General features: G+C 39.7%; 1 protein-coding gene across 3 annotated transcripts; it reads right to left on the reverse strand.

The window, feature by feature from the left end:
* Nucleotides 1–22,849: 22,849 nt before the first annotated feature.
* Nucleotides 22,850–49,962, reverse strand: znf644b (zinc finger protein 644b). Of its 3 annotated transcripts, none has more exons than XM_086283839.1 (7): nucleotides 49,781–49,962; nucleotides 33,043–35,438; nucleotides 32,775–32,928; nucleotides 31,617–32,183; nucleotides 27,668–27,790; nucleotides 27,425–27,521; nucleotides 22,850–26,513 (listed from the first exon to the last, which is right to left on the reverse strand). In XM_086283839.1, the coding sequence occupies exons 2-7, from the start codon at nucleotides 35,422–35,424 to the stop codon at nucleotides 26,336–26,338; spliced, it is 3,501 nt and encodes a 1,166-aa protein (XP_086139965.1). In that variant the 5' UTR covers nucleotides 35,425–35,438; nucleotides 49,781–49,962; the 3' UTR covers nucleotides 22,850–26,335. The 3 variants fall into 3 exon arrangements, with proteins under 3 accessions (XP_086139965.1, XP_086139964.1, XP_086139963.1); XM_086283838.1 differs by having other exon boundaries at nucleotides 31,617–31,955; nucleotides 32,055–32,183; nucleotides 32,775–35,438; XM_086283837.1 differs by having other exon boundaries at nucleotides 32,775–35,438.
* Nucleotides 49,963–72,089: the final 22,127 nt, after the last annotated feature.

Here is a 72,089-nt window from a genome sequence, read left to right on the forward strand (position 1 = left end):
CTTACTTCCTTAAAAGTACAGCAGGTATTTTAATACGCGATGAAAGGCTCGCTTCATAGCTGAGCATGAAATATGAGGGACATGTGACGACTGGGATGCGACCTCCTGTCTTAGAAGCTGCTCGAAGAGATGAGACAAGGAATCAAGCGTCACTTTTGAGACGCGATGGCGGGCTTTAAACTGAAGTATCTTAACTTGTGTCACGTTTAGAAACAATTAGAGCCCATTTGATGTTTGATGGTAGAGCGTGTGGGGGGGTTAGCTCATTTCAGACGTTTAGCATTTCAAGTACGCTGACACATTCGACATAGACAAAAGCCTGTATTCTACTGATAGTGTAATGACAGACACCGCTTTAGCTTGTCTTACACCTGTGTCATAATCAACCTACTTCAGCATAAAACAAGTAACGGTGACCTAAATTGGCTCCATATCACCCACTCATGTTACTTCTTTTATTCTATTATGATACATATACATATGACAACATGGCACTGATTTGAAGTAGGATGATGTTCACAGCGCCGTTGTTTGCTTGATCATTTATTTCGGAACTTCTTTATAACCAGCAAAAAGTTTGATAACGGCCCTCCGCCAGACAAAGGTCACTCAGCCAAGAGCACAGAGAACATTCTCCTAGTTCTCATCCTATTTTTTAGAAGTGTGGGTGGAGCGTAGGGGTGTCTCTCACACTCTCTCTCCCTGACACACTCCCGCCGCACTGCTGTCCTCAGCATCTCCGTGGGGCGGTGACTAATTGCCCCCGTAAATCACTGTGCGGGCCGCGCGATCCTCCGTTTATTTTTCCTGACAGTAATTTAGTGCTTGCTCTTTTACACACTTGTCATCGCGTGTTTTTCCTCACATTAGAGGCTGGTGGAAAAAGGACGGTAATTAACGGTGCGACGCGCGCTCGCCATGGCTCTTTCATCATGGTGTGATAATTGTGCTCCTTGTCTGTCACAGTAACCTCTCAGTTTCCCCTGGAACTTCCTCTGTGCTATTTGTCAACCCCGAGAAATGGGAAGGATTCTCGTGGCCTGGCTGCGACTTGGCTCGCCTCGCTACCAGTTTTCCTATTTGTATCAAGACTGAGTCATTTATATTTCATATAAAACTTGTCACAAATATTAGCCCTTTCTGGCACAGGAACATAAAAGATATATGGTAAACACACCTGAGCGCTTGATAGCTGAGGAGTTCTACGCCCTCCTTTGCTTTTTATTCCTTAGTCTTTTTTACTCTTGAGGGGATGGGAGGTCGCAGAGGAGTTGGCAGGGACAGCCTAATAAACAGTCCATGCATTCATAGTGCTAAGATGCAAAAGCCAGAGCAGTAGGGATGTGCAGAACAGCTGAGCCCATAGAAAACCAATTCAATGAACTAATCTATTTACAGGAAAGCCCAGTTCACTCATCTCTTTAGAATTTACAGTGGAATAATGCAGTGTATACGCTGTAGAACATGTCATATTCTATTTTTATCAGCTGTGGGCAGGTGATTCACTGTCTACCTTGTTATCCTCTGCTGTTCCATGCTGAGGATGCACAGTATCCATCACCCATAACCTGCACCCCAGAGGTTAAGTCATCAATAACTTTGCTGCTGAAAATATTGCAGAGGACTTGGAGGTTTGCGTAAGGTCCTTTGACTGGCTGTCCACATCCCACTCCAAATCCCCCTGCACCCCTTTCTCTCAACTTCTCCTGGATTTTTTAATATCTTTATTCTCCTGTCACAGACAGGGGCTAATGGGATGTGTGGTCAAGATTTCAGGATCCATCACTGGCTTGCTGAAGAATTAGCATGGGCCCCATGCATCACCTGCCAGAGCTGTCAGGCCTGCTGTCTCCCGCGCTTCATTATAGCCCTGGCACTGTGCTGCCTGTCTCCCCTCTGCGTTTGCTTCTCCCCAGCCAGAAACCATGGCCGGGAGGGGGGGGGGGCTACCACGCCCCTCAATGTCAGCCCTGGTCACCAGCCGCTAAATTAGGATACACTGTCGTGCTTTTAGAAATTAGGAAGAGGAACGGACAGAGCTCCTGCCTGCTGAGGATGCTCTCAGAGGCAAGCGATTCTCCCTCCCTCCTCTTATCCCTTCACTCCTCCTTCTCTCAGTGACATAGCTTTAAGTGGGGTTTTTTTTTCGTTTTTTTTTTTTTTTATCAAGAGTAAAAAGTCTTTAAAACTATTAGGGTAATTAGGAAGTATTTGTCCCTTGTCATCCTAAAGGAACTATTTGATTACTCATGTCCCTGTGGTTGGGAGTAGGGGGTACTGCTCTCATTTTTGGTGGCTAACCCCCTTGTGCCTCATTCAGAGCCTGGACCCAGAAAACCCCCTCGAGAGCCATTCTTTATGTCTTCTCTGCAGCGCAGATTAGACCAGCAGTGCTAAGAAGGTCACAGTGAAAATGAAGAGAGCAAAGCAGGACTACAGCTGGGGACCCTGCCCCGGTCCTTTCCCTCTCCCTCTTATTAGCAAATCAAAGCTGCCTCCAGAAAGATTCACACTCCTCACCTGATTTTGTCCTTTTCCGCTAATCACATAGCCACTTTGCCTTGACTGACAGTTTTCTTTATAATTGGCCCATGATCTGGCAAGGATCTAATAACCAGAAAATCCCCTCTGAGGGTCCGCCAGGCTTGGGCGACCTGTCTACGCACACACACTGCCTCCACCATCCCCCTAACACCATCTGCAAAGGGCCGTTGCCATGCCACACTGTTTGTGCATGACAGCGGCAAGCTAATCTTAACGTTCAATAATGGTGTGAATATTCAATGAGCAGCTCAGGCAGAGGATCCACAGTAGCACACTCTAATTACTGTTCATTTGCCAGAGTATCAAAGCCTAATTACTGTTCATTTTAATGCTCCAGAGAAAAGGGAGGAGAGTCAAGGCAGGGTTAGAAGAAGATGCCCTCGAGAGATCAGTCAGTCAGTCTTTATCCGTCTCTTTCGCCGTCTCTCTGCTTACAGCCAGTTCATTGTCTCTGTGCGTGTGAGCGTCTGAGCAAATTCGGCGCGTATTTGTATGTCTGTGTGTTTCACTGTGCAAGCAAACATTCAAAATTTCTTCAAACAAACACGTTAATCAATCACAGAGACAGCTTAGAGGAGAGAAAAAAGGGAAGACATGAGAGCACAAGACGAAGGCAAGAGACAGGGTCCATAATCCCGAGCTTATTGTTTCTTTTCTCTTCTTTATCTGTTTAATGTGTTTTGGGTAAATATCAGACAAGAGAAGGGAGGGGACTGCCGTCATATTGTCTTTGCCTTCACCAGAAGAAAGCACGCTTTTTCTTCCCTCTCACCTAATCCTGACAGAAGCCACCACAATCACTATCTGCCACCCATTTGACAGTTTCTGTCACCAATTAGCAGCTAAATCAGCATCTCCCCAAACAGGAAAGCGAAGCAATTTATATGTCTATTATTTAGTGCTTGTCTAAGTGGGTATTCGTCTCTTTTCATTCACACTCTTACTCCTTCACATTAGAAAACAGACAACTGCAATGCAGTCGGCGGCTCACCGGTCCTCTCAGATCATCCGGCTCCCTGCGACGGCGCAGGAGGCCCCTATGGGTGGGGAATAAACCCTGTCTTACCCTATCAGGAAGTTTGTCCTGTGAATTTTCAACCCCTTGCTCCACAAAATTTACAAGGCATCAACAACCCCTTTAATGAGCCACACCAAGCTGTTCGCCGGCTTTCCCCATGATAGGATGTTAAATGAAAAGCTGCGTGCAACATGCGAGGTTTGTTATCATTCAATCTGCTTGGGACCGCAAACCGGTCATTATCCAGCCATTATTTTCCTTGATTTACAATCGAGGGTGGAGGAGGCGATTGCTGTGGCTTGTTCTCCCCTCAGTGGGACGGATAGGAACCAGCTTGAAAATTTGCATTTACATGATCCGGCTGAGCAGCTTATTAGATCTGGATATTTATTTTCCACTTAAACCGATGTTTGATTACACTTTAATAAAGAACAAGAAAACCACAGAGCTGGCTGGGACTAACTGATCCCGCCCAGTGGTTTCTTTGGGATTTTGTGTAATGAAATGAGAGGGAGAAAAGATAAGCATGCTTAGGTAGTTTATAACAGATGCGCAGATGAAGATGATTTGGGGGATAAGAACAAGAGGATGCACCTTGTAAAATCATATAAATTCCCCGAGTGTAGCTAAACTGTTAGACATTCAGAAATAACATTCAGATCACACAAAGACACTTCAGGCAAACTGAGCTGTTAGGAAAAAACACACCAAACATCCACCCTATAAAATGTGTCAAGATCTACAACAGTGGCAACAAACAACAGTGTAAAGGTGTCTGCGTAGCACCAAAGTGTAACTACAAAGCACGACTCAACAGAAAGAGTAATTGTAGGCAACCCACAAAAAGAAAGGGTTGTCAGCAGAGTTGTTTAATTGTGTTGAGATTTAAAAAAAAAAAAAAAAAAAAACTGTGATGTGCTAAAATAAACTACACTAGCTAATGGAAACCACTGCAGTGTGTTTAAAGGCAGAAACTAAAGATTCACGTGATTAGCCATTAAAAAAATCCGACAGTTTTTTAACATCTAATGCCGTAAAACTTTGATAAACGATGATTAAATCACTGTCAGAGCAGCAGTGTTTCAAGTGTAATGGAAGATGACTGTTATGATTGTTTCAGAACTGTTTTAGGCCAGTACTGAACTAAGGAATCTATTTATTGTTTTAGGTTTCTTACTCAAAGAATACAAAATAATAACAAATGCTTACCTTTAAATGATACTTTGTGCCCGATATAAATATAAATGTGCATTTGGTTTGCATTACAAAGGTGTTAATGTTACACACAAAACTTTACTGAAAAGTTTTTTATGTGCTGGAAATTTCAGGATTCCTCTTGAATACAAACCAATATCAGCTAAAAACAGTCTCCTGACATCAAGGTCTGCAATTGATTCTATTAAAAAATAAACACATTTTTTGGGAGGAGGAGTACATCTTTTCTCATTTCGTTATTTTCTCTCATTTTTAAGGTGCACTTAGAGAAAAAAAATATCCTAAACCAAAATCTAAATTCATAGTCAACAGAAAACTTACATAAAATACAGAATAACACAACTAATACTAGATGTTCATGATTATTGCAAGAAAACTCTGTAGAAAGTACGCACTGTTGAAACTTGAGTGACTCTATTACAGGGAATGTGCCTTTGAGGTCTGTGGTAAAACTTCAGGGTTCTGGTTATTGAATAACAATTGACACCGACTGTACAGGAAATGAATCCTGTCCCACCTGACAGGACATATGGGAATATAAAACAGATGAGCATGTCAGCCAAGGCAAAAATGGAAAAGAGACTATCAGCTATAATTGCTTATGGACATTTGCTTTAAGCCAAGTGATGTTACACTTGACTTAATCAATATTTGCCTTAAAAAGCCATTTATAACCAAGTCACAGTTGATGAATAAGTCACAATAGTAGCGTGTATCTCTAGTGTAAAGCAAAAGGTCATGATCTGTGGAGGGGCGGTGCAGGGTTTTTCACAGACAAGCTAGCTCATTGAGGACTTCCAGATGCACGTGACTGAAACAACAGCCTCAATGGCTGATACAACAACATGGGAATTTATGAGGTAACAACAAAAGGTTCACATTGTATACGTGATGCTGGAGCTCTCTCCGTCTCCCTCGTGCACAAAAAGCCTTTCCCCATACATTAACATAAAAACATACATAATTCCCATCTCCCATAACCTCTGCACGTTGTCCACCACACAGCAGTCACACACACAGAAAATGCAGAGGTGAGCCCTTGGCCTGGAGTGCCCCTCATTTAAGACGATCGACAAAATCAATAAAGTGAAGTATGTTTCCTCGCTCTTTTGGCTCTGTTCCCGCTCCTGAAGCATTCCCTCAAGTAACCTACTCCAGCTGAGTTCTATTACTGCAGCTCTTCCCCCACGTGTATACATCCTCAACCGCTCTGTCTCCCCCTCAGCAAAAGAAAACTCCACCAGCACAAACTATACAGTTTTATTCTTGATGGTTAGCGCAGCCGTGAAAAACAAGACGAGCTTTGACACAAGTGCCAGAGAACCATCCTTAAAAGACCAAAATAAAATGTGAAATCGTTGTACTGTATGATATCCTTCAGTGAGTCAGAGAGAAGAGTTTATATGTTTTGACTATTAGCTATTGATTTCATTCTGCGGTATTGCAGCCAATAACCGAAATCAGCATACAGTCATAAAGTAAGTCATGTTAATGAAACAGTTTAATGTTTTAAAAAATAATCTTATCAAGACAGACTGATGCTTCTCTAGCTTAGCATAGAGATTATCCGCAGATCACAAATTCACTAGTGCATGCACCAAATGCTGCATTCAAACAGGGTGGAAGTTCTGATGCATTTTTCCATAATTATCAGTCATGTATGATATTTGTTAGCTTTAAATTCACTGCCTTTTATTGTATTAAGTGTCTAAAATTACATAGGCTTATATAGATTGTTGTTTGAACAGAATAAGTCTTCATCTCATTGAATTTTAATGCCATTATTAGACATTTATTATTTTAGTTATAATGGCCCTAAAGGGAACAAAAATAGGAAAGTAAAGAACAAATCAGAACCAGACTAGCTATTCTCTAGTGTTCAGCTAAGGGGTATTACATGGCAAACTTTGAGCATTTTAATGCCGGCACTCCAGAAAGTTTAACTGTCTCCTACTAAATGTTTTCCTGGATGTAATTTTATGCATAACTGGGTTCTTAGAAAGCAGCATTTTTGTCGGTCTAAGTGGGAGCTTAATTTGGAGTCAGGTTTTGTACTAATGATCCCATGAGTTTGGCATAGTGAATCATATCTCCTTGCTCGCTATTTTGTACCTCTATGCTGCAGAACTAAAACGCATTAAACTGAAAAGCAAAAAACAAAACAAAAAAAAGACATAAAAATTATCTCATGAAACAGATGATGCTTCACTACAAAGCTCTTCTCGAACACCCTGAAGAAAGCTTTGTGCTGATCCATCAGCACTTTCAATAAATGTCACATAACAGTAGAAGGTGCTTATTTTCCTCTTTTTTTTCTATTCTCAGTATGCCCAATTAGCTAGCACCTTGCTGGGTGTGTACTCCCTCCATTGGTTACTGTACAAATGGGAGGGGGACTGAATAAATCTTGGGACTTGAAGTCTTTGATTGACACAGAGGCATCTCCAGGCTGTGCACCCATAAACATAAAAGTAAATCAACTGTACAACATATAAACACTAAAACCTGATTTTCAGTTTTGATACATTTTTGAGCGCGAAACATTTGTTTCTAGGTAAAAAGCTCATTACCTATAGCACAGTCATTCATCAGGAGCTGGCTTTGTTCTTCTATAAAATATACAGTAGTTACCTGCTTAGCAGATGATGGAGTGTACCTCTGTAAGCCTCAGGGGTGCATCTTTCATGAATGGTTTCTGCTGGCACGCACAACCTGCCAAAACAAAAGTGTGAATCAAAGTTGTTATAATTAACTATAAACTAAACTTAAAACTAAAACTACGGTTTACTTTACTGAAATGAATACTGGCCGTAAGACACATGGAAAACTATCCAAAATGAAGACGTATAATCTGTTACTGCAGAAGCATGCAGAGGCATTGGCGCGCATGTTCTGCTGATGATTAAAAGTAAACAAATTAACAAAACCAACAATGCCACTGCTGACTCTTAATCAAATTCTACTGAATTAACTTTTTTATGTAACAGTCATAAATACTTTGACATTTGGAGAATACACGTTTGAATTTTATTGCTGAGGTTTAAGAATTGATATGGTTTCCAATCTTTTCCGTGAGGTATGCAGCTTGGCTTAGCATAGCTTCAGGTCAGCCCTAAAAGTAAAGGTTCCTTTAACGTTGTTTTGGACTCAAATTGGGATCATAATTAACAAAATGCAGATCATTTTGTATTCAGTAAAATGAGAAACTACTGTTTTAGATTATAAACTGATCAGGAAAGTGTCTGCTGTGGCCACAGATGAAGGGAGCCCATGGACACCTTCCAATAGATTTCTATACAGCTGGACATCGTTGCTATCTGAGGTGTCGCCTCCTGCTGGCCATTAGAGAGAATGCGTGTTTAAGGCGCTTGACCAAAAACTTTGTCCATCTTTTTCACACAGTCAATGAACACACAGCTATCATCCAGTTAGCTTGGCTTAGCATAAAGACTGGAAACAGAGACAGTGTAAAAGCACCTCAAAGTTCAAGTAATAATGATTTACCCGTTTTTAATTGCAAGTTGTAGATTTATACATTTTAAAAACTAGTTACTTTTAGAGCTGCTACACTACATTAACACCAGATAATTCCACATTAAGAGAGCCACATTATAGGTTTCTACCTGCTTCTAGCTGGAAACATGTAGTGTGGCTCTCCTTTGTAAGCAAACAAGTTAAATATTTATAGAATACAAAAACAGTATTTCCCACCCTACCTGGCTTTCCTTTAAGCACTTAATTTTAATAACTGAAATAAAACAACTCAGAGTTCAATTCTAGGAATAAAGGCTGGCATGAAACTAGAGATCAATTGAAAATTACCTTTATCAAGTTTTGGCAACAGAAAATTCACCTACTAGCCTACTGAATGAGGCCTAACTTCAAACTCCCCTTTCTTTATTTTATAATAAGAACTCTTTGAGGTGTGAGAGATGAGGGAGGAAACAAAGCTTGAGTCTGCAAGGTCAAATCTTTGGGTTCATAGACCCCGAGGAGGTAAATTGATTGTTGAGTGTTAGGGGAGGGGTAGGAGGTAAGCATTTAACTGCTGACAGACAAACTCTGGCCCTTCAGGGCAAAGCAGGCAACACATTGCTTGACATCATTTCCACAGGTCTGTGCTCCACAATCCTCTTCTGTTCAATGGGGCAAGACCCCGAGCTTTTGTTACAATTAACCCATTAGGAGAAGCCTTTCATTCGCAGGTGATTCCATATTCCCTTGCGCACCTCAATAACACTATTTTGATCTGAAGCACTGTGGCCTACAGACAAGATAAACTCTTGAATAGTGGATGATGTTTTGTCAATAAAGCTAGCTCACAACTATGTCGTTCTATCAAAACTTAACTACATTTTGTTGAAATGAACAACATTAAACACACTGTGCTTCCCTTGGTTGGAATAAATGTGTTGTTTCTGCTGTGTACATATTGTATATAGCCTGCAATAAAAATAGATGACTCTTATCCTCGATGAAAAACATAAAAGTATTTAAAAATTGACCCCCGGGGTCTGCTTTGTCCGTAGCTGCAGGCATTATTATACCCTGGTTGTCACAAAGTACCCCCTCAGGTCATTACTCCCGGGCAGCTACGGACCCTTTGGCAGACAGAAGCTGAGCTCCATTATCTGGGACGCAGAGAGGGGCTGAGCGTAGCAAAGAGGAGAGAGGAATGGGGAGACACACTGGCCATGGATCAGAGGAAACAGCGAGATGGCACCATTCTGATGTGATGTTTTCTGGGGCTTCGCCCAAGCCTGGAAGCAGACCATTTGGGAAAGGTTCTAGTGGTAGCTGGCATGTGCTGGCAGAGAAATACTTAACCCAATCAGGAACATAATTGCATATTTTTTCATCTGCTTTTCATTTGATGCATATATTCTCTTTAGTTAAATAGCTTTTTTCTTGCCAATTCCAGGCCATTGGAGTGCAGATGAGAGTGGTATGCTTTTTTGGTGTTTTAAATCAAAGCAAAAGTCCATTGTAAAATACATCAGCGTTATCATTCTGAGGCCAAACAATGAAATATATGTCAAACCACAGAGCCATCATGCTTCTCGGTGGGCAGTGTATGCTAAAGTGATACATTAACTCTTTTTGATCAAAACTAGGGTAACTGCAATATACAGAGGACTGTTCACACAGCACAGTCATGGAATTTAATGCATTGCTTTTTATTCCTGGAATTGAATTTTCTATTTTTTTTTCATGTACATCGACATAAAAACACCAACAGCAAGAGATTTTAAAGGCAGTTCATGGAATAGTTTATGGAGATAAAATATATGTATTCTAGTTTAAAAGATATGGACCATAAATATACCAAATGCACAAATATTAAGATTAAACACATCCCCTTTCATAACTTTTTATCCAGCCATAGTTATGGGTGGGCTAGAGCCTATCCCACCCTCAGTGGGTGAAAGAGTACCGCCTGCATAGGCTGCCAGTCTGTCAAGGGTCAACACATGCAGACAAACAACCATTCCCACTCCACAACAAAAAGCTTGTTATTGTGACGTGACAGTGCTGCCACCTGCACCACTGTGCTGGTGTTGCTATATTTGTCTCCTAAAGTCGGGTGACGTGCATCCTCTGAGGACCATGAACGTCTGCATTAAAATGTCAGCCAGCGAGAAGATATTTTCTGTGTGAACCAAATGGAAAACCAACTAACCCAAGCCCTTTCAAAATAATCTGTTTGCATACTTAAACACATTTGAATTAACACTAAGGATTCACTTTAACATAACTTGCATTTTAAAAAAAAATTATTCCCATTGAACATAATAACAAAACATTTAAAACAAAAGGCACTGGCAGATTACTTTGGATCCAGTTCTACGTCAGATCTACTCAGCTAAACCCCCCCACCTCTCATACCTCCCCAATGTGAAGCAGTCAATCAGTAACATCACTGATTGTAGCATGAAACACAGCACATAATTCAGCATTATTGTAAACCTTTCCTCTCTATTGCTAGAACCAGTAGATTGAATTATATACTGAAAGATCACCGCTTTCACTTTAAACAAGTAAAACACAATTTAGCGATGTAAACATGCTTAATATTCCTGGGTACATAACAAAGTTGGCAATTATGATAAGTAACTTTAAGTATAATTGTGCTCCAGGGGCTCTACAGGCTGTAATATGCTGAGCAGATTCAAATAAAAGTATTTCACTTTTTAAAATTCTGTTTAGTAACTCTGAAATATGACGAGATTAAAAGCCATTGTGAGTCAGCCCAGACTCAATCTTGTACAGTACAAGCTGCAGATTCTTCCACATGAACTCTGAGAAATCACATTTGACAAAATGTAGAACACAGATTTTTGTGCAATTACTCATTCATTACCTCTTTAGTTTGCAGACAGAGAAACCGTCATGCACCGCGTCCTCACTGAATTTCTTCCCCTCTTCCAGGGCATCACGTGCACGTCAAACCGCCAATCAAACATGACAGCTATTTACACTCACTGGGTGAGATGAAAGGTTCTCGGTCTATCACTCAGGCCCCCATTCACCTAAGAGAATGGGAAAGGAGACAGACAAAGCAGGAAAGAGGCCTGTAAATTTTTATATTCTGGGCTGTCTTGGATGCTTTCCTTTGGAAGGCAAGCAGACGTGCACGCAGACTCACACAAGCCTTTATCCGTGTGTGTGTGTGTGTGTGTGTATGTGAGCGCGTGCAGAGTTACAGCAGAAACACAGACACACCGTTACTAATACTGCAGCGCCGGTCTTTGATGTTCAAGGTGCTGTATCTGTTGTGCATGTCTGTCCTCTCAAATCATTTTCAGCACCGGGAGTAAAACACGGAAACAAAGGCAAACAACATATTCAAAAGTGTCAAACGACACATCTGGTGTTTCATGTTTGCTGGATGATGGTGACATGGCAGCAACTTCACACGGTTAAGATACAGGACAGGCTAATTGACACTGGCTGCTGAAGAAGGCAGAAGGTTAGCGAGGCAGGGGAATGGCCAACTCTTTCACGAACCGTGCTTCAACTTGATCCATGTTTATCCATTACAATGCAGATAAGCATTTAGGCTTTAAATGCACTAAAATGGAGAATAAAACACATTCTGGTATGTGACATCTTTATCGTCAGATTCAAGTTTTAAACCTTTTAAAGGTAGTCTGCAGAGAAACTACTACTAATCTGATAAACTCTTTTTGGCTTTTTTCTTGTATATATGTGATAACCAATTCATATCTTAACAAGTTTCAGCAAACTTAGCATCAATTTTAACACTGATAACCAGCCTTACGCAGCCTAACTACAACCTCTCTGACCGGCAGTTTGTTTTCAGCCAATCAGTACTCTTCCATCAAGATTAGAAATCAGATTAAAATATTGTTACACCTGCATTATTTTTTGGACGTTATTAATTTATCTGTTGATCAGTAGGAGCTACAGAGTTCTCCTGTTTTCTCTGTTACGGACATTTTTATGATGCTCAGCAGTGAGCGCGTGGTATACTGTATTTTTATTTGTCTTGTCAGCTGCACTGGATACATGTAAGTAAGGTTATGAGAGCAGAGAGACAAAGATTTGCAGACCGTATAAGACAAAACAATACGATGAAAGGTGCATAAACACCCCTTAACGAGGAGAATTGCACAGGTAGACGACTGCGACTGTGAGCAACAATCGTAGTGTTGTGGTTGTTGCGTTTTCTATCAGAAAACAAGCGTGAGACTAACTGCACTCTTGTGTAGAACTTTCTTTTATGACCTTCCAGTGAAAATCTAAACACAGCACAACTCACGTATCCCAAGATGCCCCTCACTCCCGCACCTTGCCTCCTATTGGATAATACTGTTACAATAACACCACAGTGGTTATGTGCAACTCCTTGCATATTACAACGAGTAAATCTCGTTAAAATTATAAATAAAAAGGAGTTTGTTTGTTTTTTGAAAGAATATATTTTGCACAGACATCAAGACTCACAATACTGATGAATATCAATACGGACAATATCATTGGTCTGTCTTAGTTCGCTGTGTTTTCTGTGGGTCAAACTGATGCGTTTAGCTTATTTGCAATACTATTAACATTAACTGAGGTTAATAGGGAGGTTTATACTGGTATGAGTAAACAGAGGGAGATTCGCTTCTGGAGCGCTGTCATGCTGTCTATCTACAAACAGTTATGTAGGTAAAGTAAGTGTTTATTAAAGTGTTGATCCGTCACATGCCACCATAACAGATTCACCTTCTACGAGTCTATGGATGGATGGGAAAACCATTTTTCTCAAAAAATATCCCTATATATACTGTTTGTTGTTTTGATGATGGTGGTCAAGAGTGTTATCTGACACGTCAGTCCATCACCTACCATAGGTCTTCAGTTTGGTTGATATTTGGATTAATAAGAGACAGTTTTTCAGGGAATAAATTTTCCCAAATAATGGGAGCAAAAAGCTTGTGCAGCACAACAGAGACTCCAAACCCACCACTTTTGATTTGTCACCTGTCTGTATAAATATGGTGTTTGGCTCTGCGGCAGAACTATATAACTTCTCTCAAAATCCAAATTAAATGACAAATACATGCCTCTAATTCAAAAACCGAACCATAACTTAATCAGTACATGTAATTAATGGGAGATGGAGCAGATCAGTGACTCCCTGCAAAAGGACAGCTGTGACTTTAAGCTCCAGTAATAACTGCGCTCTTCTAGCAAAACAACAAAGGCATCCATCTCTTTCCATGTGCCAACGCTGGTATCTGAAACGATGAGAGGAAAAACAGCTGTGCACATTGGGTAAATCATTTTTTTCAAAAATAATAATAGATGCCAAAATAAATTTGACTATTATTGGCTTAGAGGAAACTTTTCAAATAAACAGGTTTATGGTAAGTCATATCACTTGGCAGTCGATCATTATGATCACTCCTGGATTGTCCCAGAAGGTGGCATATTTATTAGTATGCAACAGATGTGGGGCATGCGTTTTCCTTGCTTAGGCTCGTGAAATTGGTCTTTTGGTGGCAGTATAAATATGATGAACTGTAGCCTATAACAGGCACTGGATGCCGCACAAGGACAAAACGTCCAAATGAGCAGCAAAAGTCACGTTGTAGCTGCTTTACAACGGTGCCATCAATGATTGATCTACACCCCGCTGAGCCACTACAGGAAACAAAGTATAGAGCCTATAATTTAGTTGGAAAACAATGCGTGAGACCGTCGGCTTGCGCATCCATTTCAGCACAAGCATTCCCTTGTGCAGATAGATCATTAAACAACCAGGCGCTTTGCAATATGGTGTAGTCAATGTCACTGAAAAGATGGGACAATAAAGTGAGATAGGGGGGTTGCAACAGCAGGGAGAGAGCATGGAGATGTATTAATGTCACATAGGCTTTAGCTTGCCTCCTTAAGCCCTGCAAAGAGTCACCCAAGCCAATTTCCATTATCATATTGATTGAAATAGTTCATCATAGTGTAATTTTAGGTTTATCGCCACCCGGTTGGGAATAAGACCAAAGCATTATCCAACAAAAGCTATTGTTCCAGGGGACATTTCGCTGTTCCAGTTCATTGATGGAGTTGATTAAGTTTAAATGAAGCAGACACTGGATAAAAGTGAGGGTATTGACCAGCGAGCGGTGCGCCGCGCTTGAAAAAGCCTGATACATGCGGAAAAGCAAGATTTGCTAAATGCTCTAATCTTCAATCAAATCTAACATCAATACAGACAAAGTTTGGTAATGAGAGATTCAATGAAGCATGCAGCAGAGAGAATTAATCCCCCTCGCCTAAACTGAGTTCAACTTTGAAGCTTGCTCCTCAGGATAGATAGTTATCTAAATGCTAAATAAGTAATGTATAGTACTTTTCACAGCATACTAATCATTTGTTCATTTTGTCTCCATTATTTGTTCTCTTGCACTTCCCGTTGTTGATCTGGTGATTAGATCAACCTTGGATATTGGAGGAGAATAGAATAATGAGGCTGCTGGGGAGATTCGATGCACAGCTGCCTGTAATGTTCAGACCTGTGGGGCTGCTGTCACTACATACTGTTACACTTCACAGAGCGGGAAATTGGCCAAGAAAAATGAAAGACATTTAAATAGCAGAATAATGATTTGTTCACACTAGCCTACGAGTTATGAGGAAATAATGAATACTCAAATTAGCGGGTTGCAGAAAAATTCTAAATTTAGAGAAGGTCACGTGTGTTTTTAATTCAGTGTCACACAGTAAAAATCAGGGGTTCATTACCTTGTTTTGTTTTTTTGGCTTGCGACCTTACATACACCCACATGAACTGAGGAATTAGGATTATTTTGTCTGCTATGTTTAGTCCACAAAAATGAGTTAAGTAATTAATTACAACAATTACTGTATATTAAACTGGACAAAACCCTGCATGTATAAAGTGTTCAAATGAGATTAAAAGGTAAGCTCACAGAAACCATTCCCTTTTCAGCAGATCCTGCAGAAAACACCCTTCTTGGATAAGCATGTCCAGTCACGCCTATGGACATTATAAAATCATCAGATTGCCTTTGAAATAAAGCCTAGTTTTCTTTGGATACTCTGCAAGCTTGGGCTTTAAAGAGCACTCTTGAAGGCAACATCCCAAACTCCTTATAGAGAACATCAGTGTAGCCTTCAGTGATTTTACTGTATACTTTTTTATTGAGTTATGCCAGTGATCTTTGTCCTGTCCCACTAAAATATTTGAATCTGTGGTATTGTGGATCTTTTTTAGGGCATTCTTAGTGCTTGATTGGCATGGCTAGAGTCCACTTTTGGTCCATTCATGGTAAACAAGGTCCCCATGGGTGAGGATCATTGAATAGAGTGTGAAAATGATGCACTACGGCCTTTGCAGTCAACAGCTCTCAACCAAGCCGATCATCTTTTTCAGTTTGTGGACTGACATGATGATCAAAACACCAACTGAGAGATCTTTTGGTGTTCATTCGTCCAGTAAAATTCCAGACACTTGAAGATTTATCACTAAGATGCACTGAAACCTTTCCAGCAGGTTGTGAGCCGGTTTATCTTAGTTTTTATTTTAATCTGACACCACTCTGTATTTATCAGTCATGCTTTCATGTCCATACAGCTGCAAATGCACTTTCTAAATATTTGTAGGTTTTCACAATCCCCAGAAATAATTGCTATATGTCTAAAACAAACAAACAAACAAAAACGCATTATTATTGTAGTGACTATCATTTTCTTGTCCTTGCTACATTAAAGTTCAGAAATCACTCTTCGCACCAATAAGCTAATTTATGGACATTCAAATGGAAATTCAAGTTAAGAAGCAGATCTTGTTCATTTCTTTCTTTCCTGTTTGTGACGCATCTGACTTTGTTAGAGACCATGTTGGTGACGTCCACCTGCAGGTTGAAAACCCCTCGACTTGGCCAGAGGGCTATGCAATGTCAGGTACAGCCCACTGCTGAGTTACTGTGATACTTCTACCAAACCTTGGAATGAGCTAATGGCATTCAGAAAACAGCTTGTATCTGGCACCAACAGCATAAACTTTCTGTACCTCGCGATGATCTGATGGCATCCTTCAGACTGAAGCTCGTATACTGCATGCAGGAATAAATCCGCAAAAAAAAAAAAAAAAAAAAAATCTATATTTCTCTATTTTAAATATTCATTTAAAACAGAGCTTTCATGGTGAAGAATTAGAGTAAAATTAGAACACCGCGTAATTAACCCAAATTTCCGGAATGACCTCGTGACCAAATAGTGTGTCACGTGACCGTTATTCAAACCTGCCTGGCGGTTGAGGAAGGATGTTGAGGAAAAATGAATAACAATAATTTTATTTTTGCTTATGTGTTTATTTAATGAACCATTTATATTTTACGTTTTTTGACTCTCATTTCTCACAATAAAATAAACTTTGCGGTGAGATTTACTGCAAATTTGAAATTTGAATCTCAAGATCACATATCCACGCAGAAATTGTCTGCATATAAAAAATTGATGTACGTTAGATTTTAGTTGAATGAATGCAAGTTGATAGTGCCACATTAAATAACCTGTTGTGTGTCAGCTGAAAACTAAATACATTAAACAAGATTACAGAAACATCACTCAGATTTTAAAACGGCACTAGGCTGTATTTATCGCTTTTTGAAAGGGAAAAAAAATTAAAATTAGCAAATAACCCATCGCGAAGTCAAAAGTATGAAAGTGAAGTTTGTTTAATTCTTATTATTGATTAGTATTATTTCATAGATTGCTGTTTGGTGGTTTAAAACACCATAAACCATAACCATAAACAACATTTAAAACAGCAATACAAAATCCAAAAATATAAAAAGTAAACCACAAAAACAACAAAGTATACATAATTTATTTATTTAGAAATGTAAACGCATCTTCAGCCAGCATTGGGGATTGTTAGTGGTGCACTTAAGTGTATTTTGCTTGGTTTTTTTTTCGCTTCTGTAAGTTATTCAAACTGAAGCAGCCGAAGCGCAACTTTTCTCTCTGAAATACACAAGAGCAGAAACACAGCCTATAGCACGCAGACGAAGTGCTCAAGTAAATATTCTTGGAACTTCCTTCATTGCTGCTGAGACACCGCTTACTTCTAGGAGATGTTCGTGGTCACGTGTGAGTCACACCCGTCCAGCTGGAATAAGAAGGTGTGCAGAAGGTGCGTGCGCGTTTGTGTAGCTGTGTTCAGTCAGTGGTGCAGCTGTTGGTCGTGGCAGTCCACAGTGGAGCATCCCTGAAGGTGAGTGAGTGCTGCTTCTGCTGACATGTAGCCTGGTACCACATCACAGGTGACAACTCCCCGCACTTGAAGTAAATGTTACACACGCCTTGTGAGGTCTTTCTTTTTCTCCCTCTCTCTCTCTTTCTTTGTAAGAAAGGCTTCCTGCTGGCTACGCCCTGATCCACTTATACTGAATGTGATTTAAATTTAGATTTTTTTTAGAAATAATATATATATATATTTGGTTGCCAAATCCATCAAATTCACGTTTATCATATTATTGTTTTTTTTTTTATTAATATTATTATTCAGAGGCATCTATATAAAGCTTTTCAGTGACACCCATTGGGTCTTAAGCGGACGAGACTTGTTATCAGTCTGTCTTGACTTCCCCTATTTATTTCCAGATGCCACCTCATTATTTACATTTACTGTTTGCAGAATGACGGTAAGTGTTGTCAAGCGCGCGCTGAGTGGATTTTTCAAACCTCTCTCTCTTTTTTTCTCATTGTTGAGAGATGAGCTGTGGGACACGAAGTCTGAGCTGTGTGTTGTCAGAATCCCATCTAATCTGCATGTTTGTTTCTTAAACAGGGCATGTTCGCTTATCCCCCCTTCTTTTTCTGCAAATCGACAGGAGATGCAACCCGGGAGAAGTGCAATAAAACAAACTCTTGCTCTCAAAGGTGTGCGCGGCTTTGTACCGGCGCGTTTTGCCTGTTAGCTGCACATCCTCTGTCTTTTCATCTGTCAGTTATTCCCCCTCATGTTTTGTCATTTGCTCTGTATATTCATTTGTCGCCTGGATTTTTTTTCTCCTCAATGCCAGCATACACCCGAGGTTGTAATTAAATTTCTCCCTCAGTGCGACAAAAGAAAAAAAGAAGGATTTTTTTCTTTTTCTTCTTTTCTTTTTTTGTTCTGAGATACGTTTGATTACTGGCGTGATGATGAGACAGTCTGTGTAGCTTTTGGAGACGTGTGCGTCCTGGGAGCAAGGTGGGGATGTGATCTTTCAGTAGCCACAATAGATTCATAAATAACACATAAAATAGTATCGAAAAATAATTAAATGAATCAACCAAAAAAGAAGGCCTTATAAGGGGGTCTGGAAGTCAAGTTGGCTTTTGCTACTGTTCTTTATCTTTCAGAGGAAAGAAAAAAAGAGTCCGTCAAACTGTAAAAGGCCCGTGTACCTAGACCTGACAGATAATCCTGCGATATGTATATCTAAAGATATCACAATACATTGAACAGTAGCGCTTCTGACAGCTTGAATTGATGCAGAAATTTTAAAAAAGGAGACTATACCGAGTTTGTGATTTTTCTCAGTTCCCTACTATTATTTTATTTTTATCTGGCTGCTTATTATTGTTGATTATCGGTTTCAGTGGAGCCACTTTGTGCAAAACGGCTGATGTGTTTCTCCTCCTGGCTTTCAGGACGAAACGAACAGCGCCCCCTACTGTTCAATGGTGAAGGTACACATTGGAGTCAACACATAAAAGCTCATAGGCCCAGTGGTTAGTAAACAGTTTTTAATCCCATAGAGCCGTTTCACACCCCTCTACGTGATTACAAGGATACAGTCACACCCGTAAATAGATTTACTTCCTGTGTTAATGGTTGCCAAACGTTTATTAGCTGCTATTATTTTATTATTATTACTATTTTTGTGGTAAAAGTCTCAGAAATAAAATATAATTTAAAAATAAATAATGAAATAAAAAAGATTGAATCAGCGTGGGTGAAAGTGCATGTTTAAGAGGAAAGCGGTTCCAGCAGCCCGGGTGTAATATGATGGATCACTACAGACACTTCCGCCCCAAAACAGACACGCTAAAGATCTGATTTTTTTTTTTTTCGACAATTGATTCTTTGGCTTCACCCGAACTGCTGTCTGAATCGTCATTTCTGGCTCATATTCTACATTTCTCCCCTCATCCAAATCAAAATCTCTGCGCTCCTATAGGGCTTGTCAAGCCTCCAGTTTAGTGATGTAAAAGGAGAAGAAGAAGAGGGGGAGAAAAAAAAGGAGGTCAGGCTGAGCCCGGCGGGATACAGGGCAGCTGCTCCCAGACCAGTTTCCCCCCATCACACCTACTGCAGCTCCAGTTCTAAAGGCATTTGGTTGGCGGAGTAATTAATAGGAAATAATGATGTTGCCTTAGGTGCCGCATCACCTCCGAGGACGACGTGTTGACTGCATTATTAATCTCCTTACTGTAAATGACACATTGATGCTGATACTTATTTAAATTCATGTGAGAGAGGTGCTCAACTGAACTAATAGGTGAAGGCATAGAAGAAAAATTACACAACTTAATTAATTAAAATACCACAAAAGGGGTGAGCTCTTGCTTGTAAGCTTTTTATTTTAATTGTGAGTTTTTTCCTCTGTTTTAAAATGTTAAATTATAAAGTATAAATCGTAACCTATTATTGACATGTTTCATATCAGAAACCAAGGTTATGCCTCATTTCTCCATAATAATATTTAAAAAAACAAAACAAAAAAACTCAAACCCTGGGAACTACTGCAGATATTGTAATCGCGCCATAATGCACTTGTCTGCCCAATTAGCTGAAACAATTACTGCAACTTTGACTTTAATTACGTCTCAATTTGAAGCCTCGCTGCTGGTCTATAATTCAGTGATTAAAACCCTCTTTTGCTTCAGTGCCTTTAGGGCAGCGCATGATTAGGACCTGTCAGCTGCTGGAGTGAACGGAGCCAGCCATGCGTGTTGTGCAACATGACCCGCTGTTGTTAAACCTTGTCAACATATTAACCTGAATTCCCCAGTCATTATGAACAGAATTGGCTACATATGAAGAAAAAAAATGTACACATATGTATGTGTAATTGAAAAAGAAAACAAAAGAAGGGCGGTATTTTTCTCTAACCAGGGACGTGACGTCACGAGTGTCCCAAGGCCTGTTTTATGAAAATAAAAAGAATGAAAAGTAGCGCACGCTGGCTACGACTTGGGCACACAGAATCAAAGTATATCGTATAGTATTTTGTTAGCTATATGTCGACTTTAGACCGCAGATGATTATCCGGTGAATTGCATTCAGTTTCATTATGCTGGTAAAAGTAGTCGCTAAAATCAAGAGTCATTGGAAATGTGATCATTATATGTAGACAAACAAAAATAAAGAGGTTTGACAAGAGGAGAAAGACTGCTTTGGGAGGGCAAAAAGGTTCATCTGAAGCACATTTGATCCTTGTCAAAATATATTGATTCATGTTCTTTCAAGAGACAGTTGATGTCTTCCTTAATTTCTGACTGGCCATCTGGACTGACTGATGAAAGCTGACTCTTGTTTTCTTTGTAGGTGAAGAGCTAATGTGTCAGAAAGTCAATAACTATGGAAAATGATTAATACCTGTAAATACAAAGATTTGGCAAATTTCCTTTTGAGGCCATTCACAAAGCCCAAAAAACATGGGTATTCCAATGCTCATGCTTAACATAACCCATATTTATATTGCATAGAGTAGGTGAGATTTGGAGAAGTTTGCAGGAGTGTCCAGGCAGCTGCAGTGGATGCAGACTGGGGCATAGGTTTTATGAATCTCCCCTCAGCCACAATCAGTGCAAGCGAGTTTCCTTTGGTGTATCCAGGGGTGAATAATTTATAGGAGGATAAAAGCATTTGTGGTTGAGAGCTAGACAGTCAGACAGTAGAAGGAGGCTGGCTGGGAATCACCCGCCTTCCTCCCCAGCACCCCCACCCCCACATATCAACCCCTACACATCCACCCAAACCCAGCTCACCCCCTCTGCCACGTGGTGGCCTTGCACGATACCTCCTCGGACGGCTGCTTGAAGTGCAAATCTGTGTTCCAACTTGTTCCCGGTGCCTGTCAGCATGTTTTCCTCTTGTCAGCAGCGATTGAGTGTGGGCCCGTGTCACCCTTGTACCGCCGCTGTAACGGGATCATTGACAGGCCAGTGACACTGCCCAACCAGATAATGGAAACCTATTGATTTTTCTTCTCCTTTTTTTCCTTTTTTCTTTTTTTTTACACAGACAATATGTGGCACTTCTAAATAACTGGCCAAAGGAACAGGTCACGATCAATGCTCCTGACCTTTGATTCACTGCTGCCACAGACACTGAAAAAATATATATATTTATTTATAAAAGCATAGCTAATAAAAAAGTCCTTCTGGTTGATGCATACTCTTTTGGGATACTGCCGTACGCATCATAAAAATTGAAGTAATTGAAGGTTTTTTTATGCTGCCCCTGATTTTGATTTGCTAAATTGACAGAAACTGTTACCTCTGAATTAAATGCGTGTTTCGCTCTTTGTACGGGGTTAGCGCTTGCGGTTTTAATGGTGAAATCTCCAGAGAGGAGGCCCCTTTGATACCCATGGAAATGATAAGCATGCATTGGCTGCCTACCATTGGACCCAGTTGGCAGATGGCGAGCAGGTCCTGCAACAACACATTTCTTTTTGTCAGCCTTGTCTCCCTCTCTTGCTCTCTCTCTCTTTCTCTCTCCAGCCAGTGGGATAATGAAAAGCCCAATTCTGGTCATGGCTAACTCAATCTCATTATAATCTCTCCTTTTTTTTATTCATTCAGCCCCTTGGGATGCTGTCTGCCAGCGATGTGGCTTTCAACCTCCAGAGAGAACATCTTTTGAAACAGCCAGGAGACCTAATGAAGTCACAGAGTGGCACAATTATTTCCCAAAGAAGGAGTATTAATGTACTTCAAAATTCCCTCCAGAGAAGCATGATGACAATTGGTTTGTACAGCTTTGATCGCTGCTTTAAATACTGCCCAAGATAAACTGCAGGGTTAGCCCCCTTTGCCACTGGTAAGTAGAAAACCCAGAAGTGGCTCTCAAGCATTAGAAACATCAAATACCCAGCCAGTTCTGCTGCAAAACACTGGAGTTTAAAATAGCACATAGCCCTAATATTACTTTCTGTTGGGAATAATGGTGCAAAATGACACTGAAATGTGCATCTTTCACCCAACTGAATTGCAACAAATTTTGTTAAACATAACAAATAAAATCAGGTTGTGTGTTGTGGGGAAGGGGCTGATTCATTATCACATAAGACACCTTTAGACAGCTGAAAGCGGCAACTCCAGCTGCTGCTGCTAAAAGTTGCATCTGTGCTCTGTAATCAAAGAGACGTTTCTTTGAAATTAGAATGATGACGTTTTTGTCAAAAAAAAATTGCTGTGGTGTTTGAGGTTTTTTACGCCACCACTTTCAGGGCAGATTAAACAGATTAATACATGATAAACACCAATCAACCTTAAACTCTACTCCATTAAATCCACTACAAATTCATATTTTGCCTTTATTTAGATCATATCTTTATTATTTTTCCTCCACATCTTCCAAACAAAGTGACACCAGCACTCAGATTTTCTTTTGTCTGAATGTGAATCTTGTTGCAGCTGAAGATCTGTAAGGCAATGGCCATCCTGCACTAACACAAACAATGAATTTTCTGCTGTCTGAATGTAAAAGACATCACTTACTATATACTGTGAAATATTTCCACTCACAGATTTCAAAGGCACTGCAGGTTTGAAGCAGCAAGAGAAAGTCATTTAAACTCACATCTGGCTTCACTGTTGTTATATTCATGCATGGTTGAAGCTAGCAAAATATTCATTTACTTCCACAAATATATAATTGACTTTAAAATAGATGTAGCAGAACATTAATGGGGAAAATGGGGATAAACAGCAGGACAACTGTGTTTTTTTGAGTTTCTATGAAGAGCTTTAACGTTTACTCACTAACTTTGGATGTTTGTGGCCCATTAAGCAGCACATATTAGTTGTAAAATAAAGTCTAAAAACCAGTTGCAGCTGCGACACAAACCCCAGTGCAACAAATGTCTCATGCCACCACTGACTCCACTACCACTGAATACCAACTTTGTCACTTCTACCTTGCTTTTATTTGTTATCTGTGCCAACATCGTAATTTAACGAGGTTGAAACAGCCTGCTAGTGAGCTAGGAGACACTAGCCAAATCTACTGGAGTGATAATATCTGAAAACTGCCATTTAATAGGCTAATGACACCAATGTTTGGGTCTTACAGGCACTGGTTCTGCTTTTTGGTTACAAACAAACTGGCCAATCAATTTAACCGTTTGTGAATTCTCATTTGTCAAGTTATTTCAACTGGCATTTGCCAAGGTTGTGGCTTGATTTAACATAATACATTTAAATAAAGGCAAATAAAGACGTCTTCAGCCATGTGCAAAAGTCTGTTTAAAATATGAATCTGAACATGTTGGCTTGATCTCACTTTTTTATGCTGCACACGTCTCTTGTGTCTAATCAACTCCGTTTCTGATTTACAATAAGATGGCGATATTCATTTAACATGCATCTTTTACTATTCCCAGTACAGGAGAGAGAGATTTCTAAGGGGTTGGAGGGTGGAGCAGCTGCTGCAAGAGGTGACACATAGGAAGACATTGCTTTTATTGACAATGGCAGAGAGAAGTAAACGTTCAAAGGTGTGTTTGCACTTCACTAGAGCCAATGCTGACAATACTCATTGGCACAAGTACAAAAAAAGACTTCTCCATGTATAGTGAAAAATTGCAGCTGAACAAAGGTGAAAAATATTAAAGGAACAGTGACCAATGACTGAGTGACAGAATGCTGTCACCAAGGCCTGCTATGTTATGAACCTTCTTTCTGGAGTCTGTTTTCAACAACCCAAGTGGTTATCCTTCAAGCTTACAGTTTTACACCAAGAAATTTCCTTTCTCTCTCTCTTTGCCCTGGATTATGTTTCCCTGCTGAGGCACAGCAGAGGAAAAGAAACACAAAACAGACATCGTGTTATTTTCAGAAAAACTTTGGAATATATTTTTACATTGGAAGTCGAGTATGGATTTCAATCACCCACACTCAAATTGCCTTAGGACTTCTTCCAGCCAGCAATGTTTGTTTCAGTGTGCAAATGTGCACCTGCCTGTTGATCTGTGATTCAGCTAAGGTTTAGTAATTAACATGTCTTTTCAACAGCATATTGTGTGATAAACACCATTTTATTGTAAATGAAGTCTCTTGTTTAACCTAATCTCACCTTGCTCAATTATCCGCATGTTCGTTAAACCTTTTGCTCAGTCCCTCATAACTGCTGCTGTAAATAATGCCAGTGCAGCCAAGAGGAGTCAGATGCTCCTCTAAGCATGGTATCACATCATATAAGATCTTTTTATCAGATTAAAAACATCTTGAAAAACGTCACTAATGTAATTTGGCACAGCATCAACAAATAAACACGTGTTTAATTCCTTAAATTTACAACACTTCTTTCATATCACACATGCTGAATATCAATGGAGCTGATTTCTATACAAATATTTGCATGCAAGTTTCATCAGAATTGTATGAATATTTGATTGCAGAAGATATAATCCAAATCAAATTGGAATTCTTAAATTGATTCAACAACATGTATTAATACAAAGCTAAACTGTACAACATGTTAGGAGATGCTATATCTGCAGTTTTCCATATTCAAAATAGGCAAGTAAATGCATAAAATAGTTATCCTTTCATGGCATTTGGTTGTAAAACCAGAGCAAGCATTTGTTTGATTTAGCTAAATCTAAATTTCTGAATTTTAAATATACTATTTGTTGGCTTTTAATATAGTATAAATCAAAAGTGTTACAATTGAGGTAAGTGCTTTGGCAATAGGTTCAGCCAGACTAGATCACACACGTCAAAGCCTTAGCTGTTCTTAAAATATACAATGTAGAGAATACAATTATGAAAATGTACTAAGAAAAAGGTACACTACTACATTTTACTGAAAGGACCTGGCAAAAGTACTTATTCACATGCTGAAATACCTAAATTTATCTTAGCGCATAGCCAGAAGTCCTGTCATGCAAAATTTGTGACAAATTTAAGTGCAAGTGAATTTGGATAATAGGTAATGTTCATAGTAATTCCGTCTTTAAACTGTTAAGTATGAATTTTAAGCGTGATGTCTCTAATTACAACACATTTCCACTGAACCAAAGACAGCACCTTTGGAAACACAGAGCTAATCATAGAAAATAATATAACTTTTGTTACAACTAAAGAGGGTTTTTCATAAAAAGCTATTGTTGTGCCTAACAATGAGAATCAGTTTTCAGAAATTAAGCTGAATGTTGAAGGTTAAAGCAAAGAACAAATGATGACAGAACAAGCTGTCCCAACGTCTTGAATGTCATTTGGATTAAGAAGAATTCTGTCTCTGATGCAGGTACACAGAGGTGAAATTGTACAAAGCATCCACAAACTAATGACACTCTGTACTGTGCGTACAAGTAGAGCAACAGTTTCACTGAATATTATCTCTAAAAGAAAATGAAACATGAAACACATTCAAATTCTTGTCTATTTTTAAAGTGCAGTTCTCCTTCTAACTAATGCTCCTTCTAAGTTTTTGTATTATAATGAAAACCTCCTTACAAAAATCTGATTTTTGAGCAGTTGTTTTGTTGAATTAACAAGGCACTTATATAATGACAAAAACATTTTTTGGATCATACATATTGTTGCGCATAATTTATACTGCAGTCAAAAAACAGGAATCCTATTAGTCGTATTAGCTGAGGCAGTGTTGCATTAAAATATGCTATAATTAAGTTTTTGCAAATATACAGAAAATTTATACTATATAGTAGCCTGGATAACTAAAATACTTCTTTCCAGAAACATGCTGGTATAGATATATATAGATATATCTATATATCTAGAGGGAGAATAAGAGCGAGAGAGAGAAATACATAGATCTGGAGGGATCTGGAAGTAAAACTACCCAGTTTCTGGGTCCTCGTGAGACATGCTTAGTTGTATTTTCTGATGAAGGGCTAAAACCTCTACCATCCCTCTCCCTGAGTGGGGTACGCTGGTGTGTAGAAGGTGCCTCTGTAAATGCCTGATCCAGTCCTCCTGAATGGAAAAGGGACCATGAAAAACTAGGTCGCAGAATCTGCAGAGATACACCAAAAGAAACTGTCAGTGTTTCTGGACTTCATGCATTTCTTCTAACGCCTTCTAACTAAGATGTAGTTTTATTCATTCTATACATTGTAATCAAAGATTCTCAAGTTTTCCAGTCTTTTCCATAACTATATAAAATTCATTGAGGCTTCAAAATGGCATTGTTAGAGACATGGGCACTTTAACTAATAGAAGTTACTAAACCATGGCTGTGTTTGTAACTTGACTTTTGGAGCATAAGTTCACTATCACTGTTATGCTGATGACACTCAGTCTTATCTACCTGTTACACTTGATAGTCACTATATTTTAAGAACCTCTTTGACTGGATGATCTCACGTTCCTGGACAGCAATACATTTCCTAAAGCAAAACGGACGTTATTTTATTTGCTTTCCCCCAAGCTCCACAGATATCTTAACTATTACATTCAGTCCTTTCTCCATAGATATTCAAACCGTAATTTAAGTTCCTAGAGTATTCGTTGATAGTTTCTGGACTTTTAACCCTTTGCAGCAGGTGGTAGTTCGGTTCCAAAAAAACTCCTCAGTGATTTGTTTATAGTTAGAATCTAAGTTAGATCTAGCTGAACTACCAGTTATATGCAGCAAGTTTGAGCTAAATGCATTCTCAAAGCCAAACAGCTTCTCTGAGTGGCTCCTTCTGGCCCAAAAGAGCAATGTGGTAATTACTATTAAGAAAAGTTGAGCTGTCCAGGACTTTACAAACCACTGGGTGACATCATGGTGTGCAAATATACAGTCATAAAACTGGGTGCAGACAAATTGCTTGCAACCATCAAACATGCAAATGTCAATATTCCAGCTTGTCCTTTATACATGTGCCAGTTTAAGCGTTGTTTTGTTGAAATACTGTGTATGTAGCCTTTCATTCCTTTTACCTGCAGGTCAGTGTGCACATCTCAGTATTCAGTGAAGGTAAATTATTATTTTTAAGCTCCGGCCTTTGTCTTGGTTTCTTCTTCCTAAAATCATAGTCTAGAAAAAAAAGCACCAGAATTCTTTATCTCAAGAAATACATCCGTTTATCCTTGACATGAACTTCTAAATGCACATTTTGCAACATTTTGTCTCTAAATACAGCAAATATCATCTGCTTTTCATTTTACTTCAACAGAAATTACCTTCTTCTTCAAAAATTGCAATCCTCTTCCTGTGTGCATTTGCTTGAATATGACCAGGAAGCTGGGAAACAGTGGGGAAGGTGCTGTCACACTGAATATAAATCTTTTTTGAGTCACATTCCCCTGAAAAATAAAATAAATGATGTGAGTGTATTTTACATTTCCCTAATATTTAGGTTATATATTCATTTTATACAGTTTAGCCTGCGCATGATACCATATGTGACAAATCCAAGTTTACAAACATTAGAAGTTGAATATTTACGAAGAAATATAGAATATATTTGAGTTCATGCAGTAATTTTATTATCAGATAAACTGTTAGTCCCAGTGTGCGCTAAAGTCTTCTTCCACCTGGCTGCATTCTAAGCATCTTATTTGCACTCTCCTGTTTGGAAAGTGTTACTGGTAAAGTTTAACACAATCTTGTGTCTTCAGGGGGACTTTTTTCACATACAATTCACCACCTCGAGGGAGTCACAAAGGATTCCTAAACTACACACGCAGAGACACACACACAAAATCACAGATATATTCATTTTCCAGGAAAACTGGCAACAATGATGCTGTACACTAGACTGCATGTTAATGATTAATGATATCTGGCATAGTTCAGTAGATATCCCAAACGATCTTTCAAAAATTAAAGAACCTGATTTTACTTTTCAGTGTATTTGTGTGTCAAAGAAAAATATCCCAAAAATGTGAGTAACACATGATTTGAGAGTCATCTTGACCTTGAGGTGAGAAGAAATGAACTCGGTGGGTCTGTCAGACCATCTCTCCCTTCTGCTACACCCAATATACACACAAAAGATCAAGAGCACTGGGATTACAACCAAAACCGTGAGAACATGGCCGCAGGATGCTATTCCGATGCTTCAGGACTGTTTCCACTGCACAGACTGGGATGTATTCAAGGTGCAGGACACTGACAATCGTGTCGCATTGGACAGTTACACCTCCACTGTCTTGGACTACATCTGTTTCTGTGTGGACAATGTAACAACTTGGAAACGATTCCGTGTGTTCCCTAATAATCCACCCTGGATGACACACGGAGTTCAACAACTTATTCGAACAAGGAACAACGCTTTCAAATCCGGGGACCAGGAGGCATACAGTGCTGCCAGGGCCAACCTGAGAAGAGGCATCAAGACTGCCAAGCAGCAGCACAGGAGGCGTATCGAGGCCAGGTTTGAGAACAACACAAACCCAAGGCAGGTCTGGGAGGGCATCAGGGCTATCACGGACTACAAAAGAAGAACACCATCACCCTCAGCCGACAGTTCTACTCTGGCTGAGGATCTAAATCTCTTTTATGCCCGTTTTGACAGGGAGAACACCGACCCTGTCCTGTCCCCTCTCCCCTCAACCGACCCTGCTCCGGTCCTGAGCACTCATGAGCTGAGGCGTGTGTTCCGGAGCATTAACACCAGGAAGGCGGCCGGGCCGGATGGAGTGCTGGGCCGGGAGCTAAAAGACTGTGCTGCGGACCTGGCGGACGTCTTCACCTCTATATATAACACCTCGTTGTCCTGTTCACTGGTACCATCCTGTTTCAAAGCAGCAACCATCGTTCCCATCCCAAAACAGTCAAATGTCACATGTCTGAACGATTTCAGACCTGTGGCACTCACCCCCATTCCCGCCAAATGCCTGGAGAGACTGGTCATTAAACACATCAGAGCTGCTTTTCCACCATCCCTGGACTCGCACCAGTTTGCATACAGGGAGAACCGGTCAACCGAGGATGCGATCGCCACAGTGCTGCACACATTACTGAAGCACTTGGAACACAGGAACACCTATGCACGGCTCCTCTTTGTAGACTACAGCTCGGCTTTTAATACCATCCGGCCATACAAACTCCGTCCCAAACTCCACCAACTGGGACTTAACTCCTCTCTGTGCAACTGGATTGTGGACTTCCTCACTAACCGTAGACAGAGTGTCAGAGTGGGTAAGAACACCTCTTCCACCCTTGTGGTCAACACCGGTGCCCCTCAGGGGTGTGTTCTGAGCCCTCTGCTATACACTCTCTTCACCCATGACTGTATTTCCTCCTGCGCGTCCAATCTCATTGTTAAGTTTGCAGATGACACTACAGTGCTCGGACTTATATCCAACAATGATGAGACAAACTATAGGACAGAGGTGCAACAACTAGAGTCATGGTGCCACGACAATAACTTGGTCTTAAACACCAAAAAGACCAAGGAGATCATTGTAGATTTCCGGAAGAGGGGTCATAACAACCATCTGCCTCTCTTCATTGGCAGTGAGGCGGTGGAGAGGGTGAGCAGTTTTAAATTCTTGGGGGTAACTGTGACCGAGGACCTGTCCTGGGGCAACCATATCACCTCAGTTGTACGGAAGGCCCAACAGCGCCTCTACTACCTGAGGAGACTGCGGAGCGCACACATTCCCAGATCTCTGATGTTGAACTTCTACAACTGTGCCATCAGCAGCGTTCTGACGTATGGATTTCTAGTGTGGTTCCCCAGCTGCACCAAGGCCGATCAGCAAGCACTCCAGCGGGTGGTGAAGGAAGCTGGCAGAATTATTGGAACAAGTCTGCCAGAGATCAGTAATATCTTCCCCACTCGCTGTCTGAGGAGGGTGCACAGTATCCTGCGGGACCAACATCACCCTGCGCGCCACCTTTTCCATCTGCTGCCCTCAGGGAGAAGGTACAGGTCTATACAGGCCAGAACATCCAGACTGGCCAACAGCCTGTATCCACAGGCTGTGAGGCTCCTGAACTCTCTGCCCCCCTCTCACGGACAATAACCATATCCAACTTCTTAATAGCAATGAACTGGTCTGCATTGGTGCATCATATCTTTATTCTCTTCCCCCTCCTGCCCCCCCCCCCCTCTTTCTTAAATAGATAACTATCATATCTGATATCATATCTCACAGTACAATAATATTGAATGGGTTGCATTGTTGTATTTTGTCATGTTTCTCAGGTCTTTGTCTGAATTTCTACGAACATTATTGCTAAGGATTGTCTTATTGCATTGGAGTCACACTGGGTTAAATATGTACACTTGGGTTTTAAGGGGTATTTATTATTTTCTTCTTTTTTTTGGGTTGTATGGAAGCCCCAAACGCAATTTCATTGTTCTTGACAATGACAATAAATAAATAAATACTAAATACTAAATTTACGTTAATACCCAAATGTTATTTTACAAATTGCCATTAAATCAGTCTTTAGGACAGAAGACATGGGATAAAACGTCTTTGGGAAGTACACTGCAGCTTTGTCCTCCTTAGTACCTCACTGAAAATTTGATTTGGACAGACATTAAACAAAATTGTGGATTCGTGGATGATGGGCTTGTGACACAACATCAAGAAGATTTCATGTTTTTTTAATATGAACTTCAAAAGCACTTTGGTGGCATTCTATGCAGAGAATGTGTTTTTCCCACAAATCAAATGACTGTGAACAATTCTCACACTGTTTAACTGTATTCTGTCGACAATAAACACGTTATCTGGGATGAGACATGGTAAATTTGTAATAAAATATGAATTAAAATCTGAGAATTAGTTGGCTTTGACGCAAGTGAAGGCAGCTCAAAAACAGGACACACTCTGAATTTAAAAGATATAAAGTTGTTGTTGATATGGATGCGGTTATGTTTTATGCAAGCCTAGCGTTTGCCTGGGTCAACATGCTATTCCTCTACTAACAATTAAATGAGAAATAAAAAGACAATTAAATAAAAAACTATTAAAACGCAACAATAAACTACACTTAATGATATAATAACTGACATACAGTAGCTTGTCTTACATATGATCTATTAAATGCATGATAATGATACCTCAACTTTTGTTTTTCTGCTTTGGCTGGTTTTGCATAACATTTAAAAATGATGTATTTTACATACAGTATGATGGCTGTCCAAATCTAGACTTAAAGATTCCATACCAGCAGACCAGTTTGGTTCCCGACTGGTCATCTCTGTTTTGGCCATATAATCGTTGGTCATCTCACAGATCACCCTGGTTGCATAGGCTTCTTGGCTCACTGCAAGCTCCACACTTTCCTGTTTGGCTTTGAGGAGTTCAACTAAAGTGCTTGATGTGGCTGTAGTGCCTCTTTCTGCTTCCCCATGTAGCTTCTTCCTTTCTGAGAGGTTATCTACCATGTGTTTACACACAAGGCTTTTCTTTATGGGATGCAGACTCCTTTTGACATGTTGGAGTTTCCCTGGGATGCTTGTCTGCATCAGAAAGAGGCCATTGCTGCAGATGAACTTCTGAGGGGCTAAAGGTTGAGAGGAGAACTGACTCTTAGTCAGAAGGTTGTTCCAATGTTCCGTTTTGTTCTGTAGCAATTCATTTAGTGCGCACAGCGGAGACTTACTGCTGCTGGTAACCTTTGTACCTATTCGTTTCAGGTGTCCCCTCACATGGTTAGAGATGCCAGTTTTGCTATCAAAACATTCCAAACACACAGGACACGTGTGTTGTCCTCGAGTTTCTGGCTTAACAGCTGTAATATAAGAACAGTGTGTCACAATTTAAGGAAAGAAAAAAGCTATTTTTAGTGTACATTTTGGAATGTGAAACTTTATAGATATAGATTTTCTATAGCTGCTTTTATATGTAAGTCATATAATAGACCCTACTGCCGATCACAGAAATACTAAATCGTAAACCCTATACCATATCCTGAAGTGCCACTTTGAAATGGTTGTGGAGCTTTGAAGAACTTTGACTTCTGTCATGGAGTAATTAACCAAAGCTTCTATAGAGAGGTGCGCAATATGTAATCCCACTGATTAAGATTATAGATGCTTGCTCCAACACATCCCTGGCTCCATTTCTTTCTCCTATCAAAAATGCAAAATGATTTTCTTACTAAATTACAAAATATAATGTTATTCATCTTTTGATAGCATTTAAGGACATACAGAACACATCTGATAGGTGGCACGCTTACACTAAAATTCTACAGTATGTGCAGGCACCTAATATTGCACAAGCTAGGCTATAATGAGCCAATCGGTGTTAGGGATATTAGTTTTGGCACACAGTCCATTCAGACTCGGTTTGTATTTATTATTTGTTAAAATAATCGTACCTTTTTTTCTCATGCCAGTAGAAATCTTTCTGCGGATTCTTGGCTGATAGTCCCACAACGCCACTTGCTCCGGTGAAACCATGTGCCGGGCATTGTAGCTCACCCCAGCTCTGTGAAGATGTCCTCGCACGTGATTGGACAGACCCACTCCGGACTCAAACGTGGCGGGACAGTAAGGACAGGGCTTATGTTTTACTGATGGTGTGGGGGACATATCAAAACTATCACTTGGAGATGTATTAGGCAATTCTGTGGAATCATCACTCACTGTCGTTTCAATGTGCTCCTCTTTGATTATGAGCTGTTCTATGTCACTGCAGTCTTCATCTCCATCATCTTCAACCTTGAGTGCGTGGGGGCTTTGGTGTTTGGCTGTAAAGCTCTGCCTCTTTTTCAAATACCTCCGAGCATATGAGTTCCTTTCATTCTCGCTGCTTTCCAAGAAGCTGCCTGTAGCTTCGCTGGTGTCATCACTGAAGTTATCATCACCCTCACAGCCTTTCTTTAACTCCCTAACTGCACACTGTTTCTTAAGCCTCTGGCTAAGCCCAGGCAATATATTACCATTCATTCTTTCAGTAGTGTTATGCAAAGGTGTAGTCATTTTTCCCATTGATGGAGAATTTTGGCTTACTTGTACTTGTAAACTCCCGTTTACGGGGTCATTTTTGCTTCCCTGACAGAACATCTGGTCCAATTTAAGCTTCCTGGCTGTAAAAGCAGCGGCTGTAGGACGGTTTGCCAGCTTTAAGCTGCCAAAAGCCCTGCGGTCATTGTTTTCAGCATCTTCTTGTACACAGGTGAGATCGGTTTCCACATCCAATTTTTCTGCTGGTTGTAAGAGTAACTTTCCATGCTTGTCGATTCTCCACAAATATGGCGACAGCATGCTTTTAGTGCAGCTGGCATTGGGTTTAAACTGATGACAATTTACAGTGTTGTCAACAGTTTTTTGAATGTGAATATCCCCCTTTTCAGTGGAACGGTCGAGTTTTTCCTTTAAAGTAGATTTAAATAGATTTGGTTTACATCGGGCCATTGTTTTATATTTGCCAACATATGGCATTTCAGAATGTTTTCCTAACACTACTTTGTCTCTCCTTGGGAAAAAACTCATTTTACACTGAAACGGAACATGTTGTGCTCCCTCTGCATCATTAGTATGACTCATTTTCCTGTTTTGAGGCTGGTGTGTATTGAGGTGTGCAACATGTAAGTGTGCTACAAGTGTCTGCCGTGTCAAGGAAATGTAATTACACTCCTCACAAAAGTAGTAGTGCTTCAAATTATCATGTGTTTTGGTACCCTGGACAAAGACTTTTTGGCAGTTACAACCAAACGTGCACCGAGAGCACGGCACTGTGGTGGCCCCATCTTCAAATTCAGTCTTTTTGAGACCTTCAATTTCCTCCATAAGTTTTTCCAGCCTATCTTGGTGAATAATGATGTGCCTCATGAGGGAGTTGCTATCACAGAACAAAAGCCCACACTCTCCGCATATAAAGGGCTGTGAATCATTCTCACTGTTCACCTGATTATGCTTGCCTAAATGATACATCATATGTCTATGGAAATGTCTTTTTTCCTTGAAATTAACATTGCATGTTGTGCATGAAAAGAAAAGTGAATCTCGTTCAAGTTGCTCTGCCTTCAACTGTTCCACTTTTGGACTAACACAGTTTTCATCTTCAGGGTCATTTTCCTCATTACTGCCTCCCTGCGCTGTGCTATAAATATGGCTCTCAGAGTCTAAAGCTATGTTCCGAGAAAGGTCTTTGAATGGCATAACTGAATATTTAATGTCAGATTGTGTACCCAAAAATTCATCTTTGTTGCCAGTGTCAACACTTTCAACATCATTACCACTGCAGAAATGTCTGTAGCTGTTGTTAACCTTTTCAAGACAGCCTAACATGCTTTTCGTGTGTGTATTGTGCTTCTTGTCTCTTTGGGGCATCACTTTGGTCTCCAGCCTTCTGTCGTTGTGCAAAAAGCATTTTCTTGTTGAATCCCACCTGATTACTTCAGTATTATCATAATCATCCAAGGAGACTCCAGACCGTTCCATGTCCCGTGGAGATCTTGTTTTTATTGTCTGTTTTGTCAAAGGTTGGCTAATGTGCATTTGCTCTGCACTGTCACCTGACAGCGTGGAATAGGCCAGTTTAGACTCATTCTCCTCCGAGTGAGACAGTGGCGTGTTGACACCTGGCTGTGTGGCCGGTGTTTTTACGTCGGGTCCCACTGTGTTCTTCCAAGCGTCTGATTGAAGCTCACTAGGTGGTGGTAACACCTCGGGGCTCGTGTCCTTCTCCGCTTGCCACACGGCATCCAGGACACTGTTGGATAAAACAGTGCCTTTGTTCAGGACACAGTGTACCTCTGAGTTGGGGTGTGAACCAGGTCCATTAACAAGTGCTCCTGAAGGCAATGAATTGTCTGCATGGGGAACAGCAGGGACACTGCTGTATACAAATGGATTCGGCTGGGTTCCATTTAAAGGGTTTTCGTGTTCATCTGAGGACAGACCTGCAGCATTGTTCTTCGGGGAGAATGTGTGAGTCTGTAATGGCTCCCGAGTACGACCTGGGCTGTCAGACACCGATTCCACGTCTTTGTCCTCTTGCGCATTCAGCTTCAGATCAGACATAGCAGCGATACTTTCTGAAATATGAAGAAGAAAATTATTCTGCAAACTTTGAGCAAGTCAAATAAAGCGTGCAACATCTTATACATATCTACACGTATACACAGTATAAATAGAAAAAGATAACTCTTGCACATAATATAGTAAAATTTAATTCTTTTTCTCTCATTCTCACTGACAATGTGGTGTTGTTGAAAAAATCTTTTTTTTTTCCTTTTGGGCTATTCCCACTGCTCTGTAAAATGAGAGTGGTATTATTCTGTGCCGCATTATGATTTTCCAACACCCTCTTTCGCCACCTCTATTCACAACAAACCCTGCTGTTAGCCTTGAATACCCTGGTGAGGATGCTTAATTATGTGAGCGTACCTCTGGGATACAACCTTCCTGCTTCTCCACCTAAAGTTCTCAGTCGCCTGCTAAAATTGACCAATTTCCATGGGAACAAAGTACACCTCCAATGAGATCATATTGCGTCTTATCACTCTGTGATGGTGCCAACACAGATCCCAGCATGAGACTGTTGTTACTTGAATCCTGACAAATTGGCAGGCACACAATCTGTCTGAAATACAAACACAGACTCACACAAAGAAAACATACACTTTGGCGCATACACGTGGACAGGCATACAAATTCGTTTAAGAGTGGCTGATTTGAAAGCACAGTTACTCCATATTTATTTGGACAGTATGAAACCAAATAGCTCTGAGCTATTAAAAATAACTACAACTAAAAATGTGCATTTTGGATCTTATAACAGATTATATTTTGCTGTCCAGAGCAGATTTAGTCTGAAACATATGCTCAGTGGATTTGACATCCAGGGCTGGTCGCTCTCTACAGGAAGCTGCATTGCTAACGAAGTGGTAAATTCAGTGTTAATGAGTGGCTTCACTGTTACCACCTCAGAGGTAAAACCTTCCGAGCTCCATATTCTCCCCATCTGTTGTGGTGTTAAAGGTTCGAAAGGGGAACAGACGCTCTACATTTAAAGCGAGCTTCACTGTTACCCCCAAACGGCAGGGTGGCAAAACCATCAAAATATCTTGGTTGAAAATGTGCAAGCCTCATTAGCAGCCAACTCACACAACTCGCTTCTATATATAAAGAACAGGGGCTCAACAGAAAAGCAAATTTTAAAAATGTATTTGCTTCTATTTACTTCATTTAGTCAATGTTAAAAGGCTGACTTTGCCTTGCCTGAAGATATTTACAGGGATTATGAGCTTTAATACAGTTAAGCTGTATGCACAGATCAGTCTGCTGTGAGCTTTTACTAACCCTGTCTGCTATTTTCCCCAAGACTCTCACTTTGTATTTTCAGTTTGGTAAATGAGATTTAGAAGCAATATCATGATCCCTTTTGTGTTCATCATTGTGTTCTGTTACACAATAGAAAACAATATAACACCTCTCTTTTATTGTGAAGTCTTTAACATTTTTTTTGTTCTTCCAGCACCTACAGCTTCGATCGTGCATCTCATCTCGTGAACAAAATGATGTCTAGCAAATGCAATTCTCTATATACTACAGCTAAACCTCCAAGAACTACAATAAATGCAGCATTATTGGTACTAACACTTCATATACTATATGCACCATATTCAACTATTTTTATTGCTGATTGATTAATGATTGCTATTTACAAAACTGTTGCATTGCATTCATCCAGAAACTACACATTTAGAAAATAAAAGTACTGATTTTCACTTCACTAACAGTAAAAATGACTCAAGCTAACTCAAGCTATGCGGTTAATTTGATCTCCTGAAGCACGCTCTGATATTTGGTGGGCTGGGAAGCATGCCATGTACTCACGTTGGTATAGCTTTGAGTCTGGCTCTCAACTACAGCACGTGTCATGCTCTATTCCCTTTCATCCTCCTGTCATTCTCTACTGTGAACAATCCGAATTCGTGAAAATAGCATAACATTCGACTGTAAATTACTTGTTCTAGTACACAAGGTAAGGAGTAATTTTACATGTTCTTTTAGACATGTTCCAATATTCCTGTGAGAGCAGACAGATATTCCTAGAGTCAAAAACCTGCCTCTATTATAATGACAGAGTGCAAAGGTCACACGTTGTTAGCTAAATTCTGTCATTATTTTCTCTAGATCTCATGAGCCATCTATGTTATAAGGCTGGAACTTGGAGCAGTGCGATGACGGTCTAGGTTTCCAGTCATTTCTGCTGTTTTGGACAATCATTAGAACAAAAGGTCAAGTGAAGTGTGAAAATCAAAGGCTAATAAGACAGAAAATATGGAGGAAGACATACAACGGATGAAGAAACCCGAGCTTATATCATTTCTAAAAATGGTAAATACAGGAGAGAGGCTATGTGCAAAAGTATGTTACATAATGTCTTTCACAGAGTTTATTTTACACCAGCGAAATCAAAAAGAATGTGCCTAGCTGATGACAGTAGGTGTTGGAGGTGTAGGAGAGTGCACTTATCCCGGCTGTGATGGAAAAAGCCGTGCTAAAATCAATACGAGTAATTGGGGAGTTTTATCTTTATCCTACATGTGAATGCAGCCTTTTATATACGGTTGATGTATTTGTTTATGCTGCCTAATAATATATAACACAACAGATATGGTTTAAGTAAGGGACTGTACTTTGAGATGAGACAGGTACAATACAGTGGGAAATACAGTGGGTGCAGTAATTTATTGAAATGTGCAAACAAACAGAAATATAATATACAGTTTAAGGCACAAACAGCATTTGTACAATTCTAATGAGCTTGGAAGTCAATATTTGACTACTTTTATTCTTCAGCACAGCCTGAACTCTCTCAGGCAAGCTTTCATGTTATTTCTTTTTAAAGTTGTATTCAGGAAGATCGATTCTGTGTGGTGAAAATATCAGTAAAAATATTGGTGTATTTTCCATTGTGCATTTTTGGACATTTGTTTTGGTGTTCTAACATATTTTTGCCTGAAACTACATCTAGAATTGACATTGCCATGTTATTCATCTCATGCCAGTGAAGTAAAGAATTAAATTCTGGCTATAGGTGTAGAATATTTGTTGTACCATTTTTGTGAAAGCAGACATTTATTAAATAAAATATAAAATAAAAATACTGCAACACTAAACTTTAAGTCACATGAGGACTACAAACTGATTGACCAGGAGGTTGGCACTGTAAGGCTGTAAATGTCCAAGCAAATTCATTCCTCTTGTTCAGCTGAAGACCCAGGCTGGCAGCACAGTGGAGACAACACTAAAGACCAACTGAGACCAGTCAGCCAAACCATTTCTGTTGCTGGAGCTGTCTGTATGGATCAAGAGCCAACCTTACATTCCTCTGCCATTGCCTTTGCTGGAGAAATGCCTGAACGAGGGGGGGCACAGTCCCTCAAGTACTGCACTACACAACTTCCTCAGTTAATAGGATCTATTGATTTATTTGACACAATGTGAATTTATGAAGCTGCCTCTTTAGTGTGAGAGTATCAAAGCATGGCTCAAAACAAACAGACGGAGATTCAGCTTGACAATCCAGTAATCCCAAGGTGAGCAAGTTCTCAACGAAGGTGCCACGGTGGGGAAAAAAAAGGGAGAAACAAACACATCGTAAAGTTTTTCTTCTGCTATCTTGGCCCTGCAGTTACCCACAGTACCACACACCAGAAAGGCAGGATGAAATTAGCAATGCACTGCCAAATCTCACTTCTCAAGCAGACTAACTGGCTTCTTGCACACACAAAAAAGGAATGTGACACTACAAAACACAATTGCACATTCATAAAACACCATAAATTTCTTAAATTTGCACAAGAGAAAATAAAGAGCAAGTGGCTTCACACAGCCTCTTTGTCAGGATTACATAGTATTCTTTTATCCCCCTGAATTCTTGTCACCCAAAGGTCATTTCCATAATAATGGTCTCCATCCTCCCTAATGGGATTTCGCCTGTGATTATGTATGCCAGCGTCTTGTGCAGACACTATCAGCTCTGTCATCCTGAATTGCACAAATGTAATTACACAAAGCCTTTGATAACTAAACAATGTAATTTACTGCTTGAGTGAAAATATATATTGGAGTTATACGACTCAAATTATAAACTAAAGGAAAACATGTTATACGAGTACCACAGAAGGTATGTTCCAAAGAATATCACGTTCTTTATAGTATGAACACATTAAATGGTAATGCATGCTTTGAAAACAAGAATAAAAGCTCACAGGTAAGTATTACAGCAAGACGTCACTCAAAGGAATGAGTTTTATTCTTTTCAAGGCGTTAGATGGGACTCTAACATCTATGAACTAAAGATGAGGCTTGTCTCTTAGTCCCGCAAAGTATAAACAAAAAAAACTGTTAGCATATATGGGATACATCCAGTCTTGGAACACAACTTCACTATGAAGAGTTGATAAAAAATAAGGATTATGGTTTTTAAGATCTAAAAACAACATTTTAGTTAAGCGGCAGCCATCTACAGTGACTATGGCTCTTTGGCCTGCCTGTGTTCAGTATTTGACAGAAGACAGCAGCCTGTTACGTCAACCAATAAGCAGCCAGACAGATGGGCACGTAAGCTGTGGTTGTGCCTAAATAAGTAATCACTGGTCCCCACTGTTTTTCCTTTTTATTTTCAAATTAATTTAAAATAAAAGTTTGGTTTACTAAACTTAAATCGATTATTTTATTGCATCCTCTCTAGTCAGTACAGCACTATGATGACATAATGACACTATAAAAATGAACAATTAATTGGTAGGATTTATTAACTGTATCTGACTTTTAAAGCCAGACCCGAAGACAAGACTTGAAAACAATGTCTTCCCCTCTACATGCACAATTTTATATTCTCAGCCCATGTAAGTTTCAGTGTAATAAGACAAAACCTTCTGAGTGCACTGTGCACCAACTAAAACTCTAACTGGCTCCCAGTATTTCCAGTTTAGACTAATATGTTCACGTTTTATTGAAAGTCTAGAGCATCCTTGATGTCTTCCCAGCAGATTCAATTTAGTGCCAACCTTTATGTTTGTAATTGTGATTGTACTTACAGCTAGATCATGTGACATGTGATGTGGCCATATATGATAATGACAAAAGTTAACATGTAGCTTAGCATAAGGGCTAGAAGCATGACTGCTAGCCTAGCTCTAGCCTTTTAATAATATCGATCAGCAGGTTTACAGCTCACTAATACACATCATAAATCTAATTTGTTTAATGCTCAGAAAAGTTCACTGTAAAAGCAACATCAGGTGTAATTTCTTACAGTTTTTTAGCAATGTTTACTTTGTGCTATGCTAACCTTTTCAACTAGCCGGCAGGAACTCTATGCTTAGCAAACGGAAATGCATCACTCTTCTTGTGTAAATTATTGTAATTAAATAGAATGAAATAAATTTGTGGGAGGCCTAAACAAAGAAATAATAAGTGGAGAATTTAAAGTTTTCATTTTGAGACAATGGGACTCAAAGAAAAGAAACCGAGAGTCTGTCTGAAAAAAATATGAACAACAGAAGGCAGAAAACCCTCTTGAACCTGTCCACAACAAACTTCTCCTCGGCCCCCTCTCCTGAAAAACGGGAATGAGTGAAATGGTTGTGATGGTAGATTTACTGATGAAGAAAGGTGAAGCGAGAACATTCGGAGTGATAAAAGGGGACAGGGAGCGAGTGACAGTTGGGTTAAGACAGAAGTCATGTTCAATAGCAGGTAGAAACATCAAACAGTGAGTTCACAGGAAACCCATGCAACCTTGTCTTGAAGGAGGATTTTCTGTTGTGTGGAGTAGATTATATCTGTTCAAGCTGCTGACACGGCCTCATTTGGTGCCCGTAGTGTTGGAGAGGGATTAAACGATATAAACTTTAAAGCTTTAAACAATACCTTTCAAAATTAAATGGATTAAGGGAGGGATGTCTGATGGGGATTTCCCAAGGCTTTGTTAGTTTTAAACTCCACTCCTTTTAAAAGGGGGGGAAAAAAAACACAGCGCTTAGAAATTTCTCAGGCATGTGACTTTTTTAATGAGGCTCCTCTCACGTTGAAGAGGGCAGTGGGCACAGGAGGGCTGCCAAGCAGATGGCTCTCATAAACATCATATCTGCTCTGTTTAGATACATGACTTCTCATCTCCCAACACTGAGAGGAAAACAAACCCGACCATCACCGCAAGCACAACCCACTTGCCTGCTTTTGGCAAGCTGTGCTGGCGCGTTGAAATGGCACATTTCCATTTCCTGCATTTCTCCTTCATAACAATATGCATGAGCTGCACAATTGATATACATAACCTCTAATCTGTTATAAGTATGCAGAGAAGATGCAGCGATGGCGGTGGTGTGTATTTTTATTTAGTGGCAGTTAGGATGTTGGCTTTTATTAAATGTTATTATTACCATATGACTGAAAGTATATAAATACTAAGCAAGACAGAAGATGTTGCTATGATTAGGCCGATGCGTTCCACTCTGGCTGAGACGAGAAAAAAACATGAAATATACATATATATCAAACTTTGTTGCTGCTGCTTCACTGTAGACATGTGACCATCCAGATGAAAGCGAGTCAGTGTCAAACTGCTCTCCCAATTGAGGACGGGCTCCACATTGCCGAGCAGACATCAGTGAGCTTAAATTCGGAGGCATGTCAAGCATCGCAGGTATTAGGACGAAATCTCTCATTATCTTTCTTTAACACATAATATGAGCGTTCCATGGCAGAAACTGAGGGGGTGAGTGGGTGGGGCAGGTAGCAGGGGCTCAGCACTCATTAATGGCAGCCAAAGTGATCCCTCAGTAGTCACCTTGAATTCTATTATTAGACCAAGACTCCAAACAGAAACTGGATCAAGTGCGTCGTGCAGCCTTTGATTGGTTGTAGAGTCCTAGAAGCGGCTAAGATAAGTGCCACTGTGATCACGTGAGGTCAAAGAGATGACACGAGCTGCAAAGAAGCCAAAACTGTGCCTGTCGAAAAGTCGCAAGAAATTCAGAAGCCCACAGAAGCCTGTTTATCTAACTATCAGGGAAAGTGGACAGCTAGAGCACAGTAGCCTTGACAGCAGAGGGAATCCCTTGTCATTTCTCAAGGTCCACACACACACATACACAGACACACACGCACAGATGCGTGTAAGATGATTATTCAGTACTGCTTGTCAATTGTACCTTTTCAACTCGGATCAATGAGTCGTCTTGCACCGAGACCCTATATCAACGCCGGTCATTAACATGTGAGTGCCACTCTATCAGCCCCAGCTCCAAATAAATCAAAGGGTCGGCCACAGAAGAAAAGAGGCTAATATTTCCTCAATAACCCCAGAGAGACACCATGGAGAGATGCAAATTGCCTCCCAGGAGACCCCGGGGGATGTGAAGGAGAAACTCGCTGGGAGGCAACAGGAAGCTAATGAGTATAATAGTAAATGTATACATGGAGAGGGAGAAAACCCTCTCTATTCATACCAATTAATACAATCTTATCAATGGAAGTGTACTGTAGGAGGAGGGCCCGTGTCTAACCCCTTGCCCTCCTCCCCGCTCGCACCTCACAAGCATCTGTATTATTCAACACAGGCCAAGCTACGGTCATTAGCCCTGTGGGAGGCTGGGCCAGGCCTGGGGAGTTAAAGAGATTTTAAAAACCACTCACTCCTCACATCAAAACAAATCGGACCAAATCAAAGGGGCTCAAAAATGTCCTTTCTTTGAGGGGCGAGGGAGGTAACAGCCATTGTTGTGAAAGGCGGCTTTCTGTGACATCAGTGTTAAAAAAAATTGCAGAAAAATACAAGCTAGCTAAAAGTGTCTTCATCAATCATGCTGCTTTTGTGAAAAACGATTACACGTTATTATAATGTCATGATATCAGATAAGAAGTTTAAATCTTAATTGTGTTAAATATCTTTGCATAATAACTCGAAAATTATGACATTCATGTATTTAATCAGTTTAATGGTGCTTAATAACTGTGACTTTGGAGCTTTCATAATTTTCTATATCATTAGCAGATTAACAGGATTTTTTCTGTGCGTTGTTAGAAAGGTGGCGTTTTACTGTAGCTGCTGACACCATACTAAAAATAAATAGATTAAAGATAACAACTGGAGTAAGGTCACTTTTAGAGGTTGGTTATAGTTTTCTCTGAATCTGGTATAAAACTCAAAAATCAATACTATATACATGTTTAGGTCTACTTGAGTTATTACCAAAACCACTCTAACAACATCACCATTGCACCTGCAGCTACTGAAACTTGCTGAAAACATAAAAAAAAACAAGCATAAACTAATATACAACATTTTACTTCTGTCAAATATTGATTGTGATGCTACAATGTTAAAGCTTCTAATGACAACCTGAGGAGTTGCTATGCTTATTTCAGTATTTCTGCTACAAACACTGAAACAGAACATTTCTCCACTGCACTGCTACTGGTCAAAGATTCCACATGAAATTGTCCAGTAAAGTCGTATAGCCTTACCAATAAAGATTTTGGGAGTGAGCTGTAGTTTAAAGATGCTGCTGAACAACATAAAAGGGCAAATAAATGCTTCAAAAGCTCTAGAAGAAGCAGGCCTGCCACTATCTTTTATTTTGAAGGTCATTTAAAAGGCTGGATAATATACCTGGCAACAGCTGATTGGAGGAGGATTTGCCTCCTAGAGATCGCCGAGGAGACTGAAATGAAGGTTAATCACTATATAACTTCCTACATGTATTATCCTACACTCCAGATTTCATTGAGCATGTCTGTAAAAGCCCTCCGTCAGCATAATTGCACCTAACCTGTGCCCCGCATGCTCAAATCTGTAAAATATCACATCCAACTCAGAGAATAAATGGGAAATTAATGAGGGAAGTGCTGAGCTCAACCTCAGATAGGTATCACAGAAAGGGTTAGCTGCCTCGCAGCTCATGTACAATGGAAGCTCGCTAATCCCAACCCTCAAAGATAGAGGTTGTTTGGACTTGTGAAATGTTCAGAGGGATAAATGCAAGACCATACTGATTTGACATTTTTGCAGACTTGTATGCATTGGATCAAACTTGGAATATAAGCGATAAGTATATTTTAGGTTGTGGTAGTTCGGATGTAGTCATGCAAATATACTAAAACCAACCTACTAAGACAGAATGATTGTGCACTTAATGATCTGTGCTGATTTAATTTCTGTACATGTTCTTACATGTAAGTCATAACTGTATATAATTAGAATTTTATAAGGATTTTCCTTTAGGTTATTTATCTTAAGGTTTCATACAAAAAAAAGAAAAAAAAAACATGTACCAACATCAACTCGTTATAGTTTTCCTATTTATATTAATCACTGACTACATAGACCCCCGTTAACTGATGATGCTCTTCAGTGTCTCATTTCTTAGAGTGAGGGCTGAGAGTATCAGTAATCATATTCTGCCCCTTAGTGGAGGAAATGGTCCACAGCCCGAGTGAAACAGGATAAGAGAGGGCTTGATCTGCAAAGGCTGAACAGCAGACTGGATTGTGGACAGCTCAGTGCTTCAATCAGCCTTTGATGGACTGCAATAATCTCACCTGCCAGTGAATTAAGATTCAAGTAGCTCAAGTCCTTCTCTTCTTTAAAAGAAATTCCTCTCCAAGAAGAAGTCACTCCCATGACTATTTAAAAGGGGGGTACCACTCAATTTATATGTAAATTTAGATTTAGGAAGACCAAAAGTATTACAAACTTGAAGCTAAAAAAGAAAGTAAATTAGTAGTTTGGAAGTTGTCAACATTAACTGTGTTCAAAAGCGACTTATTTGAGGCATTTTATATAATCCGAACGTATCACGTGTCAAAGAATCAGAATGCGAGCATGCACCTTTAACCCCAGGTATTCATCTACAATACATTTCTAAGAATCCTTCACAGTAGAGCTGCCGTCACAAATCAAGGAAATGAAAAGCTCTCACATTATCTTCATACTGTTTGCAGCAGAAGTGGCAGCAGTGAATGAAGCAGGACAAAGACAAACAAAAAACAAGAGTTTAAATTGCAGAAACAAATGCAAAACCACAGAAAAAATAAAATCGATTTGTTACAAATCCTACTCTCGGTTACTGACATTTCGCTAATACAAACAGAGAAGAAGCACATAGCATCCAGCAGTCAGCTGAGTATTTACTGACGGTACGATGCCAGTGTCATGGCAATTCCAACATCAGAAATCACAAAAGTCACTTATATTTTAAGGAAATTAAACAAAGACTCGGGGATTGTAAACACTGTGTGTTTCACACTGGAAAATAATCAACAGCCAGCTTGTCACTCCCCGCAACCTGCCAAGAGTAGGAGTGGAAGCACTGACACATGTAACTGACATCTCAGATTTAATTTGACTGGTAATCACACCCAGCTATAGTTTCAGAGCATTTCACACATCTGAGCTACAGTTTCAGGTGTCAAGCTGGTAAGGAGACACGCGACTGTGCCTCTGCATGATAACACCTTCTCAGAGAGGGTCACATTTTAGGTTTATGCTCTGAGATTATGATTAGAATAATGATAGCAGAAGAAAGTTAGACACACACAATCAACAATCAACACACATTTTAAGCTCGCCTTTACTGCTCAAATACATTTCTTTCAGTTCAGCGGCTCTTTGAAACGAATTATGGACATGTATGCTTCACTGCATGTCACCTTGTTGTGATTCTTGTCTGAATACTAAACCATGAATGGATCATTATGACTTCTAAAGAGAGACAATATCCTATTAATGCTCCTGTCTTTTGTCATATGGAAAAAAGCTTGATATGGATAATCATGCAGTAAATAAAACAAAAGAACAAATCAGAACGGCCTAACTTATCAGTGTATGTTGAAGCAATAATTACTCCACACTGTTCTCATAAAACACCTCTAACAGAGCCAAAAGCAGGTAAATGTTCAGAATCTTTAGAATTATTATGCTGACAAGCTGCACACTAAACGGATCACATGAGGGGAGAAGCCTTGGTAAGATTTTGTGAGTCCATCTGACACACACTGCCGGAGGGGATATGTCTCCATTCTCAGCAGCTTTCTTATTGTTTTGGAGCCGTTAAAATCTTCACTGTTTGTGCGAACTTAAGCAATAATAATTTTCAAGTTAACCAACTTTATTTCTGTAAGAATTTTTTTGCCTTTGGTGTTTCAGCTCTTTTGCCTGTTTTACTTGCTATGATCGAGTATTACTGGAAAAATGCAATAGCCAAGCAACCAAAACTGATTAAGGCTGCAAATGTCACTGGGCCAACTTGACCACACTCGGTCATCAGTAAATGCAATCCACACAGATGTAAGGAAAAAAAATGACCACGCAGAATGAAATATCATCTAATTCCATCTCTTTCTGCTAACACACACTGTACAAGCAGCACTTTTCTTAACCTGGGATCCACCAATAAGACCAGGTTAGCTAACTTATTTATTTATATTAAAATCAAATCACTGGGAGAGTAATGAGAACGCAAGCGTAAAAATTTATTTTTGCAATTTAACTGAGTGAAGTGGTCTGATCACCTCACTTTGTCATAAACTGATATTGCATATTTGATGAATATCACAGGAGCCTTTTTGTTTGAAATAATCCTGCAGATTGTGAGAAACAAGCTGTTTCAGCTTCCTCTCATTGAACCACCTTTTTCTGATTGGCTCTCTCTCCCAAACAAAAAGATTTAAAAAGCAGGTGGGTGGAGCTTCTGTTTGGCTAAAGCCCTACCCATGTTCCATATTAGGGTTGTCCGCCCTTTTAGACTATAAAAAATAGTCTATGAAACTTGTTTTATGAAATATATTAAAGAAGCTAATTATTATTTTCTGAAGCTAAAAAGTATTGTCAGCATATTTTAGAGCTGATTTTCTTGTTGACAAACAGATCACGTGTCATTTTATGTGACTCTCAAAACAGAGCATCAGTTTAAAATCAGATTCGTAATCCTCATTATAAAAATGTGACAAGGCATGACTATCGAGGTAATACATCAATAGTAAGTAAAAAATCAAGTATTTGTTTTAACCTGTTAAAGAGGGTTTTGACTCTCTGGGGCCCCAACAGAAAATGATAGAGCAATATTTACAATATCAAGCACAAATCAAGTTCATTATTTACTGGTTTCGGAAAATTTGTAGGCAAGAAAAAAAACATAATTTTTACACTAATCAGTGATGAAAATAATTAGTCACAACCCCGATATATTGTCAAGGCATGGCTGTATAGCTTTGGTATAATTCGCTAGACTTCCTTGCGGGTAGAAATCACACTTAAGCATCACCACAGTTATCAGGAACAGGCGATATCCACGCATTCCCTCATTATTTTTAAATTGAACACAAAAATGGTAGAGCAGATCAGCTACTGATTGGAAGGTCGGTGGTTCGATCCTTGGCTTCCCCAGTCTACATGTCAAATATCCTTGGGCAAGATACTAACCCCAAGCTGCCCTTCATCGGAGTGTGAATGCGTGTGAATGTAGATTACTTTGCACTTGTGTTTAGAAGTGCTTGTATGAATGGGTGAATGAGGCATGTTGTATAGAGTGCTTTGAGTACTCCGGGAGAGTAGAAAAGTGCTATATAAGAATCAGTCCTTTCACCATTTACCAAAAATCAGGAAAAGCTTTGTCAAAGAGGATTAAAATTTAAGAAATATGTCAACTGGAGCTAAAATGTCTTTAGTCAGTTAAGCAGTTACTAGTTTAACAAAATGTTTTGCACCACATTACATAAAATATTGGACAAAAATGCTAAAAAAAAAAATATTTTGTCTCAAGCTTTAAATGTAATGATTTCCTGCTTTTCACTGTTTTATGCAGTAGTTGAGCATTTGCACTGCTGAGTGGCTAAAACAAGCCCTCACTGACGTCATCTTGGACTCTGAAAAACTGGGTTGGACATTTTCACCATTTTATGTGGTTTAGAATAATGAAACAATATCTGGTTTCAGGCCCAGTGGAAACTGAACTGGGCTTGAAATGTTCACCACCAAGAGAAACACTACAGTGGTCCAGTCAATGTGGTTCTATGAAAACCTCCCGTCTGATATATTCCTGCAAATTCTTGGTCGGAGCATCTGATTACTAAAATATCTCATCTCTGCAGCTGTTCCTCAGCTGAGTTGCTAATTCAGGCCAGTGTACTCCCATTTAAGAAGTCCCACGTGTCTTCATTTATAGCTGTGTAAGCAGCCAGCCAGGCCAACAGAGAACACGTAACTGTTTGCTATGCTGTGCATTCAGGGACTTCAGGCATCTTGGTTAAAATATTTGACCTTGTCAAGTGACATATAATCAATTCGTGGATAACATGCCTCAACCATCTGATTTATTTAGTCGAGCAGTTGACTCCTTTACTCTCTGCGGTATACTAATGCGGTAAAACCAACACTAGGCTGTTAAGCTGCAGCTGCCTTCTTTCTATAGCTGTTTAAGCTCCTCCTTAGACACCTGCAGGGAGTGATGGACTCACTTATGTAGGTCTACACTTTGATTTGACTAAACCTCCAGCATAAAGGTGATAACAGGAATGTGATGCACACTCACAGCAAAAAATTGTAAAACCCTAAAATCACAGGAAACACTCATAAATATAAATCTGAGCTCATAACTAAACAAAATTATAATAAAGCAATGTTTCTCCAAACGCCACATGAGGCGCCCTCTTGATAAGTTCATTGTTGCTTTTCAGGAAAGAGTTTTCTTACTGTATGCTCATCTTGACTGGGTGTTGTGGGTTAACTGATTAACAGAACTTCCTCACCTCTCACCCAGTGACAGCTAGTACAGGCTTCTGCTACAGGATGCTGTATCGTTCCCAGTACACTACATGCATTTAGTTCATAGCCACTGCTATGACTCAAGGTCAAATGCAACCTCACTCATGCATCCATTCCCTTAACGAATGCTTCTCCAGTAGTAGTGTTTTTCCACTGTATTGCCAGCTCAGCCACTAAAAGCCCAACTTAGGGTCTAAACCCTGCATGCTCTTTGAATTAAATTCTATTTTAGCCACTGGCAATTCTGGCAGCTTAAAACTTTCTTAGTGTCCTGCATCACTCAGTTTGATATGTCTTGTTCTTTTCAGCAAAAAGCTCCCTAGCTAAGAGCCGTGACTTTACTTTGACTGGCTATGCGACAGCGAGCTTGCTGCTCTTCCCACAGACGGAGAAACTCCAGCAGCGATATCTTGGACAAAGAGTGAGTGTCGCAATAGTGAAGCAACTTAAGTTAAGGTAAGACTACAAAGCTGCCGCCTGTTATCACTCACTGCGGTGTTTTGCCTTCACAGCGACCTACGACATAAGTGACACATCACCGACTAATGACCGCACCTGCTACGACGTATCCCTGCGCGCATCTGTAACACCTACCTCAGGACGAGCGCTCATGTCTTCAAGTTTGTCACTGCGCCTGACACCGTCTTCTCTCCCTCTATTAGACTGTCGCCATTTTGCTGTAAAAGCACGCAGGTTGCACTCTGGACTGCAGGAGAGGGGTGTTCACGGTAGGAGTTAGAGAAACGAGCGTCATCCGAACTGCACACCTACACCTTGTGTCCACCTTAGTCCAAAGAAAACGGCGCATTTGCACTGTTAGATTATCAAACGTCCTCGAATTTGACATTGTAACAATTAGTGAATGGCATAAATGACCTTGACCTGATTATGAATATTTTTGAGCTTACCTGCTCTTACAGAAACACGCACTTTATAATAATAATAATAGTAATAAGCTCAAAACGTTTTAGTCGCATTAGATTAGATTTTGCATTACATTTTTAATCGAGATGCACGTATCCTTTGATACACTGTGCTTCCCCAAGCTGAAATAAAAACTTGAAGTGCAAGCAGGACAGGACAGAAGGGGTTAAATGTCTCATAGTGTATGTGACCTTGAACTGCATTTGAAAATGCATCCAATGAATGAGTGAATATGGTGGAGGAAAAATGCTTCTGTTGTATATTTAATGTCCAATTGGTCTTGTACAAGTAAAGCAGTGAGCTTTAACCCTCATTTAAATTGTAGCATAATGATGCAGAATGCATTATTAATACCGTCTCATGTTTTCTCAAGTGTTATTTCCATGTTTCCACTGGAAAACCACGAAGCTTATCAAACTTCATGAGTCAGGGGGAAGAAAAGCGTGTCATCACGTGCTTCAGAGAAGTGTGGTGGTATTTATTAACATTTTTGTTAATGTTGCCTTACTCCACATGGTTCCTTTTAGACAATCCGGGACAGGGCGTGTGATTAACGAACCTCAGACGCTGAAGAAGATCTCTGGATGGCGTGCAGAAGATTTTAGCAAACATATCCAAAAGACTGGTGCAATCTTACTGCATAAATTTCACTTAACTTAACTCTAGAGTCTAAAAAACACCTCAGTCTGAATATTATGATTTTGCTTCATAGCAAAAGCTCAGACTTAATAGTGGATTTTAAAACTTACTGTTTTTATTGTGTGAAGTAATGTCTTTGACCATTGCATTTGGGGAAACCCAGCCTGCGTGTGGTGCCTGCATCACTGCTGGAGTGGTAATTCTCATGTTCACAAACTTATGAAATATTAATTGGATTAAGCAAACAACTAACAAATCTTTCAGTGTGCATTGCTCCAGTGATTGCTATTATCAACAAGAGATAGTCTGCAGACAACAGAAATTTCTCCAGATCTGTTGCATATTTATAGAGTGGGCGAAATATGACTTATTTATCTTTGCTAAATTATTAAAAGTGTGGAATGCAGATCATTAATCATTAATATTGATATATTGCGAAACTGTAAGACATAAATATTTGTGCATAAATATTTATCTACTCCATGCCAGTGTGTATTAACTTTTGGTTTAGCGCCTTATTCAACAGAGATATGTTTCTTTCAGAGATATTTCCAAGTCACTTACTGTATTTGTGCTTGCCTCGCTGTGATCTGAGCTCGTCATTGCACCCACCTAGATGGCAGAAAACACAAAGCAATTCCGAGGAGCGTGTTGTCTTTTTGTGTGAGATATAGGGATTGACACAATCCCTCTGTTTTCAGAGCATGAAGTAATTCTTTTAATGGCCTGCCAACTGCGCATTCCAAAGTTTGATTTTGCTCTGCAAAATGAGAGCAAAAATCTCGAACAATTTATTATGCTGTTTGTGCCTCGCTTCGCTAGTTATCGTCTGCAATTTATTTCCTACCTTGGGGTACTGCGAGCCATTTTTCTCCATTTTCAGTGGCTCTTTTTTTTTTTTTTCTTGATCCTGCACGCTGCTGACTAAACTCCTGCCTCCAGCCATGGTGTTGGAACATCACAGAAAACTACATCATTATGCTGAAGCTGGTTAACAAAGAGAGGCAGACAACCAGTTTAAATCACGGGGCACAAGACAGTATGCGAATTACCAAGTTCACCACGTCAGATGCAGCAAATTCATATATTCTCTCTCCAGCAGCGCAGGTGAACTGGCTCGCTAATGACAACTGCTTCACACCTCAGTCTGAATTCAAGGTCAGCACCTGACCACTCTGCGGCATTTTAAATTCTATTTTTTTCAATTATAAATCAAGCTCGAGTTGAAACGTGAGTCACACGTCTGCGTCAGCTCAGAACCAGCGATGACCTTTTTCCCAGACATTTATTAATACGTTATTTACACCTGCGCTGTTATTGCTGCGACACATCGTTAAAGGCAGTATTTTCGAGAAAATTATGATTTATTAGTGATTTAAAGTGGACACGGTGACGCAGATAAAGCCAGAGTATAGAAACTTTTCCCAGTTCTGCACACAAGCTGCAAATATTGCAGGTGAAAGAGCAGGAGCATCATAAAACAGATTTTAAAATGAAAAGCAAACAGCAACTACAGCACCGCAGCCTGACATTATAAACAGTAACCATTATTCAGTGTCTTATTTACTTGTTTCAATGGGAGAAATGTCAATATATTAATACAAGAAATTTACATTTTGCTGTTTATATACTGGGGAAAAAGGAGGAAGAATAACTTTTTAGACCTCACTGCTGAGAGCTGCACATCAAATGAAAGTTTAAAAGTATCTTCGGAGCACCCAAAGATGGCCAGGTCATGGCTGAGCCTCGTTTCTCTGAATGACATTTGAAAATTACAGACCAGAAGTCTCATAATGTAGGGCAGAAAGAAAGAAGGAGTGCTGTTAAGCCGTCGGCTGAGCACCACTTATCACACTCAGACACACTCTGAAGGTGCAGTTCAGCTTTTGAGTAATGCAGCCTGTGCATCGCTTTGTACTGAATCAGTCTGTGTTGCATGTTAGCTTTGTCTGTGTATGAATATACATTATATTATTTGATCATTTTTAAATGATAGCAATAAATCAGGTTTTATCATCATAATGTGGAAGAGTCCAAGTGGCTCAAAGCTGAATTCATGATATTTGTGGCTTTAATAACAGCTGTATATTATGCGCACCTCACATGTGTCCGTATCAGGTTCTAAAATGTCAGGTATATTGTAAGATAGTAATAAAAAAATGTTTTGCACACCCTTTTCATTTCCACTTCAACCCTGCAGTTGGAGAAAATGACCACAAGGTGGCAGAGAGAAACTTAGTGTGTCCATCTGTACGGTGCCTTTTGAAATGAGTCTTATTAACTACCATTAAATCACTGCTCACAAATTGTAGTTTGATATGCAAAACGATTTTTAAATGCATATTATATGCTGTTTTAATCCGTAATATCAGTAAATATGGCATATTAGGGCTTTTAGTATTCTTAAGAGATTATCAGGCGCTCGTTGCCTGTGTGCTTATGCAGACTTTGAGCATTATCAAATATTAATTTTTCTAAACTTGGACTTTTAAGAGTAGCACTTTGATGTAGATGTAATTTTTCATCTGCTAAGCAGATCTCACACAGCGGTATCTTTTAGAAAGCAGTGGGCCATAATTCATTGATGAGCCATGCGTGGAGCACAGATATTCACGCCCTAATGTTTATGCAAGATCTTAAACAGTTCTCAGTTGTGGAATGGATATAACAGAGCACTGAGCTGTTGGCCTCAGACTAGTTTAAAGGGCTAAGTAGAGGGCGAGGAAAACTGATCAGTGCGAGCTTTGTATTTATCAAAAATGCTTTAAAAAATCCAGATAAGTTATTTGGAACATGTGTAGACATTCGAAGAAATTAGAAGACATCATAACTTCACAGTTAGCGCTTTGAAAGCTACTTTTCCAAGTCTGTTAACAGCAGAAGGTCAAAGTGATTATTTTTTTTGTCACCGCTGTGAAAAAAACAAGCAGCGCTGCTTTGATTCTCGTCATGTCTGTTTGGCGCAGAAAAAATCAGGAAGAGTATTACAGAGGCAATTATGGCAAAAACAGAAAGTTTAAGGTTATCATTAGTAAATTATTCATTTCTGACAATGTTGGCCCTCGGAGTTTGGGAATTGATCTCTCTGTAAACACGCTAAAGCAAGTGAGATTGACATAAATTGCACAGACGAAGCCATCTTTTGAGCGCTCTTCTTTCTCTTTTATGTTGCCTCACTCTGGGGGCTGAATGTTGCTAATAAAAAATGGGAAGACCTTGGGCGAGTAACACAGGCTGATTAGTTCTGTACACGGGAGACGAGAAGTGCTTTGGAGTCTGCGATGATATTTGTTTTCTTTTCACAAGATATCTGAGGAAGAGAAATAAAGAGAATGCTTAAAGTTTCACCGATGTGTTTGTTCTCTTCAAAGCACAGAGAAATCTTGTGAGTCTGTGTCAGATATTGTATGTGCATGCTCATTATTTCAATAAAGCCCATTTTGCCTCCTGTGATTGCTCCATAAAGAGAATAGTGGATGACCTCGGTTCTGTTGTTAAGTTAATGTTTTTGCACAAAGGAATAAGAGATGCTGGTTTGGATAACAGTGAGGTTACGGCAGGACCCCCCCTCCTCCCCATCTGCCTTGTTATCGGCCTCAAATGGACTCGATGAGTCCGCAGCAGAGTGTGGCCCTCTGGAACATGCTTCAGTTATTAATCACACAAGACAAACAGCACTCTTCTGTAAAGTTTTCCACTAATGGGATAATTGATTGGCAGTCTTTGAGCTTTCATGCAGCTGTATTATTTACTGTTGCACTTGCATGCTGCAAACTCTTTCAATTTAATTGAGAAACAATTGGGTATAAGGGCAACGCTGCCATGGGGGGTATCAAGCGATGGGACTGTTTTAATGATTCCCCCTCCAGAAAAGTTAGATCCACAGTCAACTGAGTCTCTCTGCACTCTGATCTCGCAATGACTGTACACTATAGTGATTTTTATTGTTGATAGTGATCATCTATGCTGTGAAGTCCCATCCCAGTTGGAAATGTATTCAGCATGTGACGCTGGCAACTCTGTGTCAGTTTCAATATCACAAATGAATTCTTTTGTTTTCCAGACAGTAGTGGTGCAGGAGTTTCGCTTGTTTTTAGTGGGAGTGTGGCAGCATACCATGTACTTTTTCTGCTCTGAGGCCTCGGCCAGTTATTCCCCCAAACTTTGGCACGATGAGCGCACGCAACGAGCCAAGCAGCTTCCTGCACATCCGGCTGCTGTATTAAATGTGCTACAGTATGCTGGTCTGTACTGTACTGCTGTGGAATGCAGACTTTGGCTCAGGGTTGCAGTCTGCACTCCTCCACATACTCATCTCTCTCACTGCAGAAGTGTCTGTCTGTGCTGGAGGGGTTCAGTCAGGTTCAGATGCATCTCAAAGTATACTGCACTATTTTTTCATTTCAGTCAGAGAGGGCTAAGTGTACTTTGTGCATGAATTCGAAGGATAGTACTACCACTGGGTACGGATACAGGAGGAACTAGCTCCAGTCATGAGTCTGTCTGTCCTTAATAATAAATACTGCATGTTACTGGCTCTTTTTGATGACGTTTTAATTATTTTCGGCTTAAATTTGCACCAGAAAATACAATTACCTAAGATGTGCCATACCTAGAATTATTATTTTTTCTTATGAATCATCTAAAAGTAAGAAAGTGGATGTATGAATTTATAGATTTGTTCTTTTCTCTAACCCAACAATCTTTTCTTCTCACATTGGTCCATGTTATTCTGAATGTATGATGTAGTCTGTCTGTGAAGGTTCTCAGTCATCCAGGTCATCGTAGTCAAAGGAGCTTGGAAAGAAAAGCGTCTGGACTTCTTTAAGTTGCTTGAAGACGTTTCACCTCTCATCCGAGAAGCTTCTTCAGTTCTAAGGTCAAATGGTGGAGAGTCCCAGATATAAACCTAGTGGGAGTATCCCCCCACAGAGGGACAAAAGGACCCCCTGATGATCCTCTAATCGCCTGAGCCAAGGTGTGAAACTGGGCGTGGGTCCCAATCAGCCAGAGTTTCGGGTGTGTTCATTGTGAAACCTGGCCCCACCTTATCATGCGAATTCCTGAGGTCAGATGGCCCAGGATGTGAGTGGGCGTTAAGGCGTCTGGGAAGGGATCTCAAAACTGGATTATAGATGGCAGAGAGTTGGTGTCGTAAACCCCCGCCTCTGTTCAAAGATGGTCGCTCACAGTGGACATAGATGGCTTCTTTCACTCCTCTTTCGAACCATCTGTCCTCTCTGTCCAAAATGTGAACATTGGCATCCTCGAAAGAGTGTCCTTTTTCCTTAAGATGCAGATGGACTGCTGAGTCTTGTCCTGTGGAGGTGGCTCTTCTGTGTTGTGCCATGCGCTTGTGAAGTGGCTGTTTGGTCTCTCCAATGTAGAGGTCTGAGCATTCCTCGCTGCACTGTACAGCATACACCACATTGTTAAGTTTGTGTTTTGGCGTTTTGTCTTTCGGGTGAACCAGTTTCTGTCTTAGCGTGTTGCTGGGTCTGAAATACACTTTGATGTCATGCTTGGAGAAAACTCTCCTGAGTTTCTCTGGCTGATTGAGTTTCTCTGGCTGATTGAGTTTCTCTGGCTGATTGGGACCCACGCCCAGTTTCACACCTTGGCTCAGGCGATTAGAGGATCATCAGGGGGTCCTTTTGTCCCTCTGTGGGGGGATACTCCCACTAGGTTTAAATCTGGGACTCTCCACCATTTGACCTTAGAACTGAAAAAGCTTCTCGGATGAGAGGTGAAACGTCTTCAAGCAACTTAAAGAAGTCCAGACGCTTTTCTTTCCAAGCTCCTTTGAGTATGATGTAGTCAAAAAAAAAATGGCCTGGTCAAAATAGCACAAAACAACAGTGGGTCTAGTACATCCACATACCTGAAATTAAAGCTTTATGGTGATTATGACTGGCATAGTTGAGAGTTTTAAAGTAACCCTCATTTATAAATGAGTTGTCACATACTTTTTAACATATAGTTCTACAGTATATGATCATATATCTTACTTTCTAACTTCTGTTTTATTATATAAGTAAGTACAGACCATGGAAATATGGGATTTCCCCAGGCCGCATTCACTGCACTCTGTTTCAGAGTGGCAGCTAACTACAGAGCTGAAGCATTATATCAAGTAAAATCCATCTGCTCAGAAATCAAAACTAAAGCTTAATTCTGTCGGATTTTTTTCCCACTTTGTCTTTACCTAAATAAAAATAAATAAATAATAATAGCTACCATCCTGTTTTGGTAGATTTCTTTTTAATACACATATTTCAATTTCAGATTTGAAAGTGAAATCTATGAATTGTGTTTAAAACTAAAGATGCAACTGAACTATTTATTGGTAAACACAGCAGAAGGTTGTATGAAAGCAGTGCAGGATCTCTGTGTGTGTCCGGTGGCAGTTTGGCTTTTAGGTAAATTAATCAGCCTAAAAATACATAAAAGTTCTTACAGCCTGTTGATTAATCTTCTGATGTGTTTGAGGTTTTGAAAACACAACAGAGAGAAAGAGGAAGAGGGTCAGAGGGCCTCACTAAGAAGCTTTGATAACTGCACGCACAAATGTAATTATGTTACTCAGTTTAGATTAGCAAAGTTCTAAGCGGTGACCTCAACCAGTTATAAAAACTTTAATTCAGTGAAAATGATTATTTTAACCATTGTATGCACACACTCCCACATTCACACTGATACTCACCCAAACAATGTCTTAATATTTAATTTTATGTCAATGTATTAACAATATACTACTTTAAAAGAAAGAAAGAAAGAAAGATTTCTGATCCTGCCAGGATCTAGGAAACATTTTGTTGTCCAGCTCATGGCATTTTATTTCCACCAGAGGGCGCTGCAGATGAGCAAATGTTAGTGGCTTCATTTTGCTAACTTTCCATTTCATGTTTACATGAGACAGCCAGGTAGCCTGAAGAAACAAATTGTGGCATGTTGTTGATGGATGTATTTATTTATTAAACTAAAAGTATGACTGTGGTCTTTAGATTATAAAAGGAAGACATCCCATAATTTATTAGATAAACTTGGACATAAAACATAAGATTCATATGTTAACTATGAATAAACAGACTGAAACGTAGATTTTTTATTTTTTATTTTTTTTTAAAGGCATTTAAGAACATGCAGGGATTCATCTGAATTTTATGTGCGTGCTTGCATGCCCTTTCATATCGTCTGCAAATGTATGCTTTATGGTCCACTTTATTCATCTGGTAAGCATGTGTGTCAGTCTGCAAAGAACTGAGTTTCTGCCAGTGGGTGTGCAGACATCTGAATTTTGTAGCGAGGACACTGCTGCACAGTGTGCCTTCAATGACCTCAGCACTTCGACCTCAAATTGACATATGATGTTTTGTGTGTTATCTCACAGCTTGTATTGACTGAAAAGCTAAAAGTGAGCTCCTGGCAGTCGCTCTTTTTCTTGCGCACTAAGATACGTGGTCACACAGCTGCAGCCTGGCTGAGCCTCTGTGACAAAGTCTGAGTAAAATTCCACTCATCACCTTTTATTAGAGAGGCCAGTCGTCCTTTGGGACAGCTTCTTTAGTCTGATGGTTTGCCTCTTTCCCTCCCCATGGCAGATACTGCACAGAGCTCATATTAACGTTGCGCAATCCACTCTCCTGGTTCTTATCCAACACAAATGTTTTCTGCCTCCAGAGTGTTACCACGGCCCTCTGCTGTGCCAATGAACACATCTCGGGCAGCAGCAGAAACTACAATTTATGCCATCCCTGTAATCCTGCGGGGAAGTTTCTTTGAGCAAGAGCAAGAACATGCAATGGCTTCACTGCTGCCTTTTAATGAACAGATTTAAATGATCAATAAAAGAAACTTACATTTGTTTTTGCTGACACTCCAGCCATGCTCCTCCCTGAACCCTTTGTATGCTGCTGAATCCTGACTGCCAACTGTAGTTTTATTAAAAAATATTGGACCTTTTGAGGTGCTGAATGATGACACTCCTTTGTTGTTGTTGAGGTTTATTTTCTTTTTTGTAGGTGAACCAAGCACACTTGATGGATGGAAATGATACTGCTAAGCCAGGACTACATCTCCCAGCACCGCCTTCGGATGCAAGTGTGCTTTTGTTAGGTAAAGTGCACTCATGCTTTCTAGATCTTTTTCTTTCTTTCTTTTTGCCAATTAAAGTCACTATTTACTGAAAAGTTTACTGCTTAATTAAGCAAATTGTGAATATAATATGCTGAAAGGCAGAGGCTAAAAGTTAATCCTCACCAGCGAATCCATGTGTAAAACATTAATAAACAGGCTGTTTTGCATTGTGCAGATAGAATCGGTGTAGTAACTGTTGCAAGAATAACCAAAAAACATTGTCTTTATTATTACAGCATAAAAGGTTTGGGGATTGAGAACTAACTGTTGTGTTTGGCAAATGCAGAAGTATCTAAGGTAATGCTGACTAGGGCTGCAGGAGAGTAAACCTCTCCAAAGCTAATAAAAATAGCCTGATACCCTCTAGGCTCTTGGATACATCAAGGAAATAAGACACAGTTAATGTGCTAGATATGAAAAGAGTTTTTTGGGTATAACATTTTAACGCTTAATAATTAATTTGAAGTATCATATTTTCAATATGCTGGGTAATTAGCTTTTTAGTTATAAATGCTAATATTTGTGTTAGATAGTATAAATACACTGTTTAATCTATTTCTGCAGTTTTACTATTCTGATTTTCAATTTGGAAAAGAAAAAAAAAACACAAAATTGGAAGTTGTGATGCGGATCATTTCCTTTCATTTGTTCTTACTCTTATTAAATGAGGTGATAGTGGAAGGATGGAGAGCACGGCTAGGTTCATCTGAGGCTAGTCAGCGAACATCCACAGCGACCCTTTGGCCCAAACACAACACAAGCAGGAGTCTGCAGCCCTTATGCCAGGATGAGTTATTCCTTTCTGTCCCGTCTGGAGGAGACGCTGCTCTGCTGCCAGGATTTTCACTCTAGGGAGTCACTTCCTCTACACATCTGGATCCCTGATCTTTTTCTTTAATTTGTTCGTGCTCTAGGATTATTAGCATTCATCTGCAATTCAACATCTGTGAGCTGATCTTTATTCCCCCGTACTTTTTCTTCTTCTCCCCTCGATGATATGGTGTCTACTCACTGGGCTTACAGGAGGCAGCCAACTCTCTCCGAGCTGCAGATGTTTTTTGCTGCTCTGCACGAAAGAGCAGGTGGCTGCCGGACAGCAGGTAGACCACAGCTTCCTGAAGAGGAGAGCTCTGGCAAGAGGCTTTGTACTATTTCAAAGCAAGGTAAAACAAACACTAGAGTCAAAAATGCAGTGTGTTAATACTCAAAAACATTTTTGCAGGGGTATTCTTAAGATCTTCATTTTTAAAAACGTAGTATTGGTAGATTGATTAAAAACACGCACACTGATACATAAAAACAACACGCTTTCGTGTGCTTTTCGGCAGCTCGTGGATCAACTTTAAGCGTTCCTCTCCTATCATTTCCTGTTTACAGGCGGAAAATGAGGATACATGTGACAGTAGTCTGTCTGTGAAACTCAAGACAGCTGATGTAATTTCCTACATTTAACACCCCTTAACTCACATGCGCTAAAGTGGCCTCAACCTGGAAACATCTGGCTCAGATAAGATGTACTTCACAAGCACATTCAAATCTCAGCCCACAAAGAAAATAAAGAACATTTAGTGTGTGAAGAGGCCTATTTTCCCTCAACAAATCAACATTTTTTTTTAACAGTGTTTGATAAGGTAGCTCCTTCCTTGCTCCGTGCAAAGATTGCGTTTAAAATTCGAGCAAAGGCTCAGGGAAAATCTATGTGGTAGAGCCAGCCAACAGCCTAATTGTCAGTTGTGGCGAGTCTAATGGTCTAAATATGCTTTATAAGTGCAGGGAGAGCTTTTTGTGTGTACGCTGCAGTTTTGATCACAACAGAGCCTGAATTTTAATGATTGCCCACGTGATTACGTTTACCCCTGGGAACGGAGATTTGGTGCAACCCGGATACCGCACGAGCTATACGCTGGCACCATTAACCGTGCAGTTTATAGCAAAGAAGGTCCCTATCCGCTTTGTGGCCACCGCAAGCATGTGGTCTGCATTTTTACACAACACACTACATTTCCTTGGCACCACAGCTTATCAGATGTTGTTATCGGGGTTCAATCTGTGAGACAGACCTGAGCTAAACTGGCTTAATGTAAGGGTTTTACACTAAATCCTGTTATTGTCACAAATACGTTTTATCAGTTGCTCTTAAATACTGTTTATTTCTGAATGTGACCACATTGTGCAGATAGCATCTTTCCACTATTTTCTTTTCTTGGCTCAGTGCTCTGCAGGCATGGAAATAACACAGAAAACTGGGGATATGATTGCTATCCCAAACAGAAGAAAAACAATCACTATTCATCCCAGCCTATTTCTTTAATGTCCACTGAGTAGATTAATAATTTTAAATATGCATAATATTCACATCGAAACCCTTCTATAACTGGATTACTTAAAGAAATGTGAGGATTAACATTGAAGTGTCAGGTAAAAAGTTGACTCCAAGTGATTTATTTATATTTAATACTGGGCAAAAGTCTTGAGCCATCCTTCATTTCTTTATATTTTGCTGCGAAAATAGAAAACACATGCAGAGATTTATTGAAACATGCAAATACACATCGAAATAGCAAAAACAGTCAGTATTTTTTATGACCACCTTTATTCTTCAGCACAGCCTGAACTCTCTTAAGGAAGCTTCTTGTGATTTCTTTAAATAGCAACTAAGAAATAAACCAACCACTACAAAAATGCAAGGGCTGGTTTTTTTCTGTTCCACTGCAGACCTGATTGTAGATTAGCCTTTAAGTGGGTTAACAAACAAAAAAGGAAATTTGAAAAGGGTCAAGTACAAGGAAAAAACAACCAATATCCAAAGAAAAACTTTGAAAGACCTTCAGAAAGTGGTTTCTTCTATCCAGAAGTCTGAGCACACCTCACTGAGCTGCACCACATTACCTTGTTTAGCTTCTACTTGAGTGGTTTTTTCCCTTGGAATTAAACAGTTTTTGTCTGAGGGTGCTGCTGAAATACACCAGAAGGGTCTTTGGAGTTTTTTAGAGCCTGCTGCATAAGGGATGACAGTGTTGTTTTTTCTGTCATTCTGCTCCTCCATGGCTGATGTCTGACATTCTTACCTGGGAATCTCCACCAGTTGTTCTAGAGCTGAAGAAGCATCTTCAAAAAAACCCCAAAGAAGTCCAGTTGCATTCTTTTTAAGCACTCAACAGTACAACAATCAAAGTGCTCCCTAGTCAAAGCATATGTGTTAACAACTGAAGAATACAGAGAACAGTGAATACAGGTTAAATATAGGACACCACAAACATGAAAACAGACAGAGGAAAAAGGAAAATGAAAAAAAAGAATATTTAAGAAAATCACAAACTGAAATCATAGTGACAGCAAAAAAAAAAAAAGCACAATAAGGGACCACAGGTTCAGCAAAAGTCTAAAGTTCACATAGATTTGAGGGACTATTCATTGAATGTTTGATGCTCTCCATGAAAGCGGTTTTCCCTCTGTGAGTATGTGACCACTAATGCCTCTGGATCAGCAGCACTGAGAGAGATGAAGAGCAGCAGTGATACATTTAGCTCCTGGAGGGCACCAGTTGATCTCTTGAAGGAGTCCAGACACTCAGCAGTGAAATCAAATCAAAGTGGACCAGCTATCTCTCCAGTGGCAGGGACCACAGAGCCCATGGTTTAGTGTGTTGCCTCAAAGGGCTGCTTTGAATTCTCAAGTACACATCATGCATACATTGAGACCCATAACAATAATAATAATAATAATAATAATAAGCCCACAAACTGACATGTTAAATCATAAACTGGTGAATGCTGAACTTATTTAGTTTTTGATTGCATACGGTTAGGTTATGGTTATTTGACTATCAGATATCAATGTTTTTTAAAACAATAAAACGATTCGTACCATAAATGTAATTGTTAGTGTCTGGAAACCATCATGCAAATTACCAATTAAAATATAAAATACTATTATCATTTTACATTACTCTTCTGGCATTGTTATACTTAAGCCCAGTTATTTCCATGGCTACCAATAGGGAGTGCCAAAGTGGGATATTTTTTATGTCAATAGTAATATCCCATTTTTACTGCTTAATAACATCATGTAGAGACATATAATGTAGCAGGAAGTGTGGTTTTTATTTGGCAGTACTAAACGAGGTAATTATTAAATAAACAAGCACAGTCTAAATGATCAGATCCAGTTGAGTTTTGCACAAATAAAGGTTTTCAAGAAGTCAAGTCCAAGATCACATTAAATGTCTAAATTAAGACCCCCGATGGCTGTTTTATCCTCGCCCTTCAAGCAGCACCAAAGAACAAAGAAAACAAGGAAAAACATAAAAAGGAAGAGCTGAAATCTTGTATGGAAACTTATAGAAGATAGAAGAGCACAGCTGGAGATGATGCTGACAGGTTCAACAGACCCATAAGTGGCGAAGAACTCAAGAAGTCCATTCAATCAGCACTGATACATAAGGCACAGTCAGTTTTTCACACAACAAGGTTGCTCTGTTAGCACTGCAGAATGAAGAAGGATATTTATTTGGTCACCAGCCAAACTGGGAGGAAAGGAGGGATCCCTGGTTATGGGGCAAAAAGAACATGAGTCTCAAACACTAAAAACCAGGTGAGCCATCTGTTTCACGGCAGCAAGAAAGGTTTACATGTGGGTTCATCATCAGAGGGAAGGAACAACGACTGCAGAACAGATTGTTTTAAAACAGCAGTGTTCATGCAAGATCAAAAAATTATTATATTTTTTTACACAATTCTCTATTTTTTGTACAGGTCTGAATGACTTTTAATAATGAATATTATCATTTAAATATTACATTCTGCAGTAAAGAATCTGATGTAAAATAGCTCTGCCCTTTGATGGGGCTTTGTAATTTCTAGGAAGGCTTCCATGAAAGCTTAACTAGCCCTTGCAACGTAATTAACTAATGTCTCTTGGGCTTCTTTGGCTAAAAGGCTATGATTATAGGTGTAATTTTGATAACTAATGACATAAAATATTCACTTAATTCTGAAATATTTGATCATTTACGTGATAAATAGTGATTTATTAAGCATAAGCAAAGCTTCTCTCTGGAGTCTTACCATATTATTCTGTGTATCACTTTGGTTTTAGTACTTCATTGCCCTGTTTTAGTCGTTCATTTCTGCCACAGGGAATATGGGGTAACAATGAAGTAACCGCTTCATTCTAGAAATTAAACCCTATGTTGAATTTCTCAAAAATTTAGTTTCTCAAATGGCCAATTGAGTTTGGTTAAAAAAAAAGGATTATCCTAGACTCTCATGATAAAATAAAGAAGAAATAAACATTTTAGTGAAAAATCGTCGCTATAATTAGATCACCCCTTCAGTATCCTTGTGTTCATGAAGGGTTTTTTTCTGTAACTTGGTCACTTAAAGTGAAGTAGCTTAAAGTTATGCATCATTAGGGAGCATGGCTAGTATTGTATTTTTCACAGTGTTTGCTGGTACTAAGACACTCTAAAGCTTTACATTTACATTTATTACAAGTCTAGACAAAGTTTGCACCCTATACAATATCCCAGTGAATAATGAATATACCTTGCTAAAAAGGCCTGCTAGCCAATGATGCAGTAACCAATGATGTTACAGTGGATACAACCATCTTTTATATACGGTCGTTGCTCAAAATATTAAATGCCATTCACCACTGCTAACAGGATTTACACAATCGCATGCATGCATTGCAGTTTTAATGCCCAAAATATATATATCCATCCATCCATGCAAGAATTTCTGTTGTGTCAAAATCATTTTGATGTGTTAGCCTTGCATACACTGGCAACCTGTTGCCTGGTCACAGCTGTGATAGGCTCCTCCCTAACCACAATCTTGAATCAGTTAAGCAGAAAACAATGGATGGATATAGCTCAGCTTGAAAATATTGTTGATTTGTTTAATTTTTGTTTGTTTGTTTCGTGATAAGCCCCAGACCTGCCTTGCAGGGACGCTCACCCAGGACCTCCATAATAACAGAGTGGGGAAAAATGCATCTGGGTAATGCATTAGTAGATCAACCAAAATACTGTGTGCCTAGAAACTCTCAGCACTGCTCACCAAGGGCAGAGCACTCTGCTCTGCATCATATCTACTTGTGATTTATCCCAGTACTGAGGTGTTAGCACTCCAATAAATTCCCCTCATTATTAGAAAAAATGCTGAACAAATGCAACACATGTGCATACCTAATAAGCTGAACAGCTGATGTAAACCGATGGAAGTCAGCATCTGCTGGCCTGCAGAGGTCTCTCAGATGCAGAGCAATGTGTGGCGTTTTCATGGATGTCAGTATTAATCGTGTGTTTGTAGAATATTGTTCATAGAGATTTATAACATCGTGTTGTTAAAGTGCACCGTTACGGCAGGGCGTAATGCTTATTTTCCCCATGTTTTTCATGGTGAATCTTTGCACAGCTGGGCTCCAGAACAGGACAAGAACCTTCACAAAAATGTGAATCCTGGAGATGTGTGACACTTCCATAAACAGAGGTCCATGTGAATAATTTGTTTTGGGACCTAACCCTGAGTGGTTTTACTATGCTGACCATATAGGGTGTAAAGTAGACTCTCGTGGTAGCACTGCATGACTGGATCTTCAGAGTTGGGAGAGCACTGTTTACATCAGAGCAATCAGGCCAGCAGGACTTTTATAAGAATCAGCAAGTTTTAATAAATTAACAGCCTGCTGCCCTTCTGCTCCTGACAGCCTGCAGAGTATAAGGAGCAGATATCTCAGTGTGAACGGTCTCTAAATCTACAAAGTTGTGAGACTGTTGTGTGGGGCCCTCATGACGTGAGCTCTTTAATTAATCACTGCTGTCTACAGGCATTTTTGATCTTTAGATGAATTGAAGAGCATGTCAAGCCAAGCTTTTAGAATGTATAAATTAGCAGATTTGCAATAACGTCACATTCTGTGAGAGCTCTGTACAACCAAAGTAATGCAGAACACATTTAAAAACAGAATTTAAAAACTCTCTTGCAGTAGCAGGAGTAAAGAAGAAGAGGACAAACCACAGCCAGGTGTAACCTAAGCTTGACTGGGTTGCACGGTGTCTGTTTTTAAGATTGTGAGAAGGAGAAGAGATGAGAACTCCTCGGGGAGTCTTTTTGGTGACGTGTCTCTGGAATTTAACTCAGTCCAGCCAACATAGAGGGCCCCATTATAGGATACCTTGGTAATTGTATTCTGCTGTTTTTCTTTGCCAGTAACATGACCACAATTAGGAGAAAATATTCCATATTTGTCCTTGAGGTACCTTAAAACAGATGCCAGTTTTCCTCTTTGTGTCATATTAACAGGAACGAGTGGAAGTGAGGAGGGAGACCCAAAGAGCCCAATGCAGCTTTTATTGCAGTCAGGTTTTCAGTTTACCAGAGAGGAGAAAACTGGTTAGTGGTGTTTAATGGAATTTGAGGAGTGAATTGTACACACAGTATTTTGATTAAATTCTTACTTAGGTCTCTTTCAAGGGCAGAATTACAACTTAATGTGAACCTGCCCATGGGTGGAACAAGCAAGTCAGGGCACTGCCCACACTCCACCTGAAAGCAGGAGAAAAACAGGGTGAAAAAAGCAGCAGTGCCTGCCAGAACCACTTGCTGCAAGCTTATTAGACTCCTAGCTTACTCTAATGCCAACAAGATACATGAGATCCTTTTTCCTCCTTTTTTGTGAAATATTACAAAACAGAGGCATCAGCAATTACCTCATGTTTTCAAGTAAGTCTGGATATGACGTTAAGAGCCGAGCCTAATTCCAAGACCAACAGATTCAAGATGTTATCAGACTAAACAGTCATGATTCGATTGTTTCTAATTATTTAATTTATTTCGGAGTCATAATTGTTCCTTCGTGTTGCAGGTGTTAAATCCGCACATGAAAATCCAAAATAGCAGTTGTTATCTGTCTGCTGGTTTTTAATATAAACACACCTTTCCTATCTGCCCGCTCTGCTGGTTAGCTATTGCTGCACTGGATCACACTGTTAGGATAAGACAGGAGATGATTTACTGCACACTTTTGCAGTTATAATGTTTAGTGTGGGTGCTATGAACTTAATGGGCAATAGTTATGTCGTGACATACTGGTTTTATAATGACGGTCGAATTGCATTTTCTGTTTTTTCAGTTAAAACCTTTTGGAATCAACGCCTTTGCCGTTCTCACAGTCATCACCACAATTTAACTCTGACATATGTACACATTCATTTTTTCATGTCATATGTTCTTTTTTGTTATTTTCATGGAAAATGACTCAAAGGCAAGGGGTCAAAGGCTGATTTTTAATGATTTGTCCAATTAAAAAAAAAAAAGATGAGTGGTATGACGTTTCTTCATCATCTATAGTGACAAATGCCAGAAACTAAATTGAGAGCCTGCATCATGGCCTTTATTTGAGAACATGTCTCTCAGCCTCAGGGCTGCTCCAGGCTTTGAGGACTAGTTTGTGAAACAGACTCCCACCTGATCCACACTGCTATTGTTTTTCTGTTCTGTCATGCCGGCCGGATATGTGATCGGTTATCAATTCATTTGATGATGTTATTGAGGCCATTTAAAGTACAGTCAGCATACACTGTTCAACAACACATTATAGCCACCTAAACAAGTAAAACAACTCTGACCAGAGAGGCATTGACACAGAACATTGGGAGTGGGTTATCTTAGATCCCGTGGGTTGAATTGGAGGGTCTCCTTGGATCAAACTTGCTCTGGGGCATCCCATGGATGCTCAATTGAATAAGAATCTGGGGAGTTTGAAGGTTGGGTCAGTGCCTCAGGCTATTTGTGATCTTCAGGTGGATTTCATCTCACTTTCGTTTCTGCAGTAAACAGAAAACTGTATTTCTGGTTATTATATTATAATTTAATATAGTAGGAGCCCTTATCCACAAAGCATTTGTTATTGACCAGAAAAACTGAATTAATCAAATGATAAAATTATGCATGAACGTAGTTACTCATGCCTAAAATGAAGGCAATCAGTTTTCTGATTCCAGCGGTTTTCACCACTAAACCCACTGAAAATTTGGCATTGGCCTCTCGGTGTGTCAGTGTCAGCTGCAGCAGCTTTCCCTTTCCATGCACTATTTTACTATTCTTAAATTACACCTCTGCCTCGTTCACCTTTCAGTGCTGCCTCGGGCAGCAAACATAATTTCTGCACATCTGTTTTCTGGATGACAGATTTCACTGATCAGCTGGGGCTTCCACTGGACCAATCACAGGAAAGGTGTGTATTTTCTCTTTCTCTTTCAGAAGGGGGCAGGCATCTGGTTGTGCTTAGTAGAGGGTACTTGGACCTGGTGTATTTGGTTTGGTTACAGCATAGATTTGAACTCTTGAGGGATGGTGAGGCATTTTGCCGGATCCTGGATGGAAAAACAGATCTTAATGAAGTCTGGCCTTTCCTCGTGCAACTTTTGCTGCGTGTCACTTGTGGGCCCGGGCAGTAAGTAAAAGCTGTGTTTTCAGGAATCAGATTCTGTGTAGTTAAACTGAAAAGAAGATTAATGTCCCATAAGCCAGGTTTTTTTTGTGTGTGTGTTTGTGTGTCAAAAATAAACCTAATAAACCTAACTAAGCTCAAATTATTTTATTTCAGAGATAACTGGAACTTCGCATTAAGCATCAAGGCCAGGTGATGAAGTTCCTAGTAAGTTCCTAAGTTTGACACGTCCCAAGTTTTGTGATTCAGTTCTAGGGGTTTCAGAAGATTGTTTTTAAAGATTTTAATATACAAACACTAATATAACAAGGTGCCATTCCTTCTGGCACCTTTCTCCTCAACAATACACTCTGCCCTACTCGCAGACAAGCAGTGTTGTCTTACACCAATGAACACACATACAGTAAGGCATCTGCAGGTGAGACTGTGTGTGAGAGTTAAAACTTTAATGTGTTAACAGGAACAGGAAAAGCTGCTAATTATTGTCTCAAAAGGTAATTGGCGCTCATCAGAATCTGTTCCTGTCACATTCGGCTTTAGCATACCAAGTTCAAAATCTACATCTCCCAAGACATTAATTTTCAAGTCAGTGCTACAGTTAAAACAACAACAACAACAACAACAAAAAAAAAAAATGGTTAGAACCAATGACACGTAAAAACCAAAACTAACACAGTAAATCCCAAACTAACAAATATCAGTTTAACACCAATGACTCCAAAGTCAAAGCCAATATTCTCTTTTGGATCAGGATACATTTGGCTTTCTTGTAAAGATATGAAATCTTATATAAAATCTGTCTTATGTACTATAGTATGTTCAGTATAACAAAGCATTACTTTTCCACTTCATCTAGATTTGATTTTGGTTTTACGAAATTTTATGGCCAGAGGAAAACAAGAGGGAAAAAAAATGCCTACGTCCTTAATTTGACTTCGACTAACCAAAGATGATTGATCATACTTGACAAAATAAGAGTAAATTGTTAAAAATATTTACCGACTTGTGATTCTTTTCTCTACTCCGTGCAAGTCATGTGACATTGGCGTTGTGGTAGTTTGTTAAAGATTTATTTAACAAGGTATTTTCGGTAAACTGAATAAAAAGCAACAGGCAGAAAATGGTATTCTAAACACACATCTGCAAACATAAAAGCAGGCACCATCTGTTGCATTAATGGCATCTGCACCGCAGATGATATGATTGATGTGGCACAAATCCAAACGAGCTCAACAAAAGTTCCTTCTGTTGAAAATAATCAGTGATGGTCCTGCGCTCTGTGAGTTTTAGAGCAATAACAGTCACTCGCAAAGGTTAAAAACCTCCAATTCAGTCTATGACTTAGTGTCACAAAAACATAAACATATCTGTTTGCTCATTTAGAGAGCCGCTTTTTGGATCTATCAAAAACGACAAGTAACGCATAAAACAACCAACAGATTGTGGTTCGGGATTCTAATCTGTTTATGTGTCATCCACTCAAAACCACCTCCCAGAGCGGTTAAAGTTGCTTTGGGGCTGAGGCCACAATTTGGTCAAGTGTAAATGAATGATGTGTCTGCACGAGCCACGTGCGCCCCTAGGCTCCTCCTAAGAAATTACGACTTCGACCACACTAGCAGAAACATAAACTGCCGCCTGCCTCAAATGAAAATAGAGTTATTTTCACAGGAAACTGTTGGGTTTATGCAATTTGACTTCTCCTGTGCAAGGGAAGGTGCTGCCAGGTGCGAGTATAATGCAGACACATGTAGATCACGATGAAGTGAACACTAGATGAGGCGAATATGATGAGTCTAGCAGGTTTTTTGTGGTCCCCAGACTCCTTCATTAGAGAAGCATGTGGATAGAGAGAACAGCTTTTTCAAACAGGAAAGTTTGTCCAAACAGTACAGACTTATGAACTGGAAGAATCGACGAGTGCTGGCTCAGTTTTTCCAGTTTGTTTTTGTTTTCAGCTTGGATTGCGGCTTGGGCAGCAAACCGCTTGGTGAAATTAAACGCAGGGAGGAAGGACCCTGTTTGGCTCGTGCGTGCGTATCATGCATGAATACACACATTGCACACATGCATGCAGAGGTCCAGCTTGGAGATGAAGAAATGAGCGCAGAGAGAGAGAAAAAAGAAAAGATGTTAACATTAATTGACTGGGAGATGTTTGTGGTATAAAACTAGTTATAATTGAGGTTTGTCATTATGAGGAGGAGTGTAATTTCAAGCTACAGAACTTTTTACTTGTCTTCCAACTGGAATCACTCTTTTCCATTTTCCAGCAATAAGCACGAGGGCCTCCAATCTCTACAAAGAAAAAAAAAGAAAAAAAAGCACATGCAGTACCCATGTGCCACAATCAAAGCAGAACTTGCAATTCAGCAAAATGAGTCCTGTTTTATGGATTCTGGCAGCAAAATGAAATGTAGCCTAGTCATATTTTTGCGCAGTATAAGAACCAGCTGTGATGTGAGGTTAAAGTTAGTGGACCTCAGACAGGGGCTATAGTTTTAGCATGGCTGAGAAAAGATTACCTCCAATAGGAATGGTATGCTAACTGGACCAAATAAACACTTTTATTGCTCAATATGTTGAACTTGTTGAAACGCAGATTTGAGGGATATCTCAGCAGAGACCTGCAAGGAGATTTTGAAAATATCACCGTGTGTGTACATGAAGTGCAGTGGGAACCCTTTGGCTGATGTTAGTGAGTAATGTTAACCTCATGGAAGAACTGTGTGACAATGGGTCCCAGGGCAGAGATGTGTCAAAGCCCCCTACTGACTCACTCATGTTAGTGAGACACCCAAACTGAAAGCAGGGCGTTGTTTGTGTTGTCATTTTGATTCTCCTTGCGGTCATTTTGGTCTCTCCGAGGCTGGTTTAACATCTTCTTGTGTTTATTTTGAGTCTTTTTTTGGGTCATGAGTTGTTTTGTTGAAGTAATTTTATCTCATTTTGTTGTGACTTCACATTTTTTTTAGTAGTTTCATAAGTTTGATCTTTTTTCAGCACCTAAGCATTTTCCACTCTCAGTTAACTGCCTCAAAACTTGAAAATGAACAACCTTGGGTACGGTGGCCAACAGATAATTCTAAAGTTCATCTAAAATGATCATCTGCTGTTGTCTCACGCTATATCTGTCATCATCAACTGTGACACACACCTTTCTTCTTCTCTGAGGTCTTCCTCTTTTACTCTATGGCAGCTCCATGTTCAACATCCTTTGTCAATTATGTCCCTCCTCTGCACATGTCCAAACCATCTCAGCCTTGCCTCTCCAAACTGCCCAACCTGAGCTCTCCATCCGATATACTAATAGCTTCTTCAGTGTACCAATAAACACTGATTATTTTTAGCTGCAGAAGCAGTAAAAATGACCCCTTCACTAAAAGTAACAAATGGCAACAGGTTGTATTAACACGGGAAAGGTTTGCAAGATTTAACAAAAGGTTTATTGTGTGGAGGGGAGGTGAGCCAGAGATCGCATTTGTCATGAGCAACAGGGAGTAACCAACAGTGAGCAAAGGAATGCCTCACTGTTGACAGAACAATATGGTAAGAATGAGTGGCAGGACCGGGGATATATATTCTGGAGTTCGATGATTAGTTGATTGAGACCATATGTGCTATTGCAGGACCTGTGGAAATCAGAGGAGTCCGCACAAACATGATATGACACTCAACACAGAGGCCCAGTTCCACTCTTACATTAGTGGCAAATCTAAACGAATTTTCAGTTGTTTCATTCACGTTT

The sequence above is a fragment of the Aulonocara sp. 'chitande type north' Nkhata Bay genome, linkage group LG23, assembly GCF_057382095.1.
Source record: "Aulonocara sp. 'chitande type north' Nkhata Bay isolate Kocher_YH1m ecotype deep benthic linkage group LG23, A_spYH_male_GT1.1, whole genome shotgun sequence".
NCBI lineage: Eukaryota > Metazoa > Chordata > Actinopteri > Cichliformes > Cichlidae > Aulonocara > Aulonocara sp. 'chitande type north' Nkhata Bay.

What these genes read in the sequence shown, in the direction of transcription:
- znf644b (XM_086283837.1), bottom strand. Translation starts at nt 35,424, where the DNA reads ATGTCTGATCTGAAGCTGAATGCGCAAGAGGACAAAGACGTGGAATCG. An exon ending in GGAACCAAACTGGTCTGCTG is followed by an intron (nt 27,791 to 31,616) that starts GTATGGAATCTT and finishes TTTATTTTTCAG; the next exon opens with GGGAATGTGACTCAAAAAAG. An exon ending in ATGTGCACACTGACCTGCAG is followed by an intron (nt 26,514 to 27,424) that starts GTAAAAGGAATG and finishes GTATCTCTGCAG; the next exon opens with ATTCTGCGACCTAGTTTTTC.